Source organism: Phragmites australis, chromosome 11 (assembly GCF_958298935.1).
Source record: "Phragmites australis chromosome 11, lpPhrAust1.1, whole genome shotgun sequence".
Taxonomy (NCBI): domain Eukaryota; kingdom Viridiplantae; phylum Streptophyta; class Magnoliopsida; order Poales; family Poaceae; genus Phragmites; species Phragmites australis.
The window spans coordinates 25297894-25368878 of NC_084931.1; the positions used below are offsets into that span (position 1 = coordinate 25297894).

Consider the following 70985-nt stretch of genomic DNA (forward strand, 5'->3'; position numbering starts at 1 on the left):
GTGGGGGCCACTGACGGGAAACTCCTTGGGCCGTCGAGGAACCGAGTGCCCGGGGGTCACTGTTCACCTCCCCGAGCACTCTCTCCCGGGAACGCCCTCTCTTGGTCCTCGGGGAACCGAGTGTTCGGGGGGCACTGTTCACCTCCCTGAGCACTCTCTCCCGAACTTGACTGTTCGGGTCCTCGGGGAAACCAAGTTCTCGGGGGTCACTGTTTACCTCCCCGAGCACTCTCTTCCCGGTACTCGGCTTTCCTGGTCGTCGGGGGACTCAGGTGCTCGGGAGTCGCTGTTCACCTCCCCGAGCACCCCCTTCCTGGTTACTTGGTCTTCGCAGATCATCGGGGAACCTGGGTACTCGGGGACCACTGATTGTGGCCCCGAGCACCCTCTCCCGGAACTTAGTCCTTTTTACCGCGCGGAGATGACCCCCGCAGGAGGGCGCCATGTGGCGGATTGCTGGCCTGGCCTCGGGATTCGGGGACCCCTGGTTCCTGATTCATCGACAACAGTGGAATAGGAGAAATGGTCTTCTTCGGGGCACTACCGGAGGAGCAACACGAGGATGGGCATGAAGAAGCAGTTTGAGAGTCCTCACCCTGGTTACTGCATCCCCAGCTTCCTCCTTTGTAGATCAGCATTGCAACTAGCATCAGGGAGAGGCAAGCATCTTTGGCTCAAGGGCCGTGGCGGTAGGGCCTGGATAGGGAGGGAGGGAGTGAAGAGGGCACCATCGACGTGAGGTCATATAGAGAATAGGGTGGAGAGAGGATTTGGGGATGAGGTGATGAAGAAGAAGAAGGAAGGGGCAAGACAACCATTTCACATCACAAATTGGGCTAAAAAAGGAAAATACGAGAATATTGCCATGTCACTTTGCCTTGTCAGCATCCACATTAGTAGTCAAAGGGGCATAGAAGGTTTTGGACCTCGTGTGGTACATTTAGCACGTTTAGGGACCCCTATCTGCATTCTGAGAGTTTATATACCTAGATGAAAATATGGGACAAGTTTAGAGACAACATGTGGATTTCACTCAAAAAAAATTAAGATGGTCGAAACACAAGTGTGAACGTGATTAGACTGTCCTTGATATTTCCATATATAGCGCTTCATCATGATTCTGTGTAAAAAAGACTATAGAGTCATGATGCTTTCTTAGTCTTCTCTGATCTCATTCAGCTTCTGAAGCAAAGTTGTGTGATATAACGAAACTTATCCACAGAAGGGTGGATGTGTATCAACATCCTCAATAGCTCAAAAGTGGTTTGTTGTGCACCTCAATCGCCCATTGTCCTCCAGGCTTAAAATATCTACAACATAAGAAGCTCGTGCATAGGAACGAGCTAGACAGGCGAAAGGTACGGGCCCCGCACCTTGCTCTTTATGAAAGATAGATATCCTCATCATGGTATCCGTTTTTTCTATGAAATACATCAATGTTCTGTAAACTTGTTTGGGTGTCATAGTCTCTGAATTCTTAAAGTGCATATTTTAGGTCCTTAAACTGGTTAAATGTGTCATCTAGATAAAAGAATCCTGAAAATACCTATTTGATTGCTGATGTGGCTACTAATGAGGCATGCTTTGTCATCCTCTCTCTTCCCACACCAGCGGCACCATCCCCATCCACACAGAGGGTGTCGTTGGACCGTGTCAATGTTTTGTGTCTAGTCAGCAGCCACATCCGCTTTGCCTCATCAATAGCCATGGGTATTTTTGAGATTTTGGACCTATATGGAACATTTAGTAAGTTTAAGACCTAAATCTATACTTTGGGAGTTTGAGATTCTAAATGACACCCTTGGATAAGTTTAGAGACCACTGATGCATTTAACTCTTTTTTACAAAGAAAATATGTCATACCATATAAGTTCTGAATCTGTGCGAGATAATTTTCCATCCCTGTTGACACACATGGATTAAGATTAGAAAGAGACTAAGCGAGCCAATTCCTATGCCTAAGTTTCACCATAATTTCCCGATATCTGAGCTCCAATTCCCTTTGCAATTGTTTGCAAAACACGTTGACTCTTAATTTATATCAATATATTTTTGTGGAGCGGCTTAATAAATTTATGAAACGTGGAGTACTCGTGACTAAAATCATGAGTAAAAATTGCAATTTGGACACCGTGTCACCTCCAATTTCTGAGGAGAGTAACATTCTTCCCTTCATTTTAAACTAGAATAATTGTTTTTGGAACAAAAATTACCAAAAAATATATGTAACTTGCCACAGTTACGAGTACTCATCTGATCATAAAAACATGATATTTTAAACAAGGTTTGGTAAAAAATTTACAACTTTAACTAACATTGACACTTCAATATATTTAATTTGAAAATATTACAATCATATATGTAGTTTTGCCTGATTTGTTATAAAAAATACTTTTATAGTATCATAAATAAATAAAAAATCAAAACTACACATTTGAGACCACTCCGTCATATTAAAATAAAGAAAGATAAGGTCATCTTCAATAGATTTTCTTTACAAATCATATTCCCTTCGCAAGGATATTTTTGTTGTTTTCAACGCTCTAACGATTTTCCTTTACGATTCATTTTATAAGGGATTTTTAAAGTCATTCTCTTTATTCTAAGATTATTTCCCTTTTCATTCATAAATCTCTTCGAAAGAAAATTAAAAATAAGAAAAAAAAATAAAAAAAATAAGAACGAGAAAAAAATTTAAAAAACAAAATGAAGAAAAAATGATTAGTGATAGCGAAAACTGACGCCGGCAAGGTAACCGACGGGCGAGGTGGTGCGACCGCTCGAGTTAGTCCAAACCTAGACGACCCCCAACGCAAAGGCCGGTCGGTTCTCCCCCCTCTCTTCCCCCGCCGGATCCTCTTCCGTCCGCCGCCGCCGCGACAGCGCCGCTCCTCTCTCGGTCCAGCGGAGTCGAGAGCCCTCCGGACTTGGATTGGTTTCGCTTCCGTGCTGGTAAGAAATCCTCGCTTGCTTGGATGGATTTCCTTTGTTCTCTATACTCACCTGCGCGGTGTTGCCTTACTGATCCAATACGATCCATCCATGGTTCGGTTCTGGTTGAAATCATATGACTCGTTGGTTCCCAATTAAGCGCGGATGCAGTTTATTTTCCGGAAATTTTGGGGTTCAACTGAGCTCCCATGCCCCACGCCAAGCGCGCCCCTGCTTAGATCGTTTAGGAGCGATTGGATGTTTCGCCGCTTTGCCTTAGTGAGAATCAGAAAGATGTTGTAGAGCAATTTACAGAGCCTCTCTTTTGACATGGTGCATCTTGGTAGGAGTAGGACACATTTGGAGAATTTCGTAGCATCAGCCAAATGATATGACAAATTTATGCGCCAGATTAAGGCCCAACTCTCTGTCTGCTCATGTAATCAATGAACTCTATTTACTTTAGCCTATCCTGTTTTCATCTTGGGATGGATCACTTGGTCGTTCGATCCCTGCTTCTGATCTGTCAGGGATCCTTTACGTTTACTTCAGATTCTGAAGCTAGCACTTTGGGATGGCCTTTCGTGAGGAAAGTGTCTTAAGTTTTTGCGTTCATATCCATAGACATACTTGTTAGTTCCTTTGAATTACCAGACATTGTAGATTGTATGTAAATGTCTAGAAGATACTTCAGCCCTTGTCAGCGCCTACATGCACAGACTAGATTTTTTCTGTGCTACTTGTGCTCTTTGAGTTGTGTACATGAGCCTTGAACATAAATCTTAGCGATTTCCAGTCAACCTATGCCCTGCATAGCTATGGTTATTTTGTTTGTCATGGACCGCCATTTTCCCCATAATTCAGCGGATGCAATGGGGACTGATGCTACTGCACAGCAGAGACCTATGATGCAGCATGGTGCATGGTAGCTATTGCCTATTATTTACTGCCATATTAACCATTTTCTTTTAGCAAGATTGTAAAAATGAAGGCCATGTCCTATTTTTTGTTATTACCGGTTATCATTGAAGTAATGATGTTGTAGAAGCATTCCTGCTCTGTGAAGCAAGGTTATTGCCTTTTGAAATTCTGTCTGCAAGGTTATTGGGATCGATGGCTTGTTGCTGCTTTGGTGCCATGTCAACACCAGTACTATATAGACACTGGTCACATGAAATATACCCCTTAATCAGACATTTTCTAACTATTCCTTATTTTTGTTGCAGCAGTTACCAGAGATTTCAGCTAGATAATAATCATGAGTCTCGCTTGTCTCGTATGCCATGGCATGAACAGCCCCTCGCACTCTCTTAGAAGCTACTCAGTGTCTAGTTCAGAGGAGGAAAACCAATGTGGAGCTGTTGTTACCTGCTTAGCTCGCAGAGTAACACCAGCTGGAGCTGCCACTACCGTTGGGACATCAAAGGTGACCCCATTTCCACCCATCGTAGCTGGGCAAGGTACAGAGGGCACTCCTCGCCTTCAACGCAGCCGCGCTGTGTCCAGGGACCTTGTTAGAGATTGGAACTTCGACGAAGTCAGTGTCACAAACTAGAGTAGCATTCAACTGCTGTCAGCTGGAGTTTGCACTCTACTTATCCAGGAGGAACCTTCATTTGGTGTACATTTTTTCCCAGTGGACTTAAGGAAATCCATCTTATATATCAATACTTATTCAGTTGCTGAGAAATTGCTCAAGAGTGATGGTGCCTTTCAGGAGCAGTCTGTCTTGGTGCAGTTCTACATTGTTGCTGACACCAGTAGTTAGACCATCCCCAAGGGAGTCCCATTGCGGACGAGAATCACTTTGTTAAGGAATTTTCTCCTTTAACGCTCTAACGATTTTCTTTTATGATTCCTGTCACGAAGGGATTTCTAATGTCATTCCTTCTAGGATGGGATTCTCTATTTTCTTTTCACGAATCCTTTCGAAGGGAAACGGTTGAAGATGAGAGAAAATAAAAAGAACGAGAACGGAGAGGGAAATCAAGAAGGAAACGAATGAAGGGAATATAGTTGAGGATGATCTTAGGATAAATTTTAGGTTGTTCTTTTTTCCGACTTTCCCACATGGATAGGTTGTCCTGTACCTTTTCTGTATATTGTGAATAATCCAATGTGCTACCAGTATTGTCTGGAAATGGCCTGGGGTGATGCTTCTTCGCCATCTGGGGTATACATGATAATGTTGCAGCTGCTAACTTTTTTTCATCAGGCATAACGTATGTCTGCTTATTATCTCTTGCGTCACGCCATGATTTCTCAGCCGAAAGCTGGAATCCGTGATGGTAGAAATAAAGATTTATCGTGAAGTGCAACAAAACATTCTTCCAGAATACTTGATCATGCAAACACAAAATGGACCTGTTCTCCAGTGAAGTTATCAACTATTTGCAATTTCAAGTTGTCATATGTGTGTGTGTGTGTGTGTGTGTGTGTGTGTGTGTGTGTGTGTGTGTGTGTGTGTGTGTGTGTGTGTGTGTGTGTGTGTGTGTGTATATATATATATATATATATATATAGGAAAACTAGTATGTACTCCTGGGTGTATGTACTCCCACCTCTTATATACCACTTTTACACGTGTATTATACTTCTTTATCACTTTAAATATACTTCATTAGTAATTATAAGATACTACAATACAAATCCCACGAAATTTTTATGAATTTCGATGTTTTTTTATCATAATTTGCGTATATACTTCTTTTATGTATAAAAAAGAGTATATAGCAAAAATAAAAGGCTAACATTGAATTTTTTCATACAACTCATATTGGTGTATCTTAGAATTAGTATTAGAGTATACTAAAAATGATAAAAGAGTATAAAGTGTTTGTTTAGGTGGTATATTGCATATGGGAGTACATACTCCTAGGAGTATAGAATAGGTGTCTGAACTATTTCCCATTTATATTTTTCAGGATTTTTTTTTGTTAAGTTCCTTTGTTCACTGTCAAAAGTAATTAAAAGTCAAATGAAAGCAGATTCTCTGCAGTTTTCCCAGAAAGAAAGAAAAAGAAGATGAATCATATTTTACATCAATGGAACATGCATTTAACATGATAGCATTGCAGGTGAAAATGCCTTTTTGGTCCACTAATGACTAGCGACACGTTGGTTTCATTCAACGGCAACTGGAGGCTTCAGCAGAGCCATTGCTTCTTTTATCTTCCCCATTGCAGTTTGTAGTGTTGACATAGCTGCTGCGTATGAAATGCGAACACCCTTGTCGTCTCCAAATGCATCTCCAGGGACAAGTGCAACCTACAACACAGTCCAAAGCTAACACTAAATATTTTCATGTCTCAGACTGTTGTACTCAAAATCAGAGTAATTTCTTACCTGCGCCTTTTCTAATAGGAACATGGAGAGGGACTCAGAGTCATTGATAGTGCCAAAACCTTCCACCTCACACCCGTAATAGGAGCTGAAGTCAATAAACAAATAGAAGGCTCCCTGCAAACTCGAAAGATTAGATACTTTCCTGTTTTATGTTAGATATTCTCAGTAAGTACTGTAGACTTACCTGAGGTTCTGATATTTTGACTCCTGGCAGCTCCCTAAAATTTCTTACAAGGTAGTCACGACGCTCCTGGAATGCTTTGACCATGGTTGATACTGCTTCACCACCAGCATAACCTAGGTTCAAAGCTGCAAGCCCTGCCTTCTGTGATATACTACTGGCACCTGAGGTAAACTGCAGCAAACAAAGCACTAGTGTCAGGGGCTCAGGGCACTTACAAATTCAAGACTGAAGATTTCATGTCACTTTCTATAAGATCCCAAGAACTGTATGAGATAATGACACGGCATTGCCCACTAGGGATCACAATAAGTTGTGCATGATAGAGGTTGCGATCCTTTTAATTAGGAGGGATGGTGGTAGTAGACCTATTTGTTGCTGCTATTTAGATAACAGGAAAATTGCCAAAAAAAAAACCACTTGCAACTTTAGGAGTTTGTCAGAAACCCCCATACAACTATTCTTAGTGATAAGTGTTATTCTCACACTTGAAAGTTTCCTTTGATGTCAAATAGCCCCCCAATTCTGTTGACTGCGCAATATATAGCGCTTGTATGGCTTCCGGAGTTCAGGTGTGGCATGGTGGCTTCTAGCATGGCTTCCAACGTCTCCTATACCATTTAATCCAACATATCACTTTGGTTTTTGCACTCTTGAAGAAGATGAATCCATCTAAGTGCACGGGTAATAAGTGCACATAACAGGGTTATATATAACGGATAAATGGTCCTGGGGACGCTAGAAGCTTAGTTGGAAGTCATCATGCCATGTTAGATCACTAAATATGATTATATGTTGCAACCATCATTTCCGGATATTACACAATTGTATATTTGAGGAGAGAGAGAGAACGAACAAGATCAGAAAATCTTGGCTTGCATATAATTTTTAAGTGAAGGACAAAAGATATGAGTGCCCACCTGACTTTGAATCTTTCCACAGGCTAAGACAAAATGTTTAGGGGCAGCTAAGTATCCAAGTCTCCAACCAGTCATAGCAAAAGCCTATAAAACATATGATCATTACATTTGAAAATATCAGCTGGACCATGCATTTCTACAGATCTATGTTCGATATTGAATACAGCAGAATGTAATGAAAACTCAAGCGCTAAATGCACTAAATTATGTTCTGAAAATTGCTGGACCCATGTGGCACTACAGAAGGACCTTTACAGCCTTATTGATTGACCAAGAAAAAAAAGGGAAGAAAAGGAATAGCCAGGTAATTAATTACCTTAGAAAACCCATTTACAGTTAATGTTCTGTCCCACATTCCAGGCAATGCAGCGAAGCTTGTGTGCTTAGCAGGTTGATAGATAATATGCTCATAGATCTCATCAGATAAAACCTGGAAAGAAACATTAATAATGTGGTATATCAATAATCAAGATGAAGTGTTGATGCAAAAGGTCCCAAGTAACTTGAATAAAATACAAAATATAGAAGTGCTAACCAGAAGCCTAGGATGCTTCCTGACTATACCAGCAATCTCCTCAAGCAGCTCCTTAGGATACACAGACCCTGTTGGATTAGATGGTGAGCAGAGAATCAAGATCCGTGAATTTTCATTGATCAACAAGGCAAGTGACTCTGGCCTTAGCAGGTAATTGTCTGATATGCTTGTAGGGAGAATCACTGGCGTTGCACCAGCCAACCTAGCCATCTCAGGGTAGCTGACCCAATATGGTGCCGGTATCAAAACCTACAATAAGATAAAACTCAAATTTTTACCGAAAATAACGTAGAGCGTCCCAGTTCTAAGAACAATAAGCACATAGAATAATAGTAGCACTTGTTTCATCCAGATTAAGCCACACATACTTGAACTTAAACTAAGAAGAACCAAGTAATCAGCTAGGCTAGTAAGAACTTTTTTGTTTCAAGCAATCAGCTAGGCTTGCCAGGATTTCCCCCCTAAAAGATACAGCAATATAAAAGCATTTTGTGCTGCTATTTTCACGTATATTTCAAATATTAATGTCATTATGTACTAAAAAATTCCTTGTTGGATCCATCCGAAGCTACACATATCACAATGGAAAACCTGGAATTAGCAGAATCTCAAACTAGGGAGATAACTTCTTTTGCACTTGGGGGAACAAGATCCAGAGCAAGGTGATATGGCTGGAATTTAGCAGAACTAGACGATTTACTCGCCCTCCAATGGAGGCTCTGAGTAGTAATTAGGTCTAATTTCTCCTTGCTTTATTCATTCATCACGGTTCATTATATAGAGCCGGCTACCTAACAATCTCATCTAACAAACTCACGAACTAACTTATCTCTAATTGATCTCAATCTGAACTAACTCTGAACTAACCGGATTTTTATCTGAACTACTTGAGCAGTTGAGCTTATCACTAAGCATCGATCACTGAAGTTGTGATCGCTAGGTCAGCCTTGCCACGGCGCTTGCGCTGATAGGTGCGGTCCACAACACTGCCTCCCTCTCAACGAAACATCTCGTCCTCGAGCTGGAACTCTGGGTATTGTTCAGTAAACTCCGTCAGGCGCTCCGACGTTGCATCAAAGGCACTGCGACTCACCCATTGCACTAGAATTTCCCAAGCTCCTCGGTTAAGGTGGGAACACACGATTGCTGACGGCTCGAGTAGGACTTGGCCGTGATTGATGTGAGGCAGGCGAACAATCTCAAATAGCGGTGTGCCCTGGAACCTCTTGAGGAAGACAACGTGGAAGACGTCATGGATGCGACGTTTTACGGCAATGTCAGACGATAAGCCTGCCACCTGGAATGGTCCATAGTACCGTGGTGCTTGGCTGTGATCTTGTCTTTGATCGCCGACGCCATGCGGTGTTGTAGGCGCAGCCACACCCAATCACCCACCTCGAACTGGATGTCACGGTGGTGGTGGTCGTATTGGCGCTTCATGACGTCTTGAGCTTGAAGGAGGTGACCACGAACATCCTCTAGGAACGCATCCTGGTCTTGGAGCTATTTGTCGACCGCGGCCACCTTGGAGATGCCCGGCTATTAGGGCAGCAAAGCCGGGGGCTCATGGCCATAGACCACCTGGAACAACATTGCCTTGAGCACGAACTAAAACGAGGTGTTGTAACAATACTCAGCCCAAGGCAACCAACAGAGCCAGTTGCAGGGGCGATCACCAGCCAAACAACGCAGATAGACCCCAAGGATCCAATTGGTTACCTCGGATTGGCCATCCGTTTGAGGATGGAAGGCGGAGCTTAGCTGCAATTGGACACCCGCCATCTTGAACAATTCTACCCAGAACGCGCTGGTGAAGACTGGATCACAGTCACTCACGATGGAGCAAGGGATGCCGTGCAAGCACACGATTTGGTCGAAGAACACCTGGGCCATCGACACCGCTGTGTAAGGGTGCCCGAGCGCGATGAAGTGTGCATATTTTGAGAACCGGTCGACGACCGTCAACACGACCGACTTGTTGTCGACCTTGGAAAATCCTTCCACGAAGACGAGAGCGACGTCAGACCAGACAGAATGAGGAACATCTAGCAGCTGCAGCAAGTCCGCCGAATGAAGATGGTTTATCTTGTTGCGTTGGCAGACCGAGCAGCCCTGGATGTGGTCACGCACCAGTCACACCGCGTGAGGGTTGAAGAAGGATATCCTTAGGCGGTGAAGAGTCTTTTGGACGCCCTTCTGTCCCTGCTCGTGCGCCACCTCTAGGATTTGGGGCCACAAGGAGGACAAAGCGGGTACGAAGATGTGCTCGTTGTAGAGGACGAACCCATCGACCACGGCCCAACCCGCAGGGGCTGTACCGACGACAATCTCCCGCTTCTTGGCCACCATCTATGGCAACGAGGCGGCCTTGTCCCGGACTACGTCGAAGAGGGCAAAGTCTGGTTCCGAGAGAGTGCGCGCCGAAAGCTCGTCCTCATCACGCAGAGAGAGCGCGTTCGCCACCATGTTCTAACGACCCGGTCGAAACTCCACGGAGAAATCGTAGCCGAACAACTTGCTTACCGACATGTGTTGTGGGATCGTCGAGAGGCGTTGGTCGAGGAGGTATTTCAAGCTGAAATGATCCGTTCGCACCGTGAAGGAGCGTGCGGTAAGGGCGCCAATGGCGCACCGCCTTGACAGGGCCGATGAGCTCACGCTCATACGTCGTCAGCTTGCGTGCTGCGGTGCCACGGCTCGGCTGAAGTAGGCGATAGGGTCGCTGCCTTGGTGCAGGACCACACCGAACCCAGCTCCCGACACGTCGCAATCCACCACAAAGCCACAGTCAAAGTCTGGGAGCTGGAGTACTGGTCCTTCTGTCAGCGCGCGCTTCAGAGCGATGAATGCGTAGTCTGTCGCCGCCATCCACAGGAAGGCCTCTTTTTTCAACAGTAGAGTCAGAGGCCTGGCCACCATGCCCGTGCACGGTCATTGGCGTTGGCCATGCCTTGACCGCCTCCACCTTGGTTGGGTCCATGGCCACTGGCACTGGAGATGACGTGCCCCAAGTATGACGTCGACTGCACGCCGAAGAGACACTTGGAACGCTTGACAGCGAGGTGATGCTCCTGTAGAACGCGGAGCACCGCGCGCATGAGTTGCAGATGCTCAGACCACGAGGAACTATATATTAGAATGTCGTTGAAGAAGACAAGAACAAACCGACGGATGAAGGCTTGGAGGATATCGTTCATGAGAGTTTGAAATGTCGAGGACGCGTTTGTCAAGCCGAAAGCCATCATGAGGAACTCGTAGTGGCCGTGGTGGGTGCGGAACGTCATCTTCTCGATATCGTCCGAGTGCATGCAAACTTGGTGGAACTCGCTACGGAGATCAAGCTTGGTGAAGAAGTGGGCACCCTTCAATTCATCAAGCAGCTCATCGATGACAGGGATGGTGAATTTGTCCTTCACCGTCTTGGCGTTGAGGGCGCGGTAGTCGACGCAGAACTGCCAAGTATCGTCATGATTGCGCGCTAACAACACAGGCGTTGAGAACACCGAGGTACTTTCCCTGATCAATCCCTCCTGCAACATGTCCATGCACTGCCGCTCAATTTTGTCCTTGGCAGTTGCGGGTAACGGTAGGGTCGGACGACGACCGGAGCGGTGCCCGGAAGGAGGTGAAAACGGAGGTCGAAGCGTTGGGATGGTGGCAAGCTACGTAGCACCTCAAAGATGTCCTCGAACTCCGCTAATAGCAAGGACAAGAGATCCGTCGGCGCCATGGTGTGGATGTGCGGCCTATCTCCCGCGTCGAGGCCACGCCATTTGACGCGGTGGTCGTCGCGCCAGAATGACATGGTCATCTGATTGAGGTCCCAAAGGATGGGGCCCAAGGTGCGTAGCTAATGGACCCCGAGCACCACTTCATAGTCGTCGAGGGCCAGAACATAGAGGTCGATGCGGAACACTTCGTCGCCGATGCAGACCCGCACTACCTGGTAGATACCGTGGCACGGGACGCTGTCCTCATTGGCCACGCCCACACCAAGGTCGGACTGGGGGGTTATGTCGAGGCTGAGCCGCCGTGCCATATCGCCCGCGATGGAGTGAGTCGATCCTGTGTCCGCCAGAGCGCGCAGGGCGTAGTTGTTGATGTCGACCGCGAGGTGCATGGTCTAGCTGGACGCGATGCTCGTTAGGGCATTCAACGAAATCTAGAGACCGTCAATGGAGAAGTCGTCCTCCCCCGTTGCGCCAGTATCCAACTCAAGGAGGTAGATCCCCTCATGGATCACTGCTGCAAGTGCTCCTTGGGGAACTTTTTGGGGGCAATTGAAGCAAAGACCCTTGAGGTGGTGATCTACCATCTCTGCCGCCGTGAGACGGTTGAAGCGCGTGCCCGCAGATGGGGAAGCGCGACTTGGCGCCGGCGGGCAGCTCCTACTTACGCGTTGGAGGATGGTGGTGTCGAAGCGGGCCCCTTGAACGCGGTCGTGGATGGAGACGGTGTGGACCGAGGCATCGCCGCATGCCACGCTGTCTGTTGGGCACGTGGAGCCGTGCGCGGGTCGTCGTCTACCGCGAGGTGGCGTTCGAAACCGCGCGCTAGCCCCATGGCGTCCTCAAGTGTGGTTGGACTCTGTAGCTCTACGTCGACTTGAAGCGGATTGCAAAGCCCAGCTGTGAAAATTGCGATATGGTGCTTCTCCGTGACGTCCTCACACCGGGCCAAGAGCGCCAGGAATTGCTCCTGGTATTTGGCCACTGTGCCCATCCGGCGGAGGCTGATGAGTGCACCGAGAGTGTTGGACCGAATGGGTGGCCCAAAGCGTCAATTGACGAAGTCGACGAATTCCGACCAAGTCAAAACGCCGCGATTCCGCTCCAAACGGTAGTACCATTCCTGCCCGGCGCCATCCATGTAGAACGACGCCAGCCAGACCTTGCCCTCCTCCGGTGTCTGCTGTGCGCAGAAGAACTACTCGCACCTGTTCAGTCAAGGCAATGGGTCGTCCTGACCGTCGTATTTGGGGAACAACAACTTGTGGACGCTTTGCGCCGCGAAGGGAATCGCATCCCCGACCCGAAGTTGGACTTTCAGTTGGCATCTTCTGTCTTGGTGGCTGACGATGCACCGGCGTCCCACTTCTGGGTCTAAAGCCGATTGACCGCCACGTTGAGGGTGGCATACTGGGTCTTGATGTGCTTGATCTCATCTATGTTGTTGACGGCGAGCAACAGCCTGTCCAACTTGTCCGCCAGGGAGTTGATGTCAGCGGCGTTGTTGTCGGTGCTCACTGTCGGATGGAAATAGGGATGTGATTGGTGGTGGCAGGGAAGGTGGATGTCGCAGGATCAGAAGGGTCTCTGATACCAAAGATGATATGGCTGGATTTTAGCAGAACTAGACGACTTACTCGCCCTCCAATGAAGGCTCTGAGTAGTAATTAGGTCTAATTTCTCCTTGATTTATTCATTCATCATGGCTCATTATATAGAGCCAGCTTCCTAACAATCTCATCTAACAAACTCACGAACTAACTTATCTCTAATTGATCTCAATCTGAACTAACTCTGAACTAACCGGATTTTTATCTGAACTACCTGAGCTTATCGCTAAGCATCCAGCGCTGAAGTTGTGAGCGCCGGGTCAGCCTTGCCACAGCGCTTGCGCGGATAGGTGCGACCCACAAAGGCATCCACAACACTAGGACCCTAGGAATTTTGAATATTCAGAAGAATCAAGCAATAAGCTAGGCTGTAAGGATTTTTTAGTATAATAAATGACTATGGAACCAACTGCTATCACAACGGAGTACTTGCAGTTTGACTAAGAAGAATCAAGCAGATAGCTTGCTCGTAAGAGTGTTTCCGAAAAACAATAAACTGACTGCAACAGACAAGCATCTGATCCTGCTCTTCACATGGACATTTCAAAGACTTATATGCAAGAGCATAAGAACATTTCTCCTAAAGAACCATATAGAGAGATGAGAACGTACTTCATCACCAGGTGAGCAAACGGCAAGGACAGCTTGTGTAATGCACTGCTTGGCTCCATTACTCACAAGCACCTGATCCGGAGAGTAAGATAGACCGTTCTCCTCTGCATATCAAAAGCAAACATCACGGGAGTTGTTAACCTTCTAATCCGAGCTAGCAAATATGCGAACAAGAAATCCATCCGCACACACCCTGAAGCTTTTTGCAGATAGCCTTCCTCAGCTCCAGAGTCCCGGCATTGGGCGTGTACCTTGTTGAGCCATCCCTGATTGCATTCATCCCCGCCTGGACAGAAGCAACAACCAAAATGTTTACCTCCAATTTTCAATGTCCATATAATGCATTACTCTGGGCTCTATCCTGAGATTCAAAGTCGCTACGATCCAAACAAAAACATGAAGCAAGCAGTCAATTCTTCTTGAAGCTATCTACGGTCAAGCTGACTAGCACATTCACCTAACACCCGGAGGAAATGCATTTCGCCAAGATCCAAATTACTATTATTCGGCGATCAAGACCAGAAATCTCCGAAACCAAGAACGGAGAAACATTTCCTCTCGGTCTTCTCCCCCGGCCCCTTCCCTCCGCAATTAGGAACCAAGAAAGACCGCTCTCACCTCGGCGATCGCGGCCGGCGTATCGAAGTCCGGCTCCCCGGCGGCGAGTCCGATGACGGGCACGCCGGCCTGGCGCAGCGCCGTGGCCTGGTCGGTGATGGCCATGGTCTTGGACGGCCGGAGCGCGCTGACCCGCGGGCTGATGGACGCGTCCACTGCCTCCGCCCTCACCGCCACCGTCCTGGGCTTCTCCTGTGTCGCCCGCATCCCCTGCCCCGACTCCCACGCCCTGCACAACCACGAGACGAGCAACCTTTTTACCAATGGGGGCAAGCATACGGACGACGACGCGAGATGGATATGCGGAGAGAAGTGCGAAGAGGGCGCCTGCTGCTCGATCGCTCACCTGGGGAAGGAGACGGAGCTTGTGCCGAGCGAAGTTTTGGTGGGGAGGGTAAAGGACGGGGTGGATGAAGAGGAGGGGGTGGAGAGGGAGGAGGAGGAGGCCATTGGAGCAGTGGCTCTTGCTTTCTTGGCTGGTGGTGTGTGCGTAGTTGGGCTGTTAGCGTTGGGTTATACTGCTTGGGAAGGGGAAGGTGGGAGTGGTAGGTGTGTCGCCGCCGGAGACCGGGGTTTCGCTGTTTGGGTTGGTGCCAAAAACCGGATGGTTTCGGTTGAGAATAAACAGATCAACTATTAAAAATTATATCTATTAGGAAGGTACTTATTCTTAATAGATATATTCTTTTATCATATTTATTCAGTATGTATAAATATATAAATACTTCATGAATCAATATAAGATTTTCACTCTATTCTTTACTTTATGTCTCCTATCACTTTTCTACTACAATATGTTATCAACCTTTGCTCTATATCCTGTCGAAGAATAAGAACAGGCACAGAGGCCTTCATCATAGGATGTTCTACATTGCTCGTAGGCCAAAACAGATAGCATTGTTGGTTCTCCATTCGAGCAATACACGTCAACAGTGGAGAGACCATCAGAAGAAGCACATCATGGATGAGAAAATAGAGGTCGAACCACTTCGCCAAAGGCATCGAGGCCAGACCAGGAGCACATCGTGACGGCACCGCGCACAAGGAAACATCGCCATTGATTCATCCACTCCAACAGAGAACCTCATCGGCCATCCCTGATGCATCTAGTAGAAGGACCAATAAAAGGATGAACACCATAGACAAATCAATCACGCAAGGTAAGCATCATGCAAATTGATGATCTTACTTATAGTGGCGCCCTTCGTGACGTGAGACGAGATGCCTGACGGTGTCATCACCCTATGCGGCCAACTGGAACAGCGATGCACGGGGCCACTGCACACCAGCCCGAATTGGCGGCGCATCCAGCAGCGGCCCCTATAGCGACGCGCCCGCATTGGAGCCGCTCACCACAGGGCCACTTCACACCAGCCCGAACCGGCAGGGCCAGCTCGATCTAGCCGTATATGCCCTCAGGCGCCGTGCTCCCTCATGTGCCCTCCCAGCACCCACCTATCTCCATGGTGGCTATGCGACACCAGAGGCAGCCGAAGGACAAGGACGGCCTCCTGTTGTGTCTCCTCCAGCACATCCGCCCTCCAGGTAACGTGGCATCGGCCCGAGACGCGGCGGCGCCCTCCACGTGACGCAGTGACGCGCCCGCAAACAGCGTTGTACACCTCGGTGGTGCGTCCCTACTCCTAGAGAGGGTGCGCACACCACACGGCGGCGGCACCCAACGGCATCGCTTTGGCGCCTAGCCCCAATAGATCCGCCCGAATCTCTTCAGGCCGAGGCACTCTGACGACTTCCTCTCCTCCGACGAGGAGGACTACATGCGACACTAAAGTGCAGGGTGGTGCCCTCCATCGCCCTACCGCACGCACCTCCCTCCGGCATCCACACCCTCAGACGCAAGGTGGTTGGCCCGGCCTACCCAGATCTGGCGACTTGGCATGTCGGAGGACTCATGTGGACCAGATGGTGGCCTGCTCGTGCCTGAGCTGGCCACAGCCCACATTGGCACCTCCATCCAGCGCTTGACCTACCCGCTCCCATTTGGCGCCCCCACCTCCCTAGCATCGTAGTCAATGAAGGCCCTATCAAATATCTAACTATGAGGTATATACGTATAAGGAGTATACCATATAGGGATGAGGTATGTCATGTGCATACTTGACAATTTCAGATATTACGGAACCGAATCTGCGATACTTGATACTCTCAAAATCTAGAAGGTGTATACTAAGAAGGCATCAATTGCTTATCTAACTCGAGAAGACTAGTATCTATAACACATTTATCTATTTAGATGACAAGGACTCTCTATTGACTACAGATGGATAGGAGATGGTACATCACCCCTATATAAGGCGGGAACCCAGATCCCTTAGGAGAGGCTCTTTTTTTCAGCTACTCAAGGCAAGCATCAGGACTTTGACCCAGAAGGAACTCGACGACTTTAGCCCTAGGTTAGACTAGATCCGATCTACTCCTTGTAATAAATCAGTCACATTATCTATACTCGAGTGAATACATATATATAACCATCCACATAGGATGTAGTATATTACTCCAACTAGGGGCCCGAACCGATATACATCACGTGTGCCTCGCTTCATGGTCGATATCTGATTGATGAAGGTAATCCTGTTATTTTCTGGACACATTGTCAGAAACAAATTCTCGACAGTTAGCGTGCCAAGTAAAGGTCTTCTGCTTTTCAGGATTGACTATGTCTCGAGTGCATATCGGCACTGGATTCTCCGATGACGGCTTCTACGATCACTTCAGACCAATAGTGATCACCCTCGAATCCCCTAACTAGATCAGAGATCACATTCGGAACTATGATCTTCTGCTGGGACCATCAAGGTGAACTGATCCGCACTGGTATTATCAAGTTCAGACTATTGGACGCATACCACAAGGTGGGACATCTTGAGTGGGATCCTAGGGAGCCCAATGTTCTCCAGTGCATGGACACCGACAGTGACGAGGGTGGTGACGACGACTCTGCTGCTAGCCAGGGCAGCCAAACAGGTCAATTCGTGTTCATGGCCAGGGGAGCTGGTATCCCACTTGTTAACCCAATGGCGGTAGATCCAGATATCATGGTGAACAATAGCACGGAGATTCCTGCGGATCTAGCAGCGGTAGCCGCCTCTCATAGTACCAGTGTTGCTGGTGATATGCTACCAGAGACATCTACAGCTGGAGCCTTACGTGTCCTTTACACAACTCTCCATCGATGGACCGCTGGAGGTCACGTACCTCCTAGTCTTCAACGACGACTTTTGGTGGGCACACCTCCACCACCAGTGGCTCAAACATCAAGGGATGAGCTCCCTCAGAATAGCACTGCGAAGAAGCATCGTCTCGACCACAGCCAAGTCTGGGCAGTGATGTTTTCAGCACTCCGGATGCTAATATCCAGGGAGCCCAACTGATTCTGAGATCTCTTCCGGAGTTGGATCCAGCGAATCCTTTAACCCCTATGGTTAACTAGGTCAGGACCTTACTCAATGCGGCACAGATCCAAGCTGCTCGAGCAAAGATTCCTAGCAACTCTAGGCATCCCAGCCTGCAAGACACCGGCTTAAGGAGCCACAGACGCGAGTATCCCCAAGTTGAGGGATCCCAGGCAGGAAGCTCAGGTGATCGAGCCCGAGCACCACTTTGTGGGCCAAACTATAACTATCATATCCATAGGCGCGGGAACCAAAGAGACCTGAGGAATCGCATTTCCCACAATCGGCATGATCTACGTATAGTGATAGACAACCGCCGTGAGGAACGCCGCGAGGACGACCGCCATCATTACGATCGCAGATCTCCAGGACGAGATGGTCGATGTGAATCACCTGCTTGAAGGAACATGCATGATAGTCCTCCCCCACCTCCTCCTGAAGAATTCAACGGAGGATGCGAATCTTTCATACACGAGCTTAGGTCGATACGATGGTCTGAGAAGTTCAAGGCGGGCCTAATCTAGAAGTATGATGGGAAGATCAACCCCAACAAGTGGTTACAGATCTATATCATGATTATTCAAGTAGTGGGCGGCGCAACAAGGTAATGACCAATTATCTGCTGGTCGCACTCGATGGACCTGTCAGGTACTTGTTGTTGAACTTGCCTCCTAACTCGATCCAATCGTGGGCCAAGTTGAAGACTCAGTTCATAGCCAACTTCCAGGGCACATTCGAGTGACCAGGAACGTAGAACGATCTCCATCAGCTGAACCAGGGTAAGGAAGAATCACTCTGAGATTTCATTCGCTGGTTTAGGGACAGGTGTAATACGAACCCAAACATCTCCAATGAGTCAGTCGTCGTCACCTTCAAGTGAGGCGTCCAGGACACGCATTTGCTCAAGAAGATGGCTACTCGCAAGATTCACACAGTCAAATAGCTCTTCGAGTTGGCCGACAAGTGTGAAAAGCAAGCAGAAGCCCAGGTATGCACCAAAAATCCTTAATCTGGCAAGGACAAGACCAAGTCCTCGAAGAACAAGGGGAAGAAGAACAAACCCGGAGGTTCGGGGGCTTCATCACCGAAGACCTCATCGACAACCTGGTCGATGATCTTATCCATATTACCACCATCTTCATCTCCCTCCTGCACAACTCGCATCACTAGCTGTTGGGTTAATCTTTTCGCAGCGTCAACGTCAAGGAGACGCCAAAGGTGGAAGGTGAAGGGTCAGCGACCTTCGATAGACGTTCTGTTCTTTCTCCTCTTAGGCCTCTCGATTGATTCCTCCTCATTGAAAGAAACAATGATGATTCCCGTAGGAACCATGGCAAGGGGCCTTGGGGTGAGAGATCCTATTTCTTCACTTTTTGGACTGGGCTTGGGAGATAACGGTGGAGTGGAGGCCATGGCTTCAGGATTTACGAGTTCTACTGGGTGTATAGGGAGAAAGAAGGAAGACAAGGTGAAAAACAAACGGCCTCGAGTCCCCTCTATTTATAGTGGCGGGAACAGGTCGCACTGTACACACGGAGCTATCAAGATCCAATATCGTTGGGCATGATAATGAGGCCACCTCGGTCACACAGTGCATCTGGCGAAAGTCGAAGCATCTCTGCAGTATTATGACCTATCTAATCTCTGTAAAGAGGAGTGCATAATCGTGATGATACGTCAGATCAAGTGTGGCGGTGAAAACACGAGAGGGAGTGGGTTTTTAATGCTCACCTACCTGCCTGTTCGACTTTACTCGATGACCGTGGAATAGTCACAGCCATGAGCTCAAGGGTTAGTGCTCTCGAGCATGTGGTCGAGAGTAATGTGTCGATGTTTACGCTCTTTTTTCTGTCTTGATTATCATATGGACTAGAAAGCTGAGGGCTACATTGTGCATTTTTTATGCTTATGCTCTACTCTCCACTCGATTCATTCATCGAGTAGAGAGTCAGGGGCTACATCATATAATTTTGATTCGATGCTTTTGCTTCACTCTTTGTCTCTAGTTATTGCACCATTCAGAGAGCTGAAAGCCACGCTGTGTGAATATATATGCTCCATTCTGTACTCGAATTCAGTCATTGAGCGAAGAGACATGGGCCACGTCAGATATATTTTGATGCATATGCTCTACTCTCTGTCTTGATTATCACATTAAGCACAGAGTCGGGGGGCTACATCGCATACTTGCAATGCTATAGCTTTACTCTTCACTCGATTCCATCATCGAGTAGATAGTCGAGAGTTACAGCAACACATATCTTCAATGGTACAGGTATGTCCTTTTTTCTATTCTTAGATCGAGTAATCTTCTCCTCGACCATAGAGTCGGGGGCTACATAATAATACTATACTTTTCATAAATTTTGTATATGTTTTTTGCAAAAGTTTATTTAGCTTTGCATTGACTGCTTTGGATAAGAGCCAGTAGAGACATATGTCAAGTTGATGACGGACAACTACACCTAATAAGGCATAATAGCACAAGAGATTGTCAGACATTTCACGCCTAATGGCTAAAAAAGTTCTAAAGTTCTAGTCGATCCCATATGTGTCCTCTGTCAAGCTCATGTCCGAATGCTAGTTAAACATGCAAGTCAGTGAAAGTTTGCAAAAGGTCATCATATGTTTTGTTTCTAGTTTTACACTAGTCTTTTACTTATTATTATGGTCTCCTCGAGTAGTAACTCGAGAGCCATATATCTAACAATTTGTCTAGTTGACTTTTCATATATCAATGGATAATCGATCAATAAGTCTTAAAGGTGGTCTACACACCTACGGATCAATATGGCATCGAATCATGCTAACTCTATTTCATCGATAAGGAAATAGTGACAATAGTATGTTAGATAGGCAAAGTATCATCAACGTTTCATTACAATCATTAAACAAAAGCATACCAAAAAGCCTACTACTCGACTAAGGAGAAAGTTTTGGTGATATCCATTTACAAGAACACCATTTGAAATTCCCCTGAAGGGATTTTATGATCCTGTAAACATCGTCATGATAGGAAACTTCAAGCACATCATAATCGTCCTGGTGGTAAGCTAAGTTCACTCGACGGAAGTTGAGAATTCGACTAGGGTTGGTAACTCTGGGCACTGATGGTAAAGCTTCAGAGGTCATGCCCAGCAGAATTGATCTTTCTTTCGCCCAAGGAATGGCCTAACATTCTAGTGGCTCCCAAATATCATTACCAAACGCGTTGAGGGAAACTAGCGTCAATGCATTGTGCCAGGCTAGATCATCAATTTGCTCACCAACCTTCAGGAAAAATGCGCGAGATTCGACCGGGAGCAGTTGAGAACCATTCAGACCAGGTTTCCAGATCTCAAACTCGAGCATCAATTGTTCCAATGTCACCACAGCTCCCGATGAATCCCTTAAAGCCACTCCATCTAGAAAATCTAAAATACGCCACCAAAACTTGCCACTAGAGATCTGAAACCACCGTGGTGGTTTGTTGATAAGATAAATGTGCACTTCCTTCATCATCTGAATATGAAAGCACGGCATCCTCAGAACAATGATGATGAATAATTTCCCATCCTTGCGCACTGCAAACCACTCTAGGTTCACCAGAACACATCATAGGAAAGCAATGGGAGATTACAAAACCATCCGGTCACTGGGTTAACTACTCTACCTTTGATCTAATGCCCTCGCTCGATGATGATCAAGAGCCCGTTCAAGGCCCCAATCATATCCCAGCTGTCACTGACTAAACGTTAAAAACGAAGGTCAAAAACTGCTTCACTTCCCAAGCGATGGACCTCCACTAAGCCATCCTCATGCAGAATGGTCCTTTCATGATCCAAGGAGTAAATTCCATCGTACTACGCACTTCATGCCATGAGGAGCATACACAATGGAAGAAGGAAAAATATTTTGGATGCTTCAATTTGTTGGAGATAGTGTCGAGCACCCCCAAAGGCAAAGTCGCTCAATCTGGAGTTTCCGCCATAAGATCCAAAGTGAAAGATGAAGTCTTTTGAGTGGAAGGCGAGCAATGGTGGATGAGTTCGAAGGGAAAGACCGCAGAGGAGGCAACGAGGCTAAGACAATGATGGTGAAGTTTACCTTCAGATAATTAAATAGGCCTTGCTTCAAGATGCTTGGAAATTGTTTCCACTTCAGATAAAAATTGTGGCACCTCGATCAGCGTGAAAAGTGGCATGACGACGACGTGCGAATCTCTGCACGCTCACCTATATTCTGTGGGCATTAAATACTCTTATACCCATTGTTTCAAATTTTGAAAGGTTTTTTAACTCTACTCAGAGACAGATGCGAGAAGTCAATATTACTGGCCCTTATCGAGTCTCAAGTGCGGATAACAATAGGGCATTCGACCCAAAAGTCTTTTCACTCGATTCTCAGAGCAGAGCCTCTTCTTATTCGATTCTTTCGACTGTATGTTTGATCTACCTTACTTGACTAGGTTTGGATTTGGTGGTACTCGAATAGGCGCTTGCAGAAATCCTCCCTGCTGAGTATAGTTAGGGGGCTACTATCAAATATCTAACTATGGGGTATATACGCATAAGGAGTGTACCATATCAGGACGGGGTATGCAATGTGCATACTTGACAACTCCGAATATTACGAAACCGAATTTGCAGTACCTCATAGTCCCGGAATCTAGAAGGTGTATACTATTAAGGTCTCGATTGCTTACCCAACTCGAGAAGACTAGTATTATAATAGATTTATCTACTTGGATGACAAGAATGACTTCCTATCGACTATGGTTGGATAGAAGGTGATACATCAGCCCTATATAAGGCGAGGATCCAGATCCCCCAGGAGAGGCTCTTTTTTTCGGCTACTCAAGGCAAGCATCAAGACCTTGACACAGAAGTGACTTGGAGACTTTAGCCCTAGGTTAGACTAAATCCGATCTACTCCTTGTAATAGATCATCCATATTGCATGTACTCGAGTGAGTACATATATATAATCATCCACACAGAACATAGGGTATTACTTCAACCGGGGGTCCAAACCCGTATACATCGTGTGTGCCTTGCTTCATGTTCGATCTCTCATTTACGAAGGTAACCCTGTTATTTTTTGGACACATTGTCAAGAACAAATCCTCGACAGACCCCTCCTGGTGACACGAAGTGCCCACCAGCGGTGGTGACACAGTGGGGGGTTAGGGTTTGTAACCCTAACCATCGGTTGCCTTCTCTTTTATATGGGGCCAAACGGGGGGGGGGGGGGGGGGGGAGCCCGTATCGGCCATGGGCCAAAAGGCCAATTGGGCTCAGCCCAGGTTGCTTCGGCCCATGCGGCTTACAGTGGTTTCAGCCATTTTAACAAAAAAAAGTCCTCATGCTATATGTTATTTACAGTACTGTGTGTATTTCAGTTATATGTTTTACAACCAAGCCCTCAGCTTAAATGAATATTGTACTGTACATAATTTACATCAAGTAAATATGCATTTCGGACCTTGTGTTATCTGGAATCTTGCAATGTTCAATGTGTTTGCTTCATGCAATCCCTATAACATGCAATTATGTTTACGACCGCTTTAATTTTGCAATTGAGATTCATTTTCTTGTAAGGTTATACATTAATTAACCTTAATTAAAACCAAAGTACTTTTATGCCCCAATGTGCTTAATTCAAGTAAAATTGAAATGCAAAATCAAATTAAGTGATTACCTCCATTTAATATTTACGGAACACAAGGTAATAGAATAATGACATCTACTGCATATTTGCAGATTATCCACCATTATTGTGAGATATACATTTTGTCACCTTGACTTAACTATTACCTTCAACATGTTCTTCCAAATATTCTACTTAGCATAACACAAAATAATAGGAATACAAGCATCTATTGACAAATGTTAGATTATGCCTCATACCACTGCGAGATCTACACTATATTTGGTGATTATTTTCAACATGTTACCTACATAATTTGAGGTCTATACTATGTAATTCAAGTCTCAACTTGACTTTACAAAATTTTGCTGTATTACAACAATACCATGATAATTTTTCATTTACCTACAGTAAATTGATCAAATTTATGGTCAAATTCATATAGGATACAGTGACCGGCCATGACTTTGATAAACTCGTGCTTGACGGTCACAATTATCTAACATGGGCAATGGACGTCAAGGTCAATCTTGAGTCCTGCAAAATAGTAGCAACACTTCAACCTCCACAAGAGGGAGATCCACCGCTACCAAATCAAGTTAAATATAGAGATTTATACATAATAAGGTATTATATCCATCCATATCTCAAATTTGAGTATCTACTAGAAGAAAATCCGAGCACTCTATGACTAGCTCTTAAAACCAAATATGAACAGCAGAAGGCAGTCATTCTGCCTAATGCAAGTCATGAACGGTCACATCTCTGACTCAAGGATTTTAAATCCGTCGAAGATTACAATCATGTTGTTCATCAAATATGTTCCAAGTTGTGTTTCTGCGAAAAAGATAATACCATGTTTATTTTGACTTAATCCATATATTAATTCATGCTAAGAAGCACGATGAACTCCTTCTAAGGAATCATCATCAGTGTCTAAGCGGTGTTGCTCCTTTACCTGAAGTACATGCTAGTGTCCATAACAAATTCGATGGCTCTCTTAGATGCCATCCAAAGAACTTCAATGGTAAACGCAAACTCAACAAGAGGCAGAAGCACTATGCACCAGATATAGGCATTTCTAGACCAAAACTTGAAAAATCTATTGTTTGTCATAAGTGTGGATGCTACAAGCACTCCATTAAGAATTGCCGCACCCCGAGACATTTAATTGATATGTATTTACAATCTATGGGACGTAGCTGACCTTCTCAAGGGCAAAGATTTTGAAGCACACTTCAATTCTTCAAACTGACTTCACCAAGGAAGCTAGTTGTTCACAATAAGTTCTACAGGAACCAAGTAATAACCAGACTCTTCTGCAACCAAAAGATCCCATGGGCATGGAAGATATGATTGTTAAATTTGCTTCACATGACATGTTTAGAGATCTTAACTAATCTCCCAATTCCTTAGATACCATATTATCTATATCCCATTAAATATTGTAACATAATATTGTATCAGCACTATGATACTACATAAAGTTTGTATGTATTCTATATATCTGATAATTATTTCTATATATAGATTTCTACGGGAGTCAATCCGATGGAAGAAGAAATATGCCTAATGGACATATGCACCACAATTCTATACTTAGGGAAACCAAAATATTTTCAAACTCTTACTAAGAGATAAGAAAATATTTTGACAATCGTTCAACATGATATAATTATTTTTTTCTCTGATTATACCATAATTACTCTCCCTATGAGTATTCAAGTTGTAATCGATGATGCTTTATTATATCCCGATTCAATATGTACCTTACTAAGTTATAGAGATATCCATCAGAATGATTTCTATATTGAAACCCATGATGACAGCAAAAGAGGATTTTCTCCTCTTAATCTTAATCAACGGATATGGAAAACTTTCCTATATAGCATCAAGATTGTACTATACATACATCAAATCCGTACAATATATTGCGTACAAAATAATTTTTTCTATTTTCATCAACATGTGTCGTATCATTTTCTCCTTATATTTTCTCATTAGGTTTTAAAAGAGTTTTAATAGCATATCAATATATCAACATATTATTTTCTCGTCATATTTTCTCACAGGATTTTAGAGGAGTTTTCCAACAAAAAGTTTACAACTAGAATAATTAATATTGTGTCTATTGAGAAGGGGTATCTCCTCAATATACATATCATTTTATCATATATATTCAGTATATATAAATATATAAACACTTCATAAATCAATACAAAATTTTCACTCTCTATTTTTTACTTTCTATCTCCTACACTTTTTTTTTTCTCCTATCACTTTTCTACTACAATAGTTTGGTTGGCTCGTCTCCATTGTCCAATTGTACGGAAGGGAGGAATTTGTTGTAAAACCCTATCCTTAGGGTTTTCGTAGGCTTATATCGAAACTATCTCTATAAGTTTTTTCATCTATTTAAACGAAATAGGAGTACCCCTCAATGAATAAGAGATCAGTCCCACCTACGTTTGTTGCCTCTCGTGTGCTTCTTCTTGCTTATGTTGGGCGGGAACGGACGATCTTCTACTATCTTCTTCACGCTCCATCTGCTGTCAGGAGGAAAATCGGATCATGGGATCTGTGACGACTACTTTTACAACATAATTCACCATCTAGCAAAGTTGTTCTTCCTTTTGTCGACCAACACTAGCAAAGCGATCCGTGCTTTAGTCTGAACAGCTGGACGACTCAAATGACTCCAATTGCGTTGTTAACCAGTCTCACCACGGATTAACGAAGATCGGTGAGCCTCTTAAGACCATGTGAAACATGGATTGTCATCTCCGAGTACCTAATTCTTTGACTCTTCAATTGTGCGTTTGAAACCGCAGTCACCGTCAACATATCAGTCGCCGGGAACATTTGGCTAGCACTGGCGCCATAGCAATGGTGTTCAGAACTTCATATGCTATGAATCACCTTGGGAATTTATAGGAAATCCTGTGGATCCAAAATCCAAATCCATCTGCACATCAAACCTTGAGATTATAATCAGAAGAACCCAGGCAGCAGGTTGAGATCTCTCTCCAGAAACAATGGCTCCTATTACGACTAAGGAGTCTCCTAGCACGACCAACAGATGGACGCTGACCAGCAGATTTGCTCAAATATCAAAGCATATAATTCGAAGATAGAATTTCAGATCATAACTTTATCAATATACTACACAGCGAATCATGTAAGTTCTAGTTTTCTTACAACAGAGCTGCTGCATAACCATTTTTTGAGAGAGTAATTTATCTTTCGCGGGCAACTCAGCCTAGTGATCTTTCTGATACGCATCCAATAACGGATGAACAGATCAGCATTTCAATCCCCCTGACAAAGCCTAATCACTAGCGAGGATTCGTTTCTCCATCTTTTTGCTCATTCTCATAACGGGGTAACATGATGGCCCAAAATTGGAAACATAAATGAGTCTAGTAGAGACATCAGCGAGTGAATAGCGGAGGCCAAGCTGTGATAGATTCTTGATGTTATTAAGAACGGAGCATTTTCACTTTCGGCCCAGACTTCTTCATCTGCCGAGCCCTTTCCTTTTCCTCTTTCTTTCGGAGTGCCTCAGCACTTAATTTGGCCTCTGCCTCCTCCAAAAGTTTCCTCTTTTCAGCCTTTTTCTTTTGCAGGGCCTCCTGCCTGGCACTCTGAAGTTCCCTGAAAGCCTCCTGGGCAGCCTTTGTTCTAGCTGCTTCAGTTTTCGAGCGAGCCTGCCAAATTAAGCATGGGCAGGAAACATTATACACTATAGCTGAAGATGATGGTAAGCTAAATGAAACGGACAGGGGATACTTACATGCGAGCTAAGCTTATAACGTCCAACCAAATCAATGTAGTATGGCACGAGAGCAACTAATCTTGTCATCTCAGAAATGTTATTTACATCAGGCAGTACAAACTTGAACGAGAGGACCTTCTTGTAGGAGCCTGCCAATTGGTCTGAAAAATGAAGCGAGATGAAATACTTTCCAATTTTCTCGAATGCTTTGTCACCAAGAACCTGAAGAAAAAGATTTTTTAGAAACACAATATTGGCACACTACATAAAATACAAGATGATGATGAAATTGCCAGGTAATGGTTTATGAGGTTTGAAAAGTAAAAACTGATGTTAGGCTTATCTTATCAGCTATAGCTTGTTGGCTTGAAGTAAGCAAACACAGTAACAAACTAGGTCAGCTTACGAGAAATCCCAAGCTAAGCTAAGTCGGGCTTTGCCAAATCCAAATCCTCTATCAAATCTTCTCATTGACAGCCTACCAGTAAATGACATGTAACTGTATCATATCATAGCATTAAAAACTGCAGAACTATTACGATCATTAAAACCTGAAGCTGCCTCAATCATGGAAAATCTCTAGCATGAACAAACTAGACTATGGCATTAAATGTTCCTAACATTCTTTCCCAGTTCAAATGAGGCTTTCATATACGTCCAAAAGGTGGCAAAGAAAAAATATCAAAGAGAAATGTACCATAAGCAAAATGTTGCTTGGAATGAAAATATTCAAGTGAAATTGGCATGTTCAAAAGAAATAAAAGCTAACTAAAATCTACCAACATGATACTGTAAATCTGCAATTATACAATTACTAATGTAAAATACGCTAATCCTTTGCACTACTTGATAAATCCCATCAGATACTATAAACAAAATGCATGATTCTACCATGATTCACATGAATCCAATGATACCGATTCTCCCTATAGCAAGAAGCTAGGCTCAATTTGCAAAGTGTCAATTTCTACACTTCAGCCAAATTTCAAAGGCAGCGTTTAATAGCATAGTTCAAGTGTAATGCTTTCTCAAATTAGAAAATTTTGATATTTCTCCTTTCGGGATGTATTCTTTACAATTCAACAGCTTTACTAGTTCCATTTTGAAATAGATTTGCCTATATTTTCTTTCATTAAAAACCGAAGTCAGCGGCACATCTCAATACAAGTATCTAACATAACCATCTCGTCCCAAGGAAACAGTTACTGAAGTGAATCTACAAAGTCAAAACTGTGAATGAAAATAAGAAAGTTAAACCCTCACCTGATCCAGCACTGCCTCAGTGATCATATCACCAGCAACCTCCTTTGACTCAGCCACCACAGAGAGCTCATCCGCAACCCACTTCCTCCCAGGGGGTGCCGAAGTGAGGACTCCTGCAAACCTTTGCAGATCCCTCTCCTCCTTCTGCATCATTTTGGCTGCCTTCTTCCTGGCCACGGCCACCACCACGTGGTCCATGGCGTCTTCGTTCATCACCACCTCGAATGTGATTGTGTCCTTCCTGGGGAGCACGAGCTCCACGAGCTTGGACAGCAGGTCGTGCCGCGCGCGCATCTCCATGGTGGCGAGCATCCCCTGGCAGAAGCGCCTCCCGCTGGCATAGAACTTGAACACGTCCTGGCCCTCCTTGAGCAGGAGCGGCGTGTCCTTGCCGTCGCCGGTGCCGAGCAGGCTGAAGTTCTTGTCGAAGATGGAGTCCCTGGTGGCGAACTTGGTGGCCCAGGCGAGCGCGATCGCCTCGTTCTGCCGCTTCCCCGTGAAGTAGTTGAGCACGAAGCAGATCAGGAAGCTGACGCAGGCGATCTCGACGGAGAACGCGCGGAGGAGCTCCGCGGGCCGCCTCTTCGGGCCCGGCGCCGCCTCGGCCGCCGCCTCCGTGGAGGGATCTGACGGGGCGGCCTCTGCCGGCGCCGAGGTCTCGTCAGAGGAAACCGCTTCCGGCACGGGGATGCCCTCGAACTCGTCCTCGTCCCAGAGATCGAGCGCGGGGGTGGGGTTCGGAGGCGCGGACGTGGCGGGGCTAGGGTTCGGTGTGGATGTCGTCGTGATGGGAGGAGACGGGGCGGAGGTGGAGAGGGAGATGGGCGGAGGCGGCGGGAGGTCATCGAGCCCCTCCTCGTCATCGTCGGCGTCGAGGCCGGCGGCGGCCGAGGGGAGGTCGTCGGAGTCGAAGCCCTCGAAGTTGGCTGCGAGGGAGAGGGAGAGGTGGAAGGTGAGGAGCAGTAGCAGGAAGACGGCTGCTCGCGGCGGCCGGATCCAGCTCGGCGCCGCCATGGCTGAGGAGGTGGAAGGGGAAGACGAAGGGGATATTATTAATTAGCGCGGCGGTGCGGGGAAGGTGAGAGATAAAGGTTGGAGCCGTGTGAGTTTGCGACGGTGGAAGTGGTTGATGTTGGATTTGGATCGGATCTGAGATTTTTTTTTTAGGTGTAGCATTACTCAATTACGTTAAATGACAATTCCATTTGTATTGTGTTTGGATGATAGACTGAATTGCCTTTTTCTGTTCGGAATTGGCGAATTGCTATATATAATGCAAATGGTTTTCTAGGTTCTTTTCAAAAAGGAGGGAGAGGAAGTCATATCAAAGCCTCCTAAGGGATTTGGACGAGAATCACTTTGCAAAACGATTTTCATTATTTTTAGTGTTATAACGGTTTTTGTCATAAAAGAATTTTTAAGGTCATTCTCTCTAGACAGGAATCTCTCTTCTTCTTTTTTACGAATCCATTCGAAAGAAAGTTGTTGAAGATGAGAAAAAATAAAAATAATAAGAATGAGAAAAGAAATTAAGAAGAGAACGAAATGAAAGTAATATGATTATGGATGGTTTTAATTTTATACCTTTACATATACGACGAGGCTTGTTGTTTTGATCAACTTTCTAGCGAACTCCTTCATGCTTCATCTCCAAGTTCCTGACGATTCCTGCAATTTGGGATCTGTCTTTAGATTGAGTTCACTGGATCCTATACAACTAAAGGAAGCGACTGAAAACAACGGTAATCATTAGAGACACGAAGAAGGCAATGTGAGGGACTGAAGGCAAGAAGGCCACCATAGAGACTTGGGTTGATGTCACAGATGGCGCGTGAAGTAGAGGTTGGCAGCGTCAAATTCAAGAAATATTTGAATCCACTCCAAACTCGAGGAACACGTGTCTCAAAAATATCTAAAGCTATTGCACTCCTAGCTGTACCCAAGGTGAAAAATAATAAACGTAGAAATACGATAAGGGCAATATATATTACTTAAGTAGGTAGTAAGATAGACGAGTTCCGCATAAAGTATAATTTTGTTGTTAAAATTCACACAATGCTTAAGGACTAGATGATGTAGTAAGTCGGACCCCGCAACTCAATAAAAAATATCAGCCACCCAACAACCGAACCCCACCTCACACCCTCTCGTTCCTCTCCCTGCATCACCGTTCTCCGGTTCTTCGCCCCACATCGACAAGATGACGACACTATCCTCCACTGGGTGGGGCTCGTTGACCTCTCCTTCTTCTCCTTCGCCCAACCGAGCCCCTCAACGACCAAATTGAGCAAGCCTTGTCGACTTCGCCATGGTCGCCTCTGGAGATATGCTCATCGATCCTCTCGTTCTCCCCTCGGTCAGGTGATTTCTCATCCAGCTTGTGTCACCTCGACTACCTCTTAGTGGTGTAAGTGGTGGCGACATCAGCGAGAAAGGGGAGGATCCTAGGGGCGACCGCTTCTCTAACCTTGCGTGGCTCCTCGCAACGGCGATGACTCTCCCCGAGGTTGCCCTAGCCCTCTACAAGGTCGCGGTGATCACAACGTTCATAGTCCAAGTAGTGACACATCACTCGAAGGATGACAACAACGGATCTACATCGCCGAACGTGGACCTCACCTAGTTGGGGTGCCGTCACTCACCTTCCTCTTAGTGATGCGATGTGGAGGTGAGGGGCTCCGTGTTGGCGTGTTCACTGTCGAGTCCCTGCCATCGAGCCTATGGCAACGGTGGATCTAGTGGCAGCGGCCATCAAACTCGTGCTAGTGATGGATCTAACAACATCGACTGTCAAGTGCTATTGACAGTAGTAGATATTTTTTTTTATTATGACCGACTTCCACAATAGCTACTACCGGGTAGCGGGATAATATTTATTGCTTAGTACCCTTTTTTTTCACATTGTGGACACCCTAAGATATGAGGGTATGCCTGCAATTTGCAAAATACAACTTCGACAAGGCTTCGCAAGCAAAATAACTCAATCTCTTCCCTTTCCGAAACACTCCCGGCTCGGTCCGCACCCCACTGCACACGTCACCCGATGGAGGAGGTGCAGGCCACCGTGACGGCGCACCTGGACTAGGTGTCGGGCCTCGTGTAGGCACTCTCCTCTGAGCTCCGTCGCAGGATGGGGCCTGCCGCTGACATCCTACGCGCCTTCGTCTGCGACGTCGATTGGACGGTACTCTTCCCCGATCCTCTAAGAGGAGATTGCATCCCGATCACCAAAACCTTGAACTTTGCCTTCTCTTCACTCTCCCTTCGATCTAACAATGGCATGCTCTGTGTTTGTTTTGTACATTTGTGACAGTTTCAGGAGGCTTCGCAGGCAAAATAACTCAATCTCTTCCCTTTCTGGAACACCCCCAGCTCGGTTTGCACCCTGTCGCACGCGTCACCCGATGGAGGAGGTGCAGGCCACCATGACGGCGCACCTGGACCAGGTGTTGGGCCTCGTGCAGGCACTCTCCTCTGAGCTCTGTCGTGGGATGGGGCCCGCCGCTGACAACCTACACACCTTCGTCCGCGACGTCGATTGGACGGTACTCTTCCTCGATCCTCTAAGAGGATTGCATCCCGATCACTAAAACCTTGGACCTTGCCTTCTCTTCACTCTCCCTTCGAACTAACAATGGCATGCTCTATGTTTGTTTTGTACGTTTATGACAGTTTCAGGAGGCTTCGCAGGCAAAATAACTCAATCTCTTCCCTTTCCAGAACACTCCCGGCTCGGTCTGCACCCCGCCGCGCGCGTCACCCAATGGAGGAGATGCAGGCCACCGTGACGGCGCACCTGGACCAGGTGCTGGGCCTCGTGCAGGCACTCTCCTCTGAGCTCCGTCACGGGATGGGGCCCGCCGCTGACAACGTACGCGCCTTCATCCGCGATGTCGATTGGACAGTACTCTTCCCCGATCCTCTAAGAGGAGATTGCATCCCAATCACCAAAACCTTGAACCTTGCCTTCTCTTCACTCTCCCTTCGAACTAACAATGGCGTGCTCTGTGTTTATTTTGTACATTGTGACAGTTTTAGGAGCCATGGCTGATGTGCTTGATGGCGTTGCATGTGATTATGCTTTTCACCGCCATCGGGTTCAGGAGGAGTGCCAACTCCCAGCTCATCTTATTGTTTCTTGCTTGTGAGTTCTATTGATTCTTTTATTCATACTCAGCATGCCATGTATATGGATCAGTGAATCATTGTTGAGGGAAAGGGTCTACGGTTCCATCGGCGGTAGGATTTTTCCAATTTTCCAATAAATTCCTAGTTTCAAATTTCGTTAGGACAATCTGTAATCCAGGTGTTGGTGCAGTCCATTTTGTTTAGATCTACTCCTTGGTGCCATTTCATTCGGATACTTTTGTGTGAACTGAAATCGAAGGGGGAAAAATAAAAATAGTCTTGGCATGTACCGTTTTTGACCAAATAGTCAGTAACAGGCTAGTAGAAATTTAGCAATATCACTGTTTTGTGCATTTCCACTAATTCAAATAAATTAGTGCCTTCCACATTATAAGGCATTAACTCATTCAAGTTGTCGAAAACAGAGGGAGCATGACACAAATGATCTATTTTTTTCAGTCACTTTGCAATTGGATGGTTGCTAGTGTGTGCTCCTTGATTGCACATCATTTTCTCGCTGCTTTCTATAGAGCTTTGAGACTATTGTGACATAAATTATTTCTTGGATTTGAAAGAAGAAATGAATGATGGTATATACCACATTATCTTGCAACACTAGGTTACTGTAAGATCTGTAAGATTGGAAATTTGGTATCTGGCATTTTGATTTGCTTCCCTTCTAATTAGGTTCATGGTTTGCCTATGCATCTGGCTGAAAAGATGAACAGATACCTGGGAGAACACTGGAATAGCTTTGCCAGTCAAAATTACTTTCATCTCCATCATCTGGTCTGGGTCCCTTGTTGTCAGCGCGGTTAGTGAAAACCTGGTTTATCCTGATGTAAAAGTTTCTGTTCATTATAATCTGCTGTCTATTTGGCTATTTGCAACTCAGCTTATCTTGTTTACATTTTATCTCTTTCTGATCATCCAGGTTAGCAGTCTCATTGCATTATGTTGATTGATGGTGAAATATAGAACTTAGGCACCAGGCTCAACTTGCTCGTGACAAGCAGGATTGAGCGAAAAGAAAATCCTTATTATGGTATAACTGAATGGTTATGGATGTTGATCTTTACTGAGGATTGCATCTCTGAAGGATGCTCAAGAATCAAGTGTTGTAAATGCTAGATGTGCTAGCATGTAATGAGTGTCTATTGCTATTATTTTGCTGAACATGAGTAGCACCTAGGCATACTTCATCAGAATGAGATTTGGTCTGTAGATGCGCTATGAACTAAGGGATGTAATTTTGTTTGAAAATGACTATGATAAGCTTGCGAAACCAAGTATTGGTATAAGTTCCGCTTGCCATGATCTAGTAGATAGCCATTCCGTGACACAAGAGGTAGGAAGCATCCTCAAAAGGACACCAAATACTAGGCATTACGTTTCAGCTGGATCTTTTCTTGTTAGGCAATGGTGCATAAATACGTGCATCACTGGTCATGACCAAGATTATTTTACATATTACAACTGAAACAAATTTGTGTAGGCAGAGTGATCACAATTTCTATAGCTTCTTAGCTGGCAGAGAATTCCTAAACTTTTTCCTAAACAAGAAATAACCTAGGGTGCCAAGCAATGGCCAAGACGTTACAACAGCAATGTAAGCAAGCAACCAGACTGACCTCCCCTGGGATCGAGTGAGTTGGTTTATGGATTTCTTAACAGGAGCAATGGCATCACGGATTTTATTCGCACATAGTTCTCCCTGTTCCTGTGATCCTCCGTGGCCTTGGACAGGCATTGCGTTCCCTTGTGAGCGGTTTTTGTTCTCCAGCCCACTCTCACATTCATTCTGTATTTCCCTGCTGTTTTCATTCTGTTGTACGGCAACCATGTCATCATTCCGTTCGATTTCGCCAACAATCTGGTTCTGCAAGTTGTCATCGTTATCAGGACCATCATTTGTTACTGCAGCTACCATTCCGTCTTCCATGAAGTTCACATATGGGCTCTTGTCGATCGATGATTCCAGCGAAGAGTGCAAATCATGCTCTTGTGCCTGCATTCAATATGCCATGTTATATCATGTTGCCAAAAGCTGATATGTGAACTAACAATCACCACCTTTTGCTGATGCATGTAGGGGCTATCATGTAGGGCACAGAGGAACTCGGAAACAGCCCTCACCCACCTACCAAGCATTTAGATAGACTGAATGTCAATCACTATTGGCTGATTAAATAGACAGAAGAGTCACATCATAAGTTAAAATGGAGATGCAAGTGACAAATTGAAGAATTGAGGCTCAATGGATGCAACCTCTGTCCCTGTCCCTACCCAAAGAAATTTCCACACAGCTTAACTTAGGCAATTGCAGATCCCTGCCCCTTAAAAATTCCCTATTTACAAGTTTCTTAGGTGTGGAAACAATATTAGCATTTAGCCAAACAACTTCTTCGTCTGTCTGTCAGCAGCGTATACAAAGAACTAACCATAGTCTTCCGGCAGTTAGGCCTTCAAAGAAAGCAAGATGTCCACCATTCGGTGTAGTTGCCAAAACAATGTTTTTGTTTGCCCTAAATCATCGAATGTGGGCCTGATCAACACTTAATACAATAAATGTTCAGAGTAGTGAGCTTTCGTAAGATATATAGTTTACCTGCATTCATCCCAGGGAATGGCCTCCCTTGTGCAAAGGGGGTCATCTAAAGCACTGATACAAAGCAAGGGAACTGACACATTACCAATATAGCTTGCACTGCTGCACTTGCGGTAGAATGTGTCCACAGTCTGAAAATAGTTAGTCACTACATGGAAGCCATTTTCTAAAATTGCACAACACCTAAGGTGTTACAGCTGCAGTAGGATTTTTTATATAGTAGAAATTCTCATGAACCAAAATTGAATTAAAAAGGACCCACAAGATTATTCTTGAGTTGCATCTACAAGGTTTCTGGTTTAAGAATTTTCTGTTGGAACCCAAACTAACTATCACTTAGTTGTTTCATGTTTAAGTAATATGAATTGTATATTGTAAATACACTACAAATACAAACTTGTGTATGCTAGGACTGCCGTCTCCTCCATGGAAGTGACACCGTGTTGCCGTGCCATCAATTCAGAACTATCTATTTCAACATTTTTCTATGCAAAACTGCAAACCCCAAGGCTCCAACCCTTGAATCTGCTTGCAATCACCAAACAGTAAACCCTGCAACCCTTGCTATTATTGTCACTATCAGCATCATGTGTTTCAAGATTGCTATGTTCCATCAATAGGTGAAATCAAGTGCATGTAGTCCAGGCCACTAGAAGGGCCACAAATACCATAGTTAACCTCATAAGGTCAATTTCATCGCAGCCTGCCTTGGATGTGATCAAGCAAGAGGCCCAACTGCCCAACATGGGATAGTGTAGACACCATAGTATGCTTTCTGTATGGTGCTGTCTGATTGCTAACTACGGTTTACTGTATAAATGAGTGCCTACATTTTGAGTTCCCTTGGCCAATCTTTTTCTCTTTTATCTTTTGGTATGACTACTCTGTGACTTGTATTGTGATATCACTGCCACTTCAGATTTATTCAATTTTTGCATTTTCCATGGTTACAAGTTGCATTTTATTGTGAATAATAGGTATTATCTGGTGCAAATGGGTGGGGTTTGGTTCTGGTAGTTATGAATAGAGCTTGAAAATTATGTCTGATGCAAAATTAGAGGCACTTCACTCTACTCCCTCCATTAAAAAATGCAAGGCATATTTTGTTTTGAAAAAGCCATCAAAAGTAAACTTTGACCGTTAATTTCTCTTATAACATGTTATCCCGCAATAACAAGAATGGAACCATAGGCTCCTATGCTGGGAGCATTTCGGGGTCTATAAAATCAACATCATATTAAAAGTACTTTGAAATACAAATCTATTGAAATAAATTTTGTATACTAAATATGGATATAATTTGACTAATTGTCGGTCAAAACTTATGAAGTTTGACTTTTTCGAAACAAAATATGCCTTATATTCTTGAACAGAGGGAGTAATGTTTTGAATTTTCAAAGGCAACGAGATGCCACTTCGATGAAAATATTTTATTATCACATCCACATATTCGAATAAAAAAGTGCAATATTATGAAAGTATCATGAAAAATTTTACTTACGCCATTTTTATATGTAAACTAATGGAAAGGGTAGTTCACAAGCAGCTAAATTTGACAAGGATTTTGATTACTTGTCTCCAAAAAGTTCAATTCGATGCACTAGCTTATGCCTATGAGCAATATGGATCCATCCCCTCAAAAATCAAGGGCGGAGAAGGGCATCACAATCCGTTTCTGCTTCAACCAAATATGTGCCTCATTGCACTTAAATTCCAATTAAATATAACATCTAATCATCACTGAAGAGTAACAAGAGAAGCAGTCAAATAGGATGTAGCTCATAATTTTACACAATCAAATATGAATACTTTGCTGATTGTGGATAACCAGACGGTGCAGATTCTAGCATTAGAAAAAATACCTCATATTTTGCAACAACGCATGTGGCATGGCGGTCAAATTCCCGGATAGAGCGTGACTGATGAAAGAAAAAAAAAAGAATGGATAAGCACAACCCTTTTGTATGACCAGCTAATATATTCAAAGTAGTCAAAATGTTGCTTAAATGAACTATAATTTGTTGTTTTTAATGCAAACTGAATACCACATAACTATGATAAGGAGCGCATGACTATGAGAAAATAGATCAACAGCATTAGCTTACCAATGTAATAGCTTCCCAGTTTGCAAGTCGTGCTAAGACTGGTTGGTGTCTGTAAAAATAAGACAATGCAAAAACTGCTAACTGAGTATGGGGCAAAACTATATTCCATTTTATCCAGTCACATTGTTACACAAAGAAATGTCTTCTAAATGGTGGATATTTAGAAAGACAATGCATCATGAGAAATCAATCAATGTGACAACGATTTCTTCAGTATTAGCAATTGTTGATTAGCGGAGAAAGATGGGAATGTATTAATAGAAGTAAGACATATCATGCATAACGAAGATCTTGTTTAATGTTTAGCGGGAAAGAGCCTAACAAGTACATACAGTTTTGCATATCCTTTGAGACCAATTGCAAGAGCTCTGTCGTAACATCGCTGCACAAGCTTGCGTGAAATAAATCTGTTGGTCACCTGCATAATTGCAGTGACATACCAATAAATCTGTTAGTGAAAATCCAAGTGTTGTGTTGGTAAGCTGAAGAACTAGAAGAGTAACATTTGTAGTTCGTTAACTGGGACACCGAGGAAACTTGTGTACACGAACATAAACTGAAACTTATGGCATTTGAAAACTAAAGGCAAAAAGTTCTGCTAAATTAATTAACTATAGTCACTAACCAGTAGATCCCAGGGTGAACAAATAGATACAGCACCAGCTACAGGCGTACTTTCACCTTCTTCTCCAAGATACTTGACCTAAATGGCCAATATATATAAAAAAGCAAACAATAAGCATATGGGTTTCAATAAGAGCAGGGAGGGGGGGGGGGGGGGAGGTGCAGAAAAACTGGGCCTACCAGAATATTGGCACCAATGCTTGTCCCAACGGTGAATAGTGGAGCCACTGGGTACCTTTGATGAAGAAAATTAACAACTTCACGCATATCTTCTGTCCATCCCGCATTGTAAAAGCAATCAGACTGCCAACAAAAAAAATACTAAAACTTGCTTAACAATTGCAAGCTGAACCTTTGCTCAGCCACTGATGTTGGTGACGGTTTTCCTGGAGTTAGAACATATATTCAAGGTTTAACTAACTTCACAAGAATTCTAGGTTAAAGGATTAAGAAAATACTTACCGTTATAGAGATGCCACCCAGACCCCTGTGATTGCTTACAACAACATTCCATCCTTTGCTTGCCATAGAAAAGACCAAGTGCTTCACATACTGCAACAAAACCCCTGCATCTTGTTTAGAATAACTAATAAAGGTAGCTGGAAACGACACATGGATCACACAGTCAACTTTCAATTCTTGTTTAAACTAATCGGTTTGTTAGAGCAATCGTAGGGACTTACAGCAGCACTAGAATCACTAGTTAATCCAGGTATCACAACAAGAAGGGGTGTTGAATCATCCTTAGAAATGGTTCCATCACAAGAACCAACATGTCCAGCTGCAACATGGCACCAAAGGGAAAAGGTTAATCATCCAATTGCTTGCTGATCAATCTTAAACCATCTAAAATCTGCAAAACCTTCAATATCAGAGGCTAGTAACCAATCCAAAGCAATGGTTCCACCATCACGAACAGTGTACAGCTGCCTGCAATATAAATAGTCCAATCGTTGTGACAGATTAGCAAGTCACAACCTTTCTATAGCATTGCACGAGCTATATCATGTGAGGTCCAAACTAAAAAACGCATGGTTATCTATCACATAATAGCTGACATTTGGTAGTGCACTGCAAAATGTGGAAATTGAAACAAGTGAACTGCCAAACATTCTGACATACTTATGCTATAGGCATAACATGTAGCAGATTATTTTTCTGGAGAATGAGTGCAATATCCACAAAACAGCAGATAGCAAAATAACAGTCATATCTTTCGGCAAAAAATAACAGTCACGTCAACATCGTGCACCAATTGTACAACCACAACCACTGTACTCACTTTACTGCAGGGAAACTACAAACACACCTGGAGGAATCCAGCACGTAAATGCAAAATATTAAGACAGGTATTTACTCCAACCTCTTGTAAGTGAACGAAGGAGGTCTGCCGGAGATGCTCAGGAACAATGTCTGCAAATGAGGGCTCGCCAGCCACGGCGTCGTCAGGTACCTACGCAACCAAAATTTCACGATATTCGCAGCGTCGTAAGCAAATTTCTCCAACGGAGTGACGAACGCACAGAGCGGAAGTCTCATCCCACCTGCCGTGGAGGGAGCGGCACTTGGAGGCGACCCGGTGGTACACGCGGGAGTCGGGGTGGAAGGTGAGGGCGACGCGGCCGCCGCGGAGGCCGCGGAGGAGGTCGCCGAGGAAGTGGAGCTCCAGGAAGCGGTACAGGAGCGCGGAGGCGATGGCGAGGGCCGCCAGGGCGTAGCGCGTCCATGGCACCAGCGCCGCAGCGCGGAGCACCAGCTCACCCGCCGACTCGCCGCCGCCGGAGGAAGTGTCCCCAGCCTCCATCGGCGTGGGATGCTGAGGGCTAGTAAGGATCCAAATGGGGGAGGTCGTTGGAGCGGGGAGGAGACGGGGGGAGGGGGAGGGGGCCGAGTGATCTGCGTCGGTTGCGACTTGGGACTTGGGAGCGATGGGCTTCGTCTGTTTCTCGTTTAGGAATGGCCGTTCGGTTGGGCCCACGTTATAACAGACGTGCCCATGCGAGAAATCGTGTTTTCCTCGTGACTGGTAGGAAAACAGGAGATAGACACAGACGCGCGGGCCCGGACGTCGAGTTTTCCTCTCTAGAAGGGAAATACGCTGTAAACACTGACGTGTGGGCCCGTTAGCATTGTTAAAGATTTAGCATGCTATCTTCCTCAGTGTCCACTCGGGACACGGACGGCGTAACAGGGACCAGGCCTTTGCAATTTAAAAAAATCCATTGAAAAACAAGAATTTAAGAGGAGCATATGCCCTAACTGGGCTGAGCTAGGGCTCAACTTATCGACGGTTACCGAGCGAAATTCATGATTATCAATCTTATCGAGCCGCACCGATAATATAAACTGTTCAGTAATCGAATTTAAATTAAAAAATATAAAATATAAAAAATTAGAAACAATTCTAAGACTTTTTGTGAAAAAATTAATAATAATATTGTTTGGATCATATTCTATAGGTAGGAAGTTTGAAAAAAAAGAAAGAAAAAAGTTAAAGCGCACAGCTCATTTATTAACTTATATTAAGAAAAAGCTTAACATATAAACACATATTTTTCTTGTATATAACATATCTTAAGAGGATCTTTAAAATTAGTTTCACTTTATTAATAGTTTTATTAATTTTTCCATAATTTTTACAAACTTCACAAGCATAAAGTGAATATGTTAAGAAACAATACTGTAATTAACTTTTTTATGTCTACCATTATTTTTCCTACATAAAGAATAGTATAAGTAAACTAATAAAAGTAGTTTCACTAATTTTGGAGGTGTGATGAGTTAGTTATGAATTAATCTAGTTATAACATATTTATACAAATCCTGCATATAACAATAACTATTTCATGAGTTCATGTATTTTTAAAAGACATAGGATCATATAAGAAGACTAACAAAATAGGTTTCATGATTTTTGGATTAGCAAAGAGTAAACTATGCATTTTACTTGGTTTAAAAAATACATTTTCTCAACTTTTTTATGAGTATAAATACTTTTATCATGTAGATCATGTTAAAAAAAATCAACAAAATTTGTTTCACTTTGTGAAGCTCAGATGAATTAGTTATTAATTTTACAAGGTTGAGCCTTTTAAACCGCTCGATAAATTGCTAAAATCGAATAGTTACTGATAAAACTGAACAGTTACTGACAATGCGAAAAATTTGGAAAATGATAAAGTGCTAACTTCGGTCGGTTACCGGTGCAAACCGACCGGTTACCGTTCGGTCCAAATTCTCGCCGAATTTCAAATATGACAAGTGAATTTTGAGCGAATTCTCGTTGAATTTCGAGCTGTTATCGTGATAACCACGAATTTTTCAGTTACCGCCGACTCTCTTTTTTGCGCCCCAAATGGTTTTGTAAACCTTACCTGAGCCTCTCTTGATCTGCCCCAGGACACCTCAACAGAATAAATAGGAGATACAAGGACATCACTTCTTAACGTTCATGTATTAGAAATAACAACTTATATTCAATTATAATCTTTATAAGTAATATATAGAGTACTTAAGGAGTACAAATAAGGACTCCAGTGATCTAAGCTAAAAATGTCCGACTGGCTAAGCCAAATAGATCGACACGATGTATGCCATTTTTGGCCTGGCACGGCTCGGCCCGATGGGGAATGGGTCGGACCAGTACGACACGGCTAGGTAGGCTGTGCCTCGGCTGGAGGCACAGTGCGTTGGGCTGGCAGGGTATGGTCCATTTAAGTTTTTTATTTTTTAAGAATATATATATTTTGTTTAGAGGTAACATTCTATATAAATTATGGTAAAGTGGTAGTGCACTTTACTTCCGAGCATAATGTCACGGGTTAGATTCCGGATGACACCTATATTTTTTTTTTATTTTTGATGTGGTAAGAGGCTAACGAAAAAAAAATTTATCGGGCTTACCATACCGTAGGCCAACACGGCACGACCCGACCATAAATAGGCCGTTCCTGAGCCTGAGGTTCAACATGCAGACCGATACGGCACATCCTGCTTAGCTAATAAACCTAAACGGGCCGTGGCTAGTCAGGCTCGAGCCGTGTCATGCTAGACGATCTAGTTGAACACCTTTGACCTAATCTATATGTAAGTAGATAAGAACTCTATATTCCTAACACCTTCTCAAATACAAGACGTATATAATATTGTTGCATTTAAAAGAGATGATATTAATTAATTAATAAACTTAAACTAATACATCAAAATACTGTCTCTTTAAAGCCATCGTAGAATAAAACCTTTAATCTTATTAAATCAAGTTGAAAAAATGCTATATGAAACACATGAATAGAGTTATGATGATAACAACAACTAAATATCATTGAGCGAAAATCGCAATAAAACAATGACGAATAACAAAACAACATATATAAATTGTCGCTAAAGCTACAGGAGTTACATCAATAACAACTCAAAAGAAGCCGCTCTCAAATGCAAAAGTAGTTCTCGAGAAGATTAATAACATCATAAAAGATCTAGTATCCTAACTATACGTAATGAATAAAAACTATATTTCTAACGTCGTGAAGGCACAAAACAGCAAAACACCAACCCGAAAAATCTCAAAAGGTTTCGAGAAGATTAATAACAGACTAGCCAACTGTTGTATTGAAACAAACTTGTACGCATTAGTGCATTACACATTCCAGAACAAGCCTGAAACTGTATCTAGATGATACATCCCTTATTCTTGTATTACACATTCGTCAGGCCACTGCCATACTATAACACGGTCTTCTCAGTTATGACTTCACATAAGGCCCGAGGAGAGCGTTGTACCCTGGTGAGTGCCAGACCCAGGTCCATGGAGCTGGTAAGTCTGGCTTGGCACAACCTGAAGAACACCTGGTTGCTCTGCAATCCAAACGAATGCCAATAGCCAATGTTAAAAAGAAGCCAACGTACAATAATGAATCGAGGAGCACCAAGGTACGTTTCTGTCGCCCGCAATTTTGTTGAGATAAAAGATGTGCAAATATGTCCCGGAATAGTGATGTTAATGTGTGATCTTGACATGTTGTAGTTTGTGGTCAGATAAGGTTGGCAGTAGGTGTGCCAATAAAATGTACTGATATTTGATCACACAGTTTCCTCGATCACATCATGTTCAACTTGTCCGATGAAAAGGAAGATGTAAGACCCATCATGAAAAATGGAACCTAGCTTACATAATTCCGATGAATGAACAGATGTAAGAGTTCCGGTTCACAAGGAAAAGGTTCCATTCCCTAACGTATTTCTCTAGGAGTCCTCCAGCAACAGTTAAGAGCAACCACAAATCTACCATTCAGTATCAGTATGTGGTCAGATGAGTAGGATGCTAAGTTGATAACCGCACAAATGTCCAAAGGACACAATGAAACCGAATCTGGTAAGTAATTTTATCATTAACACGAGCAAAATACTTTCTGTTACGTATCTGGTGCCATCTTCCTTGGACCACTTTGGAGATGTAGATTATATGTGACGATGCTCCAAGCATATTGTTGGAGGACCTAGGTGCTTATAGCAGCAGCAAGCTACAATACTCCAATCGGATCTTTGTAGCTTGTGATTTGTGCACCAAAGCACTTCCTCCTGTGAGAGAAATGTGCGATTGTTCACCAATTCCTCAACTGCTAATGTGTACGCTAAAATGTCAAGAGGGTAGCACATTGATTAGTTTGCTATCCTACAACATTGCGCATCAGGTCCAAGCGTCCGACAATCTACAGCTTGGAGTCGATTTCACAATGCAAATTGAGCAAGGATTTGAGCCACTCATAGGCATCCACTAATTGGGTGCAATCGCAAACCAATAGGCATCCGCTATTTTTTTCCCCAATACAGGGGGACGAGGACGACGAAGTAGTACAACTCAATCGCAAGAGAATATATCGAAGGGGGAACTCACTCTTGAGCTCCGCAACCTGCTCGGGGGTGAGCTTTGCGGAGAACCCGCTGGCGGCGTGCTTGTAGTGGTAGAGCACCGCGTCCCTGGCCTTCTCCGCGCTGCCAAACCAAAACCAAGAATCCAAACATAAGTAAATAGCCATCACGCTCCAGAGAAAAAAAAAATCCCCCACAAGCAAGGCAAGCTAGAGCCGATCGCGTCCCCAGACACCAAATTCCTAGCAACAACGCACGCCGATCGGGTCCCCAGAGACCAAATCTCTACCGGGCGCAGCACAGATCCGGTCCGACGGTTACCTGCCGAGGACGGCGGCGAGGGTGCGGATGTGGAACTCCTCGGGGTCGGCGTCCTCGGGGCGATCCACGTAGACGATGTGCACGGCCGCCTCCTGCGCCTCCGCGGGGGGTGCCTGCTCCGGCTCGGCCGCCATGGCTGCTGCTGCTGCTCCGAGGAAGAGGAGAATCAGGAGAGGGTTACGAAGTTGAAGGGGATAATTCTTGGTCTTCATCGCCGTCGATTCCGAGGTGGCTCTCGTCTTTATAGCCGTCGGTGGTGGAGATCGTGATCGGGTCGTGCCTCGTGTGAGCGTCTCGGCATCTCCGCGTCCACCCGCTTGCCTTCTCGACGAAGCATTTTACCCCCCGCGAGTTTTGCAGATTACGCCCACAGTTTGGGCTTATTATAGAGATATTATTTTCCCTCCACGTCGCTGCTTACAAGCTAGAGTGGTGCGAGGGCGAGCGTTGAATAATAAAGAAGTGTAGGGTTGTTTCTGCATTTTTCTCGTTTCTCTTGGTGACGAAGCAGCCAGCTTCGGCCTGCTGATGATTATCAGCTTAATACGAAGCGTGTAAGCATCCTGTAGCGTTATTTAAGGTCATCTGAAGTTGCCGAATCGATGATGACCATACATTCTCCAACTAAACATATTTTGTGCGTTTGCGAATGCAGTTTTGGTGCTACTGAAGCAATGCCTAGTTCAGTTTCCTCTAATTGTAAGCATGGTTTTCTCTAATTGTAATCTAACTCCTATTAAAACTATCTTCAACAGATATTTAAAAATTTATTTTTATAATATTATTATTATAGTATTCTTTATTTTTCATCTTCAACCGTTACTCTATTTTCTATATGTCATTATTCTTCTCTCCCTTCGGTTGTAGGGTTATCTTCTGTGACTAGTAATAAAGACGAGAGAATCGACAAATATAGAGGGACCATATTACTGTAGCAGTGGATACGACAGATGCTGGAGAGGTTTGCCGGTTTCTCGATCAGCAAAAGGACAACACAGTGATGGAGATCGGCATTTGCGGTAGCTGCTGGAGTCGAACTAACTAGACATATCAAGGGATTGCAACGTCCTCGAAAAATATTCAGTGATTGCTTTGATCAGAAAAGAGTGTGATGTATCACTGTAACTATAAACATTCAGAGATTCTACTGCATCAAGGCTCAAGGCTAAGGCATGTGCAAATCAAACTGACTCTAGGAGACTGTCCTCGAAATAGATGGTATGGTGATTCAACCGTGAACCCATCTGGTGGAGTGTGCATGTTGGTGCAGAAATGGCTAACCATGATTGGTGACGATGCAAACATTTGTGTTGATATGTCACTGTGTCAGATAAATGGGAGTAAACTGGTGACTCGCCACACTAGCATCTGTTCATGGGCTGTGATAGAAATGGCCAAATGGGATCTGCACTCTGTATCAATGGCTCAGACTGCATGAAAATGTTCATCATAATCCCTTTCTGAAGAAAAGATTATAGGGCTCAAATTCAGTACAGCTAAAAGTTTCAATGATACCGAGTAGTCTTTGAGGTTTATTTGTAGCTCTGAGTCAGTAAGCTGAGAATCGAAGAAAATGGTCAACGAAACAAACATGTCAATTTTGCACAAACACATACCTGTTATATGGCCTGCAGGGTCTCTCTAAGTTCTGTTCATTTTACGGCTGAAGTGTGTGTCCAGTTGAGACAACATATTGACTTCTGCAGCATCAACCCGTTCAGTGAGCAATTTAGCCGTTCTACTATTCCGTTCGAGTATAAACCATATTGTCTGAACAACATTCCGAATAAGAAACAGTTATATAGGAATAAGAAATTCCACATCCACTATAGTAAAATATAGAAGCTGTGTCAAAGAAACCAAGGGTGACAACTCACTGATGGAGATTTTAAACACAAGGTCAATTTAACCACTCATTGGCACAAATGTACACCCAATGTCAAATTTCGATGTCGAAATTTTTGAGAAAAAAAATCAGTTCAACATAGATTGCTGAACCGCGCAAACAAACGGAAAATATTTCAATCCAAAAACACAACCAGAGGTGCCTGTACAAAACGTTGCTCCCTGAGAACCAACTTAGAACACACATATAGTTCAACAAAAATTATGTTACAGGGTGGAGAAGGCTTAAATAGACTACTATATCTGAAGCTAGAATAACATAGATCCTACCAAACCCAGAAGATAATAAAGCCAAATTATCTACATCCGGCCGCCTCACAAGCAGCATTTAGATACGCAGTGAGGACATATCCAGCTCTCCACTTTCACGAACCTCCTGACCCTCCTATCACACTCATCTTCCTCCTCCTCTCTGGGTTCGTTCTCCTCTTCCTTTCCCTCATCATCTGAGCACTCGTCACCGTAGCCGTAGCCTGATTTCGATGATTTTGGCACGCTTCTTGCCTCTTTGACAATCTTCATGATTTCCTCGGTAGTTTGGTCAGAGAAAGCTGGGACGCTGTTGTCCCTCCTGCAGTAGATTGACTGCGCCGCTTCTGTGAGCTCTCTCGGCAAGTTCTTCAAGAACCACGGATGGCTTTTTATTTCCCTCATGGTGATTCTCTATATGAAATTCAAATTTGCCACACAAAAAACAAGTCACTTATCGACTAATAGAACTGCTGATACTACGACTAGATAGTTCAGATCATTACCCTCAATGGATTGCTGACAAAGATACGTGAAATCAACATATTGTCTGCAATCAGCAGATATGTGAATATGGTCTGGGATTTTATACTGAATTGCTGCTATTCGCTGCAAATGAAGATGAGGAACCGGCACTAATGAGTATAAATTTAGGTAATAAAAGAATTTTTATCTCAATGCATGGGAAGAGCATCCATGACATACGACAAAGCTGTCACCTGAATGGTCTTCCTAATATTTTTAGGATCATCCTGGTCTTCAAACGGGTAGGATAAAGAGTCACTCCACAAGACCATACATCTGCAAAATACACTATCAAAACACACTTGTCAGCTGTCACTACTCAGTTGCACCTGGTACTATACTAATGCTGCTTTGAAGGGAGCAAAGAGTTTATTCTGTACTCCTAACAAATCCGTATAAGCATTTCAATATTTAAAATCAACAATATGAACTCAACTAGGATTAAGAATCATCAAAAGCATAACTGTAAATGAGCAAACAATAGTTACTTGTGTGGACGGCATGCTTGAATTGACTATGGCGATGGCTATGGCCAATAGTCCAATAGTAGATGGATTTCTGATAAGATTAATTAGTCTCCAGATAAACTGGAGTTAGTTCAATCAGACAAATTTTCCCACCATTAGTGTCATCATTCAGTTTTACTCAATTCTTTTATTCATGGATCATGCTTTCCAAAAATGTACTTTTGCTATGAATAAAATCATAGAAGTAAACCACACTAAAGTTTCGAAAAAAGAAGAAGTATATTACAGCAACAAGGACAGCATAAATCTTAATCATTTGACAATCTAGTTATTTAGATCAAAAAACATTTCAAGAAAACTACAGCAACAAGTATTGACCAACTAGGAGATCTAAAAATGTGCTAGAGATAGATCAAATAGAGATATCACCATTTCGTTGGAAATAAAAAATTTCTACAATATGTTCCTCTAGGAAAACAGTGGTTAAAAAAAATCCATCCCCTCTATTTTTCTAAGAAAATCAGATCCTCTGCTATTAAACCAAGTGATGAATGCCATCAAAATAAAAGGTTATCTTTGAACCTATAGTAATTCTAACTGTTTCCAAAACGTCACTGTTTTAAAGAGGTTCCTAAATTGTCCTTTCCCTGCCTAGTAATTTATAATCGTATATAACAATGGTAATGTGCCTATATAATCCTTACTGGGTAAATTACTCAATATACGTTGTATTTGACGTTTGACCTGGAAAGTTCAGCATTGTTTTGGAACGTCCATTTACACGCATCATTATTCTGTCCAACAAGATTAATCCTGCACCTCTGAGTTTAGCTTGTTCAAATATTCATGATGTCTCTCGATAAACCAATTGGTTTGACAAGGTAAATTAGTTAGTTACAAATGCAACATCGTCAAGCCTAGACTTTGATAATCGTAAATGGAAACAAAGTGTTTTGTTTATCTGTATGGATCTTCTTACCAATCACATAGTTTAACCATGGAAACAGCTATATGGCAAAATTTACTAAATAAAAGATAACAATGACAAACTCTAGGCTCCAGCATAATTCTCCATTTTGGTTAGTGATTCTGATACCATTATCCAATCCATAAAATTTAACTGTTGATTCCCACAATGCATGCTGTGTCAAAGCTATAGTAATGTGACAGCACTGTTGATAATTGAAACTTGAAACCTTGCTTCTGCTGAAAGCACTGAACATACACCATCTCTTTATATCACTCCTGAATTTCTGTATATCCGTCTGGACTGAATGGGTATGCATCATGCCATATTACTTGAACTGCACAATATTGTTAACTCAAACTTTGCACTTCCATGATACCAGTAAATTCTGTAGGAGGTACGGTATGTCTTGAATCAAGCAAGAGACAGCTTACAAGCCATCATGAAGCAAATGGCAGAAAAATCATATCCTGAATACTGACCATATGTAGTCCATTGACCTAAAACATCTAATTAATCTACTTAAAAAGTTGCTACGCAGAAAAACATATTAAAGGCCAAGAGTTCATTAACCATCCCACCATAAATTGGACCAACTTATTGAAGAATGCAGAATCTGTAGGATAAGGGCCACTTGGTGGATAGATGGTGTGCATGTGCCATGGGCCAGAGTCCACACAACTTTATCAATGCCAACATCTGTTAGGGTACATCTTACCTACACAAACCCAAGGGACGAAGGGGAGTGTCATGTGCGGGTTAATCAATCCATTCTCTTATAAGAGTCACAAGCATTGATCAAAAGAATTCCAGGTTTCCTGATTGTCTAATATATGTTACTCTAGCTCACCATGGAATTGAATATAAACCTAGAAAATGTGTTTTCATGCTGGAGCCTACAATTGCTCACCAATAGCTACTAAAAGGTGATCAAATCAATCAAATATATTTGCAAATATGCTCATCAACAAAATAATTAACTGTTGATGAATAAACTGTCGTTCACAAAGAGCATATAAACTGACAAAATTAACCATCTAAATCGGAAAGTGCGATACAGGCATCTTTCATATCTCAAGTCTCTTACCCACGGGACATCAATATTGGGGCGAATTCTCCAGAACCAATACACGATACTGTGGATCATCAGATTTCAACTGCCCACAAAAATTCAAGAACCAAGCACGTACGTGCACGGTATATCACAATCTCGAAAAGAAACAAGATATGCTATGCACTTTTGATGGATAACTTCAATTACAATAACCTTGAAGAGTTTGGTAAGTGGTACTTCTACAGCTCAACAACCATTATTTGTGGAATATATACACCTAAATAATAATTAAACTCGATGAAACAGCAGTTGCAGCTTGCAGCTTTGCCTGGCAATACATGGCAACTCTCTTTTCTAGATAGGGCAGCTAGACAACATTATGTACTGATGTGAATGCAAACACGAGAAGGTAATTAAATATGGATGTACACAATGATAAGATGAAGAATTTAATGACGTACTCTTGAATAATATGCTTAACCAAACATCAAAATACATGTCATAAATAAACAAGAGACTCTTTCCACTCACCTTACTATCATACTCCCACGCGGAAAAAGCACCTCTGGTGCAATATATGCCGGCGTCCCCACTGCCGGTTTTGGCCTTGAATGTAGTACTGATGACTGTTATAAAATGGCAAACGGTTTTCTTAAACAAATTCATAGACATGTCAAATAACTTAAACCTACCGACTCACTGAGAAATTAGACAACCAACCTTGGAGTACCCAAAATCACATATCTTGAGCCGCAGAGCTGGGCTGCCATCCAAGAGAACATTCTCCAGCTTTAAATCTCTATGGCATATTTGCTGAAAAGCAGCCAAGATTGCGACATTATTAAGCACATTTTCAGGTCCCACTCGTAACTATTTGAAAAACCACACTTGCACTTTCTACAACATATAGCATATCTATATGTGATCTGTAATTGCTAGGTATGAATTTATTGTTTCTCCATACCATGTGGTGGCAGTAGCTCACGCCACATATCAACTGCTGGAAGAAATATCTGGCCTGCAACGAGCAGAAAAACAAAACTAAAATTATGTTCTTCGGTGGGGTAAAAAGAAGAGCAAATCAAGGATAATATAGTGCATAAAGAACAATAAAGGATAATTAGCGTAACCTCATCCTCACTAAACTGCCCACGATCAACTATTCGATCAAAGAGTTCACCACCAGCCGCTGAGCCGCATAGTCCATCACAATTGCAAGAATGTGTGAGCGTCAGGATCACCTGCGGAAGTTTTTTATGGAATCAGATGTTGAGTCGGTGCTCGTTTTATTTAACCACTATCTTCCATAAAGGGAAACTAAAAGAAAGAGAAATAAACTTAACACACACTCAAAACCCAACCAACAAGCACCTCAGAACTGCCCTTACAAATCCTAAAAGGCAAACATGGTGATCAACTTGAATGCAATCTAGAGCAGCAAGAGTAAACAACAAATGCCAATAAAGCCAACAAATCAAACTAGAGAAGTCCCCTTTAATATACTTTTTCCCCTTTATCCACGCCTCCTTCCAACCACACAAAAACACGAACACCGCACTGAACTCATAAACACGTCATTCCCCCCAAAACAACTTACTAAACCTAAGTACCTAACAGGACAAAAGGGGGTAATAACAATTGATCAATTCTGCTCCTTATCGGCACACACGCACCTCTATGAACTGGATGATGTTTGGGTGCCGCAGCGAGCAGTGGTTGATAATCTCCCGGTACACATTCTCGTCAATCTGCGCAAAAAAGGCCCACCCGATCAGCACAACCAAACCAACTACCAGCTCAAGTTTGGAAATAATGTCCCTTTCGATTTGAAGATTTTCATATCGGAAGTCAAAATCTTTCGGTAGAATTTTGAATCTTCTAACTCTGAAATTCGAATTCAAAATAGGAATTCTAAAACCTCTAGCCGATGATTTTTAGTCTTTCAACTCGATTTATTACGCTTTATACTGAATAAAGTGTTCAATGTAGTACCGTGTACTTTATCTGGTTCTGCTATGTCAAGATATGTATGTAAAACGTCTTATGCTAAGTTGTTATTTGTCTTCTTTTCAAAAAGAAAATGTTGTCCTTTTGTTTTGTTGCAGCCTTTTGGCTCTATGTTCTGCAAATGCTAGCTTTTTCTTTTTCTTGCATGTACCTAGGCACCAATAAATAGTTGTGGTTTGTATATGTTACAAGTATGCGAAAATTGTGTAATCTATTTACTCTCTTTTTCATGACGCTTGCATTTTTTTTCCTTAACTCACTATTGCCTATGAACTAGTAAGCTCATGACAACCACAATTTCCTTTGGCTACCTATCCCCCCTCCTTTTCAATTAAGATAAATGAAGCTTTCAACAAAAAAAATTCTGAATTCAACGCAGATAAACCAATTATACGTGACTTCTTCAACTTTCAACTCAATAAACCGAGTCTTCAAAAGGAACCAACCAATTTTCAACTCTAAAATACCGAAACTTTCAATATGAATCCACCAACTTTCAACTCAAATAGACTGAAGCCCTCGATGCGAACCGAAGCTTTCAATACATATTTGGATTTTTCCCTAAACAATCAACTTTTAACTCACTAATTAATTTGAAAAGACAATAACCAAAACTCAATCTTGCAACCCGAATATATATCTCCCAAATAGAGAAAATGGACTTTCTAGTTTGCAATTTCCATACCTTTCAATGGCAGATAGCGATAGGCACAAACTACAGGAACGAGGGATGGGAGGAAAAATCGCACCATGGGGGAAGTGGACGGTAGGCTATAATCACCTAGGGTTAGAGAGAGGAAACATGGCAGCATTGAGGAGAGGTGGAGAGGAGCGATGGAGAATGGTGAAAGTTGGTCCATGGGGCTAAATAGGGAGAGATATTCTTTGCGGCCAAGTCTAGGTAGTAAATGGTTCTTTCCACGCTTGCCGTATGGATGTTTTAGATTTATTAGCTCTCCGCTGCTGCGTATAAGAGTCGCTTATTCTTTTGACCCTAAACCGGAGATCCGTCTTTTGCTCTATTGTCATATTATTGTTTGCATCGACTCTTTAATTTAGTTGCACTATGTTTATAGTTTAATTTACTTTATTGCCTTTAATTTTTTTTGCAATTTTACTTTATAACAATCATCACAAATATTATTTTGCATTGCATCCCTGTGCTATAACCTAAAGCACATTCACCACATAGAAAGCTCCATGTGAATTTGATACGAACATAAGAATACTCTTAGGGAAAAGCGCTACACCGATCTCACAATTGGGGGACATTAAGACTCTTTTCTGGCATCATTACCAGGGAGCTTCGGTGTCTTTTTTTGTTTGTTTTATTGTCTATTTTTGCATTCTCAAAAAAAAATATGAAACTTTTTTGTTGAGATGACAGCCACAGGTACCAAGAAAGAAGAAACAGTATGAAACCTTCTAGGTCCTAGCAAGAAAGAGTGGAACAAGTGTGGCGCATATATTGCCCGGAACACTATCTCGCATCAACACCACGAGGTAAAGATTTTCTAGATCTATATAAATGGTTATATATGGTGGCAAATAATATGTGTGAGCAATTTAAATCTTGTTGTTATTATTGTAATAGTAGTTCTCATATGATGTTTCAATATTTGGAATATGAAAATAAAATGGTGAAACATATCAATCTTAGCCGCCATCATCTTAGTGAAGAGATCATTAAATTTATTATTAGTATAGAATTAGTGAAAATTAATTATAAAGTACAACTACCGTTGCGACAAAAGTAGGAAGATGACTTGAGAAAGTTGCAGATAAAAACGCTTTCATTATATAGAGATTGTGCAAAAAAATCCATGATAATGTGCTTTGGGTTAAATACAAAAACAATGTCCACTCGCTACATAGCAAGCTACCACTCTAGACTCTTTACGCTCTCCTTCATGCTTCAAACTTTATTTACTTAAAATAAATTTGAATCAATTTGCATGAAAAATAAATGGACCTTTAGACAACATAAATGGGGATTCTCCGTTCCTGTCCTGAATGGCAAACAATACCTTACCTTGGCTATAATTGCCAATCAACAATCCAAAGGCTTAAAATCTTAGTCAAGCTATTGCTCGATCCGGAGTTGGCGCTTGTGCTCCCTCTGTTGCTGAATAAGCATGAAGCATCATCTCAACTGAGGTTTTCAACCAAAGTTTCCTGGCTTTGTGATAAAAGATAATACCTCCCTCTCAGCAACATAAAGTTGCAGCAAGATTACTGAAAGGTTCAACATTCTAAGATAATTGTTCACCCACTTAGTGAAGTAAAGGCAGAGTGTCCTTCCTGATGAAGAATCACAATGCTCGTTCTTTTGGACTTTTGTTGCTCCTGAACTGCATATAAATACTCAGAATCACAAATGCTCTTAGTCGCTGACTAGACCTTGATCATAATTGAGGGAATCTATAGAATGTGTTGTTAAATGTATCAGTAAGCCAAATGGTAAGGTTCATCCACGAAGGACATAGGTGAAGACAGAAATGAATCCCACATCAATGCAGAGCTAGAATCTAACTCGGGTGTTAACCCGTTTGTCACTGTAATTGATCTAGGCTCTGAAAGGCCATATATGGATATTGACAACAAGGCTTCTAGTGATGATATTGTCTTACACATTGATTGGGATTATAATTTGAAAAGGATTTTGGTTGGCGGGAGAGAAGATGTCTTCCATTAATAAAGTGCGGTGAGAGTCTCTTCTAGAGATGAGACTCAAACTTGGAGAAGAAGTAGATATGATGGAGAACCAAAAATATGTTGATAGTAAAAAAGATTGTCCCTATTTTGATGGCCATATGTCTGTATTTATAGTGTTGTTTAGAGTGTAAATGTGCAAGTATGTCCTTACAGAGATAGCGATATAAACTATCACTATACCACAGGGGTCTAGGTAGGATGCATTTACCTCTAATCAAAAGATATTATCTACTATGATAATACAATGGTGCAATTGGCCCGAAGGACGTGGTACTTAGTCGGTCGCCTATTGCGGCACCACACTGTCCAGGGTGTCAGTCCAGCTCCCACTTGCGCTAAGATGTCAGGGTGGCCACCACTTGCATCGGTATTAACTATCAGTCACTTCGTGTCAGGCCAATTGCCTTTGTTGTTCTTCTTCTGCTGATATTCCTTCCAGAGGCCAGCTTCTTCCCCTGTCTCGAGAGGCGGTGGCTTAAGGTGTTCATGGCCTCCAGAAGCCTTAACTTCTGCAGGGAGTCCGAAGCCTAAGAGCTCCGGAGAAGCTCTTGACGGTGTTCCCTTAGTATTATCTGTGGGCTGGGATATTTCCCCCAACAGTACTCCCTCATCTACTGAACACGAGGTGTGGAGGGGCGAGCAGATGTAGAAGGAACTAGCTTCAGCCTAGCCTAGCCTCATATTTAGGATATTCTAATATAACTTCTAATCGTTGAAGAGTCTCTTGGTGATGACCGTAAGCGATGGTGATGAAACCAGATGGAGATGGCGTAACCTGGAGGACATAGTGTGGTCCGGAGTCCAATGTCGAGAGTTAGAGACATCGTAGACATTGAAGCCGAAGGCCATCGAGGTTCGAAGGGAGGAAATGCGCTCTGAAGCCCATGCTGAGGCCAGAGGTCCGAGAAGACCAAAGTTCCGGGAGAGTGTGCTCGGGGCCATGAATAGTGGTCTCCGAGCACCCGAGTTCCCCGAGGAGCCGAGAAGACCAAGTTCCGGGAGAGGGTGCTCGGGGCCATGAACAGTGTTCCCCGAGCACCTGAGTTCCCCGAGGACCCGAGCAGACACGGTTCCAGGAGAGAGTGCTCGGGGCTATGAACAGTAGCCCCCGAGCACTCGCAGTTCCTCGAGGACAAAGGAAGAGCACATCCGGGAGAGAGTGCTCGGGGCTGTGAACAGTAGTCCCCGAGCACTCACAGTCCCCCGAGGACCTGAGAAGTCTTTCACCGGTGGTTCCCACAAGGGCTCAGCGGTGAGGTGTCATTTGATGAGAGGCCCGATGCTGCATTTAAAAGGGCGTGTGGTTTGTCACTTCCAACCACTCCCCCCACGCCTGATGTCAGTCCCTGCCATAGCCTGGCAGGCAGGTGTGGGGACATTTAATACAGCAAGTTCCATCGCGTATCATTCGGCGCGCCTCGGGATATCGTCGCAAAGCTCGAGGCATATCGCCTGCCGCTTTGCTGTGTCAGGCTCGCTCTAACCGGGCGGGCACGCGGGGTGTTTGGTGGCTGCCCGGTGGACCCTCCCCGTAGCACCCGCTGAAAAGCGGGATGATGACGACAGGGCCGGACAGGGGCGCGTTTTCAACCCCCCATCACATCAAACTGCAGCCCATGATGGTTACTTTCCATTTATCGCGCCTTGGAAGTTGCGACATCCTTTCTGGGTACGCTACTCGCCCTGACGAGTATAAAAGAGGGGCGGGCTCCCCGGAGATCGAGAAAGGCTGGATTGATAGACCGAACTGAGAAGATCGAGACACAAAGAGGACAACAACATTTTTTTAAGACCAAGACAAGCTCACGAAGCTCTAGTTTTAGACAAACATTCTTGTAACACAAGAGATCCTCAGAGAGGCATTCCCTGAGCATTTATAGCATACACACAGGAGTAGGATATTACGCTCCGTGCGACTTGATCCTGTCTAAAATCCCCAGAGCATTTACTTCCTCCTGCATCTGATCATTCATTCCACTTGCATTTCATTTACTCCCATTTATTTCACGTACGAGGTAGATTCAGAATCATCCCTTGGCCAAATCTCAAAGGGGGTCCCTCCGGATCCCCGCTTGTGGAGTTCATGCTCCGACACTAACCAAGTGACCCTCTCTCTAGCAGTAGGTGTAGTGGTAGCGTCTCTCGGAAACTTCTTAAAGCTCGGGAGACAGATTTCTTTTTCTTGGTGATAGTTTGAAGGCTTTCTTGGCTGCTCAACTGCCGGTCACTCGGGACTCTCTCATCTTAGGCTGTGGAGCTCTCTTGGGTTGTGATGCAGACTTCTTCTTTGTGGGTTGTGGAATGGGTTTCTTGATGGTTTGTTGTGTAGTATTGATTTTGGACTTCTCTGCTTCTAAGGTAGTATGTGTGGTGAACACAGTCTTACTCTCCCCATTGTAATCCATCCTCTCAAAACCCAACCCAAGAGCCAAACCCGCCTTGTCAGCATACATCTTGATCTTGGTCAAGATCAAGTTCATTTTGCCTTTGCCCTCTGAGCATTTCTCCACTAGAGAAAGGAGATACTCATTCTTGATCAAAAGCTTCTCAACTTGCCCTCTAACCCAACTGAGTTTGTCCTAAAAGATGGTGTAGGTGGAATAATTTGGCTACACATCCTTCAAACTCTCATCACTCTCCAATCTAGATTTTAACTCCTTAATGTGCTTGGCTTTCAGTTCAACATCCTTTGCAAGCAAAGGACAATTTTTGCAAGCACCTAAGAGTGGACCTAGACTCCTCCTCAAGAGACTTCTTCTTTGTGGTCTCAAGTTGATTAGCAACTTGAGCATGCAAAGCCTGAAGCTTGGTAAGTTCTATCATAACCACCAAACAACTCTCACACTCCTCATCATCACTCCTAGATCTAAGCAATGCAAGATTAGAAGAAATAGACTCATACTTAGGCCTAAGATCCTTCAACTCACACACAACTTTCTTAAGTAACCTATCCTGACTAACGAGAGCATCATTCAAGATATCGACTTGGATGGAAAGCTGGTCGTAGAAAGGTAATATCTTGGAGTCATTGTCGTTGTTGTCGTCCACCATGAAGCAAGGGCCGGCGAGGTCCTTGGCTTTCTTCTTGCTCATTGTCATTGTTGTCGTCCACCATGAAGCAAGGGCCGGCGAGGTCCTTGGCTTTCTTCTTGCTCTTCACTTGCGGTTCATCCTCCTTCGAGCTCTCCTCCGAGCTTGAAGAGGTGTCGATGTTACTGAGAGCTGCCTCGAATGCCCTTGAAGCCGTCTTGACCACCTTCTTGGCCATCTTGTCATGGTTCTTCTTGAAGAAAGGCTTCTTATTTTTCCTCTTGTGCTTGTCGTAGTCGTTGTCGCGGTCTACCTTCTTCTTGAGTTTGGGGCAGTCCGCCTTGAAGTGGGTGGTGTCACCACACTCAAATTAAGCATGAGAATTGCCCCTCCTCCAGTCTCGGCAGTTGTTGTAGAAGCAGGTGAGTTTCTTCACGATCAGTGCAAGATTCTCATCATCAAGCATATCTACCTGCTCCACTATAATAGAGACCATGGAAGGCAAAGAAAAACCACCAGATAAAGTGTTAACATAAGAAACACCAACTCTAGACTAGTTGTCACCACTAGGTCCGAAAACTAATGCCATGTTCTGAGACAGGGGGTTTCCAAGATCAATTCGAGCTGCCTTGGCTATCTCAATGGATTTGAGCTTGCTGAAGAGTTCATTACAAGTTAACATGTCGTAACTTAATAACTCTTCAATGCTCGAGATCTTCACTTCCCATATGCTATGATCCAGAGCATAGCGAAGCTTGATCGCTTTCTCATGGTCTGAATAGGGCAAAACACCAGTTGATCGAACATTGCTAATAATTCCATCAAAGCGAGGAAACATGGCATCCAAAAACTCTCTGGAGCCTTACACAAATATTTGATATTCTTTGTTGTATGTGCTTCGACGTCTGGCCTTAATCTGATTAGTGCCTTCATGAAAGACACTCAGAGTAGTCCAGATCTCTCGGGCAGTACGGAGGTGCTGAACCCTGTCAAACTCATTCCGACTCAGGCTTGTGAACAAAACATTTCTGGCATTGTTGTTGGCTTCATACTATTCAATTTGAACCTGAGTTGTGCGAGCAGTAGGGATCTCGTAGTTGGAATCAATACCTCCCAAATTGTACTTTCTTAGCTTAAGAGATAGCCTCCATGCGCACCTTCCAGTACGAAAAATCACGGCCATGAAATAGCGGAATCTTCCCACTGTTCTCCATGTCACCTATGGATCACAAAACCGTTTAATGTCAACAAGTGATCAAACTGGCTTTGATACTAATTGTAGGATCAAGAGTGGTGACTAGAGGAGGATGAGTAGGCGCCTTAATAATTTCTTCCGAAATAGATAGCCTTCTACTATTTTTAATCATCTAACACACCTCAAACCTTGAGCAGAAGCAAAATACTCAGAGAGACAAAGCAAGATGGAAAGTTTCAAGGCAATATGACTCCACGGATGGAATATGAACCACAAGTTTCATTCAAAACCATTCCATATCTCTTTGTGCCCAAAAGCTCGCAACTTTGAACATGGACAAAACAGAGACAAGATCACTGGGAAGTAAACTCTTCAAGATGGTCTAGAGGCAAGGGAATTCAAGACCCTATCACATATGCATGTTTATGTGAATTCTATGCCTCTAGCATCAAGAAAAATAACTTCCCAAGGTGTTAAAATTCCAGCTCAAAAAAGAAAAACGAAAATCAACAAAAAATTACAAGAACTTGTAAAGTTACAAGGGAACCAATAGAAGGAAACTAGATGGAGGGGAATTCAAACATATGAAAAAAATTAAACTTCATTACTCAAAGAGGTCAGCCCTATTTTAGACGGATTATAAAGATTTATCTCTCAAAACTCTCACCCATTACATAGGCTAAGCACTCATCTCCTTCTCCTCTAAAACCCTAGCACAAGGCTCTCATATCGATGGCTCAAGGCATAACTCACCAACCAGTCATACCCCTCTATTTATAGCTTAGGAAACATAACCCCTAAGTTTTCTTGACTATTCCCAAAATACCCCTCTCTTGTAGTACATTTGTAACTACCACTGGGGGTATTTTGGTTTGTTTTTTCATCCATCCATCGGACGTCCGTGACGTCTTCACGACTTAGCTTCGCCTCGATGCAAGCTTCGTGATGATACCACGTGCACTTCATCCGCCCGCGGTTTTGTGGCCAAACCAGGAAACCAACTTCCACGCTTCTCAAAGCATGACTTACAGCTGTTTGCTTTGAACTTAAGCAAGTCTTCTGATGCTGATGTGTGTCCTCTGTCTTGTGATCTTGATCGCCGGCAAGTCTCTCTTGCTCCCGATCCCTCGGGCCACCTTGTCACTTGCACTGGCATTCCCTTTGCTTGACTTTGTTAACACGTCGTCTTTATCCTTCACCTCATGTTTTGCTTGACCTCTAGGTGTGCAGCTAAGATCACCATTTGTCTTCGTCCGGCCTCCTTGATCATTCGGTACTAAGCATCCCACTTAGCCCCGATCACCCGCCGTCGATCGCCAAGTTGCATCCATCACCTCCACACCATGAGATCAGCAAACATGCATCCCTAGAACCATATAACATCATCACATGTTAGTCCAAATCGAAATCAAGTTGAAAAACATCATACGTAACAAAAATGTGAACACCAGATGGTCCAGCGTTCACACTAGTGCAACACCGGACTATCCGGTGAGTACAACTCCACTGGAACCCAGTTTGCAATCCTCTATGAAAAAATTAGTCCGGTGATCATAAAATTCCAACACCGAACAATCTGGTGAACACCTCAATATTTGCCTCAGAACTGAAAGGCTCTGGTGATACTCTGCGGTGTTCACACGCCCATCACCTGACCATCCGATGAGTACATCATCACTGGAACTTAGTTTTTCAACCTGTCTAGAAATCTTTATCCAGTGAAGCCACCTCCGGTGATAACCCGTACACACACCGGACCATCTGGTGAGGCTACCACATAAGACTTTCACATCTGTACCATTCTCTGTAAATATTAGTCCGGTGCTCACTCTCGCCCACAGTGGGTCTTCCGGTGAATGAATTTTTCTCTGCCTTTGCGCTAAAAAGCTCTGATACTCACATCTACCACACACCGAATTATTTGATGAGGTCAAAATCCTCACCGGATTATTCGGTGAGTGTAAGCTTCCTGCACCGAGACAACGATACAAACTCCAATTCTTTTCAACTTTGGTTAGACAAAATCAATATTGCAGTATATAACCATGCATATGCTAACAAAAAAGTCACACAACATTAATCACTTATCACACAAGATAAACAAAGGCATATCTCAACTTGGTTTCTCAAAGTTGTAATGATATAAAAAGTTTGACGCTTTTGATGATCACGTCTAGAAGATATGTGCCACTGCAACTGTGTTACCCACAAAATCCTCTGAGAGGACAAATTACTTGCGTTGCACAAATATATGTTGTGGTGTATGATAGAAATAAAGAACACATTGCTCTGAATATTCCCCATTCTAGTTCTAGAAGAATAACAAGATAAATGTCTCAAAAATGTTTTAGAGATCTAGTAGAGATTTGGCAGGTTGTGCATTTTTGTAGATGTTTTGGGAACGTATGATGACAAGAGATGTTGTCATTAGGGGGATGTAGCGAAAATGATCCTATTAGGTCATGATTATAATTTTGGTAATTAATGACAACATAGTCAATGGGATTAACATGTTTATAAAAAATATATGTTAGTAGGTTTCATGGATGCAATACACGAAGAAGCCACCGAAGCTGGGAAAAAGTTTGGTTGAATTGGAGAAGTCACAGGAAAAAGAACTTCACCGGATGGTCCGGTGTTCACATAGTTGAACACAACGAAGCATTGTGTCCAGAGGTATTTGACCTCACAGGATGATCCGGTGCTCAGATGAGGATACACATCGGAGCATTTCCACCAGAGAAGGTTGCAACTGTTGAAGATCAAAGGTCAACACGCCGAAAGGTCCGGTGATGAAGAGAAGTGCACCGGACAATGAACAGTGCAAAGATTATGATGAAGAAGAAGACCCCACCGGATAGTCTGGTGATTGATTTGAACTCACTGGAGGAATGCACCGGAGCATTGTTGACAAAAGAGGAGAATGCAATGACCTAACCGAAAGGTCCGTTGCTCTGAAGATTTGTACACCGGAGCATATTTTCCAGAGAGGGTTGCATTGGCTCGGCTGGCTGAGGATAACGCACTGGATGGTTCGGTGATGAAGTGATGTGCACCGAAGAATACACCAGAGTAATTTACACAGAGAAGATGTTGGCTCGGATGGCTAAGGTATACTCGCTAGAAAGTCTGATGATGAAGATGGAGTATACACCGGAGTATCTGGTATTCACAAGGCTTGAGTGGGGTTCCAACGGCTAGTTTGTGAGAGTGTACTCACCGGATGATCCGGTGTTAGTACTACTGTTCTCACCGGATATAGGTTACAAGCGCTTTGACCGGTAGAGTAGACACACTAGATAAACCTAGAGCACATTTAGGTAGAAATTAATATAGGTTTATCTTATGTTGTTTTTGGAACTGAAATAGTTTTAAGTGTCTTAATTCACCCTCTCTTAGGACATCACCGATCTCTTTCAATTGGTATCAGAGCCTCGTGCTCTTGACAGGCTTAAAATCCTAGAGTTGTGACGTCCGGGGTTGGGATGGATTCTCATAGTGCTCCACTTTTCGATGGCACAAAATTCCCGCATTGGAAAATTCCAATGTCTTGTTATTTGCAAGCTAGAGGCTTAGATGTTTGGAGAGTCACCGAGGAAGGGATGAAACCTCGCATCACTAACAAGGAGAGGCAATTAGATGCATTGGCAAAGAGTATCATTTTATCATCTATATGTGTTGATGCATTCAATCGTGTTTATTCTCTCAACAATGCACATGATATTTGGAATAGTCTCATTGAAATACATGAAGGCACAAATGATATGTGCAATGAGAAATATCATGTGCTTGTTACTAAACTTAATGGCATCAAGCAACTACCCTATGAAAGTGCTAATAATATATACTCACGTTTGGATATTCTTGTCATTGAGATCAATGGGTTAGGTTTGACGCCAATCAAAGATGATCAAGTGGTAAGAAGAATACTTTAAGCTCTTCTTCCGAAGTACAAATTGATCGTCTCTATCATCCACGACAACAATGACATCAAGAAGATGACTCCAAGTCAAGTGCTCGGCAAAATCACCACCCATGAGATGACAATGAATATGGGGGTGGAAGCTTCTTTCTTATCTGATGCCAAGAACCTTACTCTCATAAGCAAGCAAACTAAATATCAACATATGAAAGCAAGGATGAGGAGACAAGAGCAAGAGTCAAGCTCAAGTGAAGATGATGAAGATGAAGAAGAAGAGAGCTACGAAGAAGATGAGCAAAGCACCTTAAGCGATGAAGAGATGGATCCCGAAGTCGCCAAGCCCATCTCACAAGTAGAGAAAAACATCAAGAAGATCAATGCCAAGATTGATCACCCAATATCCATGAAGAACTTGGTCAAAACAATTGATCATGTTAAGAAGGAGAAGAAAAAGACCAAGAACAAAAGGGAGAGAAGAGGAAGAGCCAAAGCATTCACAAGCATAGAAAGATAGGTGAGTGATGATGAAGATTCAAGCTTGAGTGATAAGAGCATCACCATCCATTTCTCCAAGAGAATCTCTTCCTCAAAGTCATTATCACACAAGTCGTCTCCCAAGCTATCTCACAAGTACTTTATGGCCAAAGGTATAAATAGCGATGTAAATGATGATGAATCCAATAAGGATTCTACTTTCTATGATGAACTCCTTCATTTGATCAATGTGCAACAAAGGACCCTTAAGAAACAATCAAAAGAGTTTAAGAAATTCAATGCACTTAATGACATTCATACTACATTTGTTTCTAATTATGAACAATTATTGTACAAATTCAATTTGTTAAACAAGGAGCATGAAGAGCTTAAGGATAAATTTGAGTGCATTGAATCTCAAACTAAAGTCCTTTTGAAGCAATCTACCTCTATTTTTAATTACAATCATAAGGTAGATGCTTCCACTTCTTATGATGATTATATGCTTTATCTAGCTCACCCCTTTGCAATGAGATTTGTGTTAAGAATGTTGTTGTAGAACAATCTAATGAACTCATTGCATAAGAGAATGATGAGCTCAAGCAAGAAGTGGAGAAGCTCAAGGAGGACTTGGCGAGATTGAAGGGCAAAGGACATGTCCAACCTTCTTAAGATAACTGTGCTTTCATGGTGAAGAAGCTTGAGAAGGGGTCAACCGTGACATGCTTCAAATGCCATCAAGAAGGCCAAAAGTACTTCCAATATAAGAAAGTGAAGAAGGAGACCAAAGAAAAGAAGAAGATGGCAAACCTCTCCAACAAGACCTCCAACCTCTACACCAAGTCTAACTACAAGAACAAGATAAAGAGCAACAACTACAAGCTCAAGAAAAAGGAAAATGGCAAGATAGTTGCACACATGGTTGGGAAGAAGGATTGGAGGTGGAACCAACTCATTTGGGTGCCAAGAAAATCATCACTAATATGAAGGGGCCCCAATCGGTTTGGGTTCCAAAGAAGACTTGAAGCCCGATGCGGCTACGGGGATTTGGAGGCTTGGCTTACAAAATGAAGTGAAGATTCAAGCAAAGAAGATAAGTGTACAAGATGGGCGCATTGATGAAGATTATGATCATCACATATCCAAATCCCCATCTAAAGGTAAAAGAGGTAAGTGTAGCTAGATTCTTGTTCATGCATCTTGTTTTACTTTTAGCTCATTTGCATTGTTTAGGATTGTATGTGCTTATTTTGATTTATTGCAATGCCTAGTGTAGGTTTTATATGGTAGGTTGCTTGTATTTCTCTTTTATCTATGAGCAACCTACATGGTTTATTAGTGGTAGGTTTCTTTTATGGCACAAGTTTTACATTTAATATCTTTTATGTGCTATGATCCAATTTATAGGATAAGTCTCCATTGTTATCAATAACAAGTGCATATATCTCACAAGTATTCAACACCTATATGCACATATTTAGAAGGAGTATATCCTATAGGTTATGATTTTGAGACTAACATATGTTTCAAGTTGCATCTCTTGTAGTCTCATGGAGCAATCAACATGTCCCCGAAAGTATGCAATGCTCAAATGCTTCAATTTGTATCATTGTCAAATCTTTGTTCATTTAAGCTATCTCCATACATAATATAGCTTAAACTTTCTATCTTGACATATTGTCTAGTTGTGTATATGCTTCTTTCTCATCATATGTATGTACACATATAGTGGGAGTTTATACTATATTATGTGAGTTTCATGAATTCTGATCCATGTGCTTTTATAGCTTTCAATTGATATCATTTTTTTAGTATGATTCCTACAATTGGTATCATTACTTTGTATCTTTTTAATTGGAACATGATTTGTGAAGCTCTCTCCCATGTGCTCTAATGTCTTTCCCTTTAAGTTCAACTTGTGCGTATAGTCCTTTTTGGAAGATTGTTGACAAAGGGGGAGAAGTTTGACGACCAAAGCAAGGAATGCAAGATGAACAATATGAGGAGATTGTAGCAAGTGCAAGATACATGAAGATTAACAAAGGGGAGAAGCTCTTGCTTAGGTAAAATCAAGGGAGATAGTGACAATAGAGAAAGGGAGAGCCACAACATAAGGGGACTAAGTGGTAAGAACATGCATATATGGTAAGACTTTATGCTCATTTATAATCTTTAAATTTGGAATCATTTGTTATTTGTCACTTGCTTTGGTTGTGTTGTCATCAATCACCAAAAAGGGGGAGATTGTAGCGAAAATAACCCTATTAGGCTATAAATATAATTTTTGTGATTAATGATAACTTAGTCAATGGGACTAATATGTTTGTCAAGAATATATGTTAGTAGGTCTCATGGATGCAATACATGAAGAAGCCACCCGGAAAAAAGTTTGGTTGAATTGAAGAAATCCCAGGAAAAATAATTTCACCGAGTGGTCCGGTGTTCACATGGTTGAATACATCGAAGCATTGTGTCCAGAGGTATTTGACCTCACAGGATGATCCGGTGCTCAGAGGAGAATACACACCGGAGTATTTCCACCGGAGAAGGTTGCAGCTGTTGAAGATTGACGGTCAATATGCCGGAAGGTCCGGTGATGAAGAGAAGTGCACCGGATAATACACCAGACATTGAATAGTGCAAAGATGATGAAGAAGAAGTAAGATGGTATGAAGACATTGAAATTAGTCCTTGCAATGAAATGCAAATTATTTGCCAAGTCTGTATAGACATATCTTTCTAGAAGAAAGTGTTCTAGCTAGATTGAGATAATTTTTGCAAGGTTCAAGAGCAGGGTTCAAAAATTCGATGGTTACCGAGCAAAAATCATGATAATCGACCATCTTGGTCCGGCTCGGTTTCAGAAACCGAACGGTAACCGAATTTAAATTCAAAAAATAAAAAACTTCAAAACAAAATTCAAAACAAAATGTTAAAAAAAAACTAGACACAATTCTAAGACCTTCTATGAAAAAAATTCAAAAATAATGTCGTTTGCATCATATTCTATAGGGAGGAAGTTTGAAAAAAATGAAAAAAGTTGAAGCATGCGGCTCAGTTATTAACTCAGGTTAAGGAAACGTTTAACATGCAAATACATATTTTTCTTGTGTAGAACGTATCTTAAAAGGATCTTTAAAATTGATTTTACTTTATTTAGAGTTTTATTAATTTCTCTATGATTTTTACAAAGTTCACAAGCATAAGGTGAATATGTTAAGAAATAGCACTGTAATTAACTTTTTCATGTCTACTATTATTTTTCCTACGTAAATCATAGTATAAATGAAGTAATAAAATTAGTTTCACTAATTTTTGAGGTGTGATGGGTCAGTTATGAATTAATCTAGTCACAACACATTTACACAATCGTGCATGTTACAATAACTAATTCATGAGTTCATGTATTTTTAAAAGACATATGATTATGTAAGAAGACTAACAAAATTAGTTTCATGATTTTTGGATTAGTAAAGAGTAAACTATGCATTTAACTTGGTTTAAGAAATACATTTTCTTCCAGAAAATTTGAACTTTTTTATGAGTATAAATACTTTTATCATGTAGATCATGTTACAAGGAAACCAACAAAATTTGTTTCACTTTATTTGAAGCTCAGATGAATTAGTTATTGATTTTACAAGATTGAGATAATTTTTGGATTTTTTGTTGAATTTCACTGAAAATCGAGAAAACCGCTCGATAAATCAAGAAAACCGAGTGGTTACCGACAAAACTGAGCGGTTATCGACAATACGGAAAATTCGAGAAAACTGCTCGATAAATCGCAAAAATCTCTCGGTAACCGGTCCAAAATTTGAAATTTATTCAAATGAAGTTTGCAGAATTTTTTTTTGAAAATTCGACTGGTAACTGCGGTAATCACGAATTTTCGGTTACTGTCGGAGCTCGGTAACTGAGCTCCGGTCGGTAACGAAAACCCTGCTCAGGAGGAGTACCGGAATACGTCCCTGATAGCTTGTTATTATTCAGAATTCTAGAGAATCTAGAATGATTTGAACCTAGAGATTATAATTTGTCTTGAAGACATACGTTATACTTTTTTTTTTCCATAAGTGAGTTTTTCTAAAGTTTCTAACATAAGGTTTTTTAACAGGCAACAATGTGGGATACAATTTGTGGCAGCAATGTACTCTTTTCTCTATTTCCTTCTACTGTATTTTGGAAGGAGTTTTTAAGACATGAGCATATCGCAGTATACGTCTAAGAGGGAGTGTTAAGAAATTCCTAGTCAGGGGATTTTATGAGCTTAATACCGAAACTACCCCTAGTGGGTTTTCCTCTCTATAGATACCGAACTGGTGTACTCATTTAATGACTAATGAGAAAAGGTCCGAAGCTCACCTATGTATCGTGTCTTGTGTTATTTCCTCTGTGTTATGCTTGGGTTCTGGCAAGGAACAATGATTCATCTACCACCTTCTTTCGCCTCTTTCTGCAATGGGAAAAGAGAAAACGGATCCGGTGATCCATGAATGGGCCAAATCCTAACAGGCGTTCACCGTTGGAAAAAAATTATACGAGACCCTCTGCAGAAATGCCTCCGTGAGACCCTGATCTACACCGTTCGTTCTGGATCCAACGATCTGATTGAATATATGTAAGAGAAGTACAGAATACGTGTCACGCAGAGATGATGGTCTTTCTGTGAGACCGGGTCTCACAGAATTTCCTTCCTTCACCGTTGACGTTTAGCTCGACCAAAATGAATTTGAGAGGTGGCTTTGGCCCATTTGGGCACAAAGAACTGCGCTTCGCCGTACTCGATCGCGACGTGACCCGGCCGTGCCGGGTGCGAGGATGCGCTCCGATTTGCACGGTTTGGGCAATCGCTGAATCGCTGATGATTGATTCATATTCCGGCCGTCGTCTTAACCGGGAGCACCAGCACTACCTCGTGCTGAGCACCCAACGTCCAATACATGCAGCAGGAGTTCGTGGCACATGCATTTGATTGACTGGCCTTGATCTCCGGGGACTCGACGATGCTCTGCGCTCAATTTCCATTCGTCCTCCGCAGTTGACGCGGCAGAACCGGCCAAGTCAACTCACCTGGGTAAAGCTACGTACAGAGCTAGCGTATGTGCTGCAAACGACGATTTTTGTACGTAGTAAGATACTTTGGTAAACTGAGTCTGCGCCGTTCATCCCAAGATTAAGAAACGTCCTTGCGGCCGTGCCCACATGCATCCCGAAGCCATGCGAACGCTGCCAGCCGAGCAGAGCTGTCAGTTCGATCTGGTCGCTACCGTCTGTCAGCGATGTCAAATGTCAACGAGGGCATGCATGTTCGAACGCGGCAGCTGTTTATCTTATCGTGCCAACTTCCTTATGGAATCAATCACGGAAGAATTACCACGCACGAACATGCATGCGCAGAACATGGTGGTTGTTTAAGTGGCACTCTTTATGGATAAACGAGATTAGCGACTAGCCTAAGGTGAATAGCCGTCTCAATAATTTTTTTACGAAATGATCTTTTTCTATTTGGATTATTCAATGCATCTCAAAACACATTGAAAACAAAAATAGAGAGAAATTTTAACGAGAGAAAATCGAGGCAACACGACTCCATAAATAGTATATAAAACGTAGGTTCTATTTAAAATCAATTAATACTTAAAAGATCATAACTAGTAAAGAAAAAAAAAGATAAACAATGAGCAATGAAACTCTTCAAGTTGATTATCTAGAGATAAGAGAATTTAAGACTACATATGTGTATGTGAATTTTATGCATCTAGTAACAAAAAGAATGACCGCACAAGATGCTGAAATTTCAGCCCAAGTGTATGAGAAGAGAAAAAAAATGATATCATCCATATAAATCTAAAAAAAAAGATGTCATTTTGGGTGGTATAATGGGGTTCAAATGGCTAGTTCAAACTCTTTCATTACCCTACCTTTCTATTTATAGGTTAGGAAAATTGACCCTAAGTTTGATAGCTTTTTCTCAAAACACCCCTCCCTTTAGTACATTTCTACTTACCATTGAGAGTATTTTTGTCCTTTTTTCTCCATTCATCGGACAGCTATGACACATTCATGATTTAGCTTTGTCTCGACGCAAGCTTCATGATGGTGTCACGTACTCCTACAGTCCTCCTACGATTTTAAGGCCAAACCGCAAAACCACCTGCACGCTTCTCAAAGCGTGACTCGCCGCCTTGTTTACACCTTAAGCAAGCATTTCGATGTCAACGTGTGTACTCTGTCATGCGATCTTAACCGCCGGCAAATCTCTCCAGCTCCCAATCCTTCAGATCGCCTTGTCACTTGCGCCGGCATCCCATTCACTTAATTTTATCAACACGCTGTCTTCATCCGTCTTTCATACTTTGCTTGACATCTATATGTTCAGCTAGAATTACCCTTGACTCCGCTCGGTCTTCTTGATCGTCCAACACCAAGCACTCCACTTGCTCCTGATCATCTCGCCATCGATTGTCAAGTTACATCTATCACCTGCGCACCATAAGACGAGCAAACGCATATATCCAACTTCAATTCCAGTTAGTCTATAATCAATATACTCAAATAAAATCTCAAATCAATACAAATCACATCAAAGCTCATATAAAATCGAAAATAATCAAGCCAAATAAATACTAATATCAATCACTCAACATAAATAAACCAAGTTATATTTTAACTTGTTGCTCACTTTACATTTTCTGCTGACTTAAGCTTCTGCTGATAAACCTACGTCAGCATTCATTTTCTGGTGACTAGTGCAAGTGCGCGGCGTCTATATAAACATGCATCGACTGATCTAGAGACAGAACAGCTAGCCAAGAGTTACAGCATCTCTTGTAGAGCTCTGCCAGAAGCAGAGAAGGGGGTGAGGGGAGAAGAATGGCCATAAAAATGGATAGGACGGGGATCATCGTGTCCGCGGTGGTCGGGTCTCTAGGGCTGTTGAGTGCCATCTTGGGCTTCTCGGCAGAGGGGACAAAGCTCACTGTAAGCACTACTGATCTACCTAAGTACCTAGCTAGTTTGTACATATGCATGCATGATCTTGTTGGGACTTTTTCTCTTTAAAGGGTTTAAAGGGCATGCATGATCTTGTTGAGCTGTGATATATCTTGGCGTGTGTCGTGCGCTCGCGCGTGCACATGCTTAACTGAACTCGAATCATGCATGCAGCCGTATACCATACTGGTGTATGGCGACCAGTGCATCTACCCGCAGAACCCCGCGCTCGCGCTAGGGGTCTGCGCCACCATCTTCCTGCTGGTTGCCCAGATCACCATCTCGGCGGTCGGCGGTTGCTGCGGCTGCTGCAAGTCCCGCGCCATTCCTTCCGAGACCAAGCGGATCGTCGGCATCATCTGCGCCGTCTTCTCGTGGTAAGTAACCACCGCTGATCACCACGCGCGCTTTATACGAAGTTGGGCGTGAACAGATGACCGAACGAGTATACGTGATGCGTTCAGGATAGCGGCCTTGACCGCGTGCGTGCTCCTCTTGGAAGGCGCGTCGTGGAACGCCAACGTGGTGCGGGAGACCGCGCCGGACTGCTACTACCTCAAGGACGGCGTCTTCGCTGGCGCGGGCGTGCTCACCCTCGCCGCCGCGGCGCTCGGTATCACCTCCTTCATCATGCTGCGGAGGCAGCCGGCCACGGCGGCGCCCGCAGTGGCTGCAGGCGGGCAGCCGCTGGGCGCTGGGATCGCGATGGGCCATCCACAGTTCCCTCCGGCAGCGGGTGCAGGTGCACAAAGCAAGCCAAGCGAGCAGCCGCCGCCCGCCGGGATCGCGATAGGCCACCAGCAGTTCCCACCATCGAGTAGCCCGCAGTACCCTTCGAATCCTCAGGGATACGGGCAAGCTCAGGTCGCTCCTACTGCTTCTCATCCACAAGGGTACGGCGGACAAGCACCACAGAACCCACAGTTCCCTCCTCATCTTCCTGCTCATCAAGGCTACGGACCCCACGCACCGATACAGCCGTCCTCACATTCTCAAGGGCACCCCGCCGGCGCGGCGCCGCCGGCAGCGGCTGGCGCGCCTGAACCAGGCCAGCAGCCGCCGCCCTCCGGGGTCCCGATGTGCCATGGCCACCCGCATAACCCGCAGTACCCTTCGAGCCCTCAGGGATACGGGCAAGCTCAGGTCGCTCCTCCTGCTTCTCATCCACAATGGTACGGACAAGCACCACAGTACCCTTGTCAGCCTGAGCTATCCATGCAAGTTCCGGTCCCTCCTACTTCTCCTCCTCCGCAAGGGTAAGAGCAAC

At 43.2% G+C, this 70985-nt stretch overlaps 5 protein-coding genes, 1 long non-coding RNA gene and 1 pseudogene across 9 annotated transcripts in view; 2 read left to right on the forward strand and 5 right to left on the reverse strand.

The window, feature by feature from the left end:
* Positions 1–5829: 5829 nt before the first annotated feature.
* LOC133885701 (bifunctional aspartate aminotransferase and glutamate/aspartate-prephenate aminotransferase-like) lies at positions 5830–14986 on the reverse strand. The gene is made up of 10 exons (XM_062325436.1): positions 14827–14986; positions 14481–14709; positions 14055–14148; positions 13863–13966; positions 7913–8161; positions 7694–7807; positions 7378–7461; positions 6461–6631; positions 6277–6390; positions 5830–6198 (listed from the first exon to the last, which is right to left on the reverse strand). Exons 1-10 carry the CDS (start codon positions 14928–14930, stop codon positions 6055–6057), a joined length of 1407 nt encoding a protein of 468 aa, XP_062181420.1. The 5' UTR covers positions 14931–14986; the 3' UTR covers positions 5830–6054.
* Positions 14987–26618: 11632 nt separating this feature from the next.
* Positions 26619–29672, reverse strand: LOC133884714 (uncharacterized protein At5g49945-like). Its single transcript, XM_062324227.1, has 3 exons — positions 28559–29672; positions 27314–27517; positions 26619–27227 (listed from the first exon to the last, which is right to left on the reverse strand). Exons 1-3 carry the CDS (start codon positions 29570–29572, stop codon positions 27000–27002), a joined length of 1446 nt encoding a protein of 481 aa, XP_062180211.1. The 5' UTR covers positions 29573–29672; the 3' UTR covers positions 26619–26999.
* A 1031-nt stretch (positions 29673–30703) lies between these two features.
* LOC133884536 (uncharacterized) lies at positions 30704–33660 on the forward strand. 4 transcript variants are annotated; one of them, XR_009903124.1, is made up of 5 exons: positions 30704–32429; positions 32591–32702; positions 33146–33276; positions 33374–33500; positions 33621–33660. It is a non-coding gene; the product is annotated as an uncharacterized LOC133884536 (long non-coding RNA). The 4 variants fall into 4 exon arrangements; XR_009903123.1 differs by having other exon boundaries at positions 33146–33500; XR_009903125.1 differs by lacking the exon at positions 33146–33276.
* Positions 33661–34066: 406 nt separating this feature from the next.
* Positions 34067–39890, reverse strand: LOC133884534 (embryogenesis-associated protein EMB8-like). Its single transcript, XM_062323987.1, has 14 exons — positions 39568–39890; positions 39387–39476; positions 38886–38953; positions 38707–38804; positions 38486–38575; positions 38204–38326; positions 38025–38102; positions 37732–37817; positions 37400–37448; positions 37157–37213; positions 35295–35425; positions 35128–35211; positions 34760–34826; positions 34067–34694 (listed from the first exon to the last, which is right to left on the reverse strand). Exons 1-14 carry the CDS (start codon positions 39825–39827, stop codon positions 34200–34202), a joined length of 1776 nt encoding a protein of 591 aa, XP_062179971.1. The 5' UTR covers positions 39828–39890; the 3' UTR covers positions 34067–34199.
* Positions 39891–42604: 2714 nt separating this feature from the next.
* Positions 42605–44535, reverse strand: LOC133885429 (subtilisin-like protease SBT3.6). The gene is made up of 3 exons (XM_062325144.1): positions 44213–44535; positions 43917–44014; positions 42605–42877 (listed from the first exon to the last, which is right to left on the reverse strand). Exons 1-3 carry the CDS (start codon positions 44422–44424, stop codon positions 42774–42776), a joined length of 414 nt encoding a protein of 137 aa, XP_062181128.1. The 5' UTR covers positions 44425–44535; the 3' UTR covers positions 42605–42773.
* Positions 44536–46272: 1737 nt separating this feature from the next.
* Positions 46273–57200, reverse strand: LOC133884090 (serine/threonine-protein kinase SAPK4-like; annotated as a pseudogene).
* Positions 57201–69539: 12339 nt separating this feature from the next.
* LOC133884950 (uncharacterized) overlaps positions 69540–70985 on the forward strand; it is a 1864-nt gene continuing 418 nt past the window's right edge. Inside the window, exons 1-3 of the mRNA XM_062324565.1 lie at positions 69540–69706; positions 69893–70095; positions 70183–70985. The exon at positions 70183–70985 is cut by the window's right edge and continues 418 nt beyond it. Coding sequence (XP_062180549.1) covers positions 69599–69706; positions 69893–70095; positions 70183–70978 — 1107 coding nt within the window. The 5' untranslated portion in view covers positions 69540–69598 and the 3' untranslated portion in view covers positions 70979–70985. The remainder of the gene's footprint in view (positions 69707–69892; positions 70096–70182) is intronic.

Coding starts and splice junctions, on each gene's coding strand:
- LOC133885701 (XM_062325436.1), bottom strand. CDS start 14,930: ATGGCCTCCTCCTCCTCCCTCTCCACCCCCTCCTCTTCATCCACCCCG. Junction 14,710..14,826: donor AGCTCCGTCTCCTTCCCCAG/GTGAGCGATCGA, acceptor GTGGTTGTGCAG/GGCGTGGGAGTCGGGGCAGG. Junction 6,632..7,377: donor GTGGAAAGATTCAAAGTCAG/GTGGGCACTCAT, acceptor TGTTTGCTGCAG/TTTACCTCAGGTGCCAGTAG.
- LOC133884714 (XM_062324227.1), bottom strand. CDS start 29,572: ATGGCGGCGCCGAGCTGGATCCGGCCGCCGCGAGCAGCCGTCTTCCTG. Junction 27,518..28,558: donor CTGAGGCAGTGCTGGATCAG/GTGAGGGTTTAA, acceptor CTTTTTCTTCAG/GTTCTTGGTGACAAAGCATT. Junction 27,228..27,313: donor GTTATAAGCTTAGCTCGCAT/GTAAGTATCCCC, acceptor TTAATTTGGCAG/GCTCGCTCGAAAACTGAAGC.
- LOC133884534 (XM_062323987.1), bottom strand. CDS start 39,827: ATGGAGGCTGGGGACACTTCCTCCGGCGGCGGCGAGTCGGCGGGTGAG. Junction 37,818..38,024: donor GTTCACCCTGGGATCTACTG/GTTAGTGACTAT, acceptor GCAATTATGCAG/GTGACCAACAGATTTATTTC. Junction 35,212..35,294: donor ATTCCCTGGGATGAATGCAG/GTAAACTATATA, acceptor TCGATGATTTAG/GGCAAACAAAAACATTGTTT.
- LOC133885429 (XM_062325144.1), bottom strand. CDS start 44,424: ATGAAGACCAAGAATTATCCCCTTCAACTTCGTAACCCTCTCCTGATT. Junction 44,015..44,212: donor CTCGCCGCCGTCCTCGGCAG/GTAACCGTCGGA, acceptor TTGGTTTGGCAG/CGCGGAGAAGGCCAGGGACG. Junction 42,878..43,916: donor GCAGGTTGCGGAGCTCAAGA/GTGAGTTCCCCC, acceptor TTTGGATTGCAG/AGCAACCAGGTGTTCTTCAG.